Source organism: Haemaphysalis longicornis, unplaced genomic scaffold (genome assembly GCF_048455015.1).
Source record: "Haemaphysalis longicornis isolate Haplotype H1 unplaced genomic scaffold, Haemaphysalis longicornis Haplotype H1 scaffold_11, whole genome shotgun sequence".
Taxonomy (NCBI): domain Eukaryota; kingdom Metazoa; phylum Arthropoda; class Arachnida; order Ixodida; family Ixodidae; genus Haemaphysalis; species Haemaphysalis longicornis.
This window is the reverse complement of record NW_027526214.1, coordinates 91950497-92022585: the sequence shown is the minus strand read 5'-3', so window position 1 is coordinate 92022585 and position 72089 is coordinate 91950497.

Below are 72089 nucleotides of genomic sequence, written 5' to 3'. Positions count from 1 at the left end.
TTGTCTTCCATGTACTCGGCTGGAATGCGTCGGTAATATCATACCGCTTTTATGTAAGTGTTAACACGGTCGCGGTGTCGAGTTTTGGACTGGCCAAGGAGCAAATCTTCGCAACTTTTAAAGCTTCCAACATGAACAGTGTCACGTGTATTCGCCAGCACCGTAGAACCTTGGGTTACTTCGCACTGCCGAATGCTACCTACGAAATGTCTTCTTTACCGACAACCGTGCACTTCAGTGTCCTAGTTTCATCCTGGCGAATGAAGGTGCATTGGCTCCAATGTCTAACAGCCCTCAGACAACGAGGCATCGCCGTACACCTTCTACGAAGGCTCGGATAGTCTAGAGCAACACTCATATTGGTCTGCAGTATCCGGTAGAAGCCGTCTTTACTGCAGGGTGCTTTGTCCGGCTGGTACCTTGCATGTTGATCTGGGTGGGCTGCTGCCAGTCGAAATTAACAATTTGCACATACTGCAGCTACTGAAACCTGTATGGTTGCAGCTACTGCAAGACAGGTTATGGGAAGCTCTGCACGGACGAGCCACAAGATTGCGTAGGCCGCACCGAAAACAGTAACGAGCATTGCGCAAAGGCGTCCTCTTCTCGTTCGCCATTTCAAATAGGCTGTCCACCACCTTCTGACCACGGCTGTCACACAAGACACAGGGCGATATTATTGCATACTCGGAGTTTACGGTCAAGGCCTACGCTGAGGGAACGTGTGCCTCCGGTTGTCATGAATAGATCAAGTCGAAATTTTGTATGGATCGACGACCTGCATTCGACGTACGCTGTCCTTGTCGCACTGCCTCTATAACTTTGATTAAAAGTCCTAGTGCTTTCATCAGTTCTTTCACCTGGCCAGCTACTTGCTGCTGCATCGCGGATTCGTTCGTTCGCGCTTGGTTCGTCTCCTTAACCCTCTGCAGGTAGATTAAGTCAGGTTTAGGATTACGGTGTATTTCTCTCGCGGAACTCCCATGGCTTGCAGGGCGCTGACACGGAATTGTACCTTGTCGTACATTACGCTGAACCTCTCGGTATCTGTTGAGCTTCGTATCGGCTTCGATGTCATAAGATGGTCAAGTGCTCGTTGATAAGCAAATCTCGTATGCCCGATCGCTGAAATAAAGTCTTCACCGCGAGGACAGAAAGCCGGATTCTCTTAATGGCTCATTGGGCGTCGCCGATTAAGTACGTCAATAAGTACTCAAACTACTATATCTTTGGCAGCCCGGTATTTTTATTAATCTTCACGTTAAAATTGTCCCAAATCGCTTGGCAGTCGTGCAGATTTCTCCAGTACGCTTGGATCTCACGCGGGGAAAGAGTAACCGTCCGATGACGTGATACATGCGTGTGCCCGCCTGACGCACTCATGGGAGCAATGACTGCAGCAGCTGTCCCTCCGCTGGTGACAGAAACGGCTGCGCTGCGCCCTTGTTTGGCATTTCGTAGAAGGAAGCATGCTTGAGAGACGGCGTAAGATAGCTTGCGGGTATACTCTGCCTCTCCTTCGGGCTCCTGCTCCAGCGCGTCGTTATGCGTGTCATCGGCGATTGTTTGGTTTATGATGGTGAGCTCAGGCTCTCGCTGTCCAATGTAGTCGATGTGGGACCTCAGTGTTGTCGCCTCGGGAGAGTTCTGCTGCAGCACGTAATTCAGCTTGGTTAGAGCTCGCGTGACGCCACTCCTGACGATGCCACGAGTCTTTCGAAGGCGGTCGATCGACGATGATGATGATGGTGGTTAGAGTTTTTTGGCGCAAGGCCAGCTGGGGCAAAGAGCGCCAAACAAAAGTATCTAAAATGAAACAGTGGCTACTAAAGCCAAAACAACAATAAAATCAATAACGGCAATGGGGATGGCTGGTGTATAGGGCCAGATTTGGTTATGCGTGATAGGAAATGAGGTTTAAAAAATTCACATCTGACATGTACTCAAACACACGTTTAACGGAAAACATGGCATCGTCACCCAGAAACAGAGATGGATGTAGGGGAATAATATGTTGTCTGTAGGGTTCTTTGAAGTGTTCGTGTCGTGTTGTGTGAAGTGCCCTGCATGTGATTAGTATGTGCACTACGGATAGGGCCTCTCCGCACCTGCTGCACTGGGGTCTAGAAGATCCCGTCAGCCGATAAGAGTGCATCGCTAGGGTGTGCCCTATCCGCCGCCTACCCAAGGCGACTTCCGTGTGTCTGTTGTGTGAGTCAGCTGTGTACCGTCCCAAGTGTGGCTTTATTACATGTTGTTTATTGTCTGTCGGTTCGTCCCAATGTGTTTGCCATGTTCTGCGAAGGTGTTGTCTTATGTGTTGCTTGAGGTCTGTGTAGGGTAGCATTGTAATGTCTACAGTGTTCCTGAGTGCAGCAGCAGCAGCCCTCTCGTCTGCCAACTCGTTCCCAGCGATCCCAGCGTGTCCTGGGACCCAGCAGAGGAGCAGCTGATGCTTCTGTGCATACACAGACATGATAGTGTTAAATACAAGATTAACTATGTGGTTTTTGGGGGGTGTATGCGATGACAGTGCGCGAACAACACTCAAGAAATATGTGTAAATGATAGACTTCGGAATTTGATTTTCAAGTATGTGTCGTACAATCAGTAAAATTTCATATGATTCTGCTGAAAAAAACTGTTGTGTGGACGCTCATGGTACTCGCTGCACTGAAATTCGGACCATGAGCAGCGCAGGAGACCATAGTCGCCGTTTTAGACGCGTCACTGTAAAATTCTGCAAGTGGGTATTTAAGTTGCAGAGACAGAAAGTGCTGCAGTATTGCAGCTCGCGGTACCCGATTTTTGTCCAGTTTCATAAAAGAAAGGTCGGAGGACTCAGGACGGACTTTCCAAGGAGGTAAAATGTCTGAAAGGGATAATCTGTAAACATCTAAAAACGAAGCTCTAAGATCCGAGGCTCGCTCTCTCACTCTAAGTGAAAAGGGCAGAGGAACGGATGGGCAATTTACAAAAAGCACAGATGTGGATGTGTCGTTAAAGACAGGATTAAAACGATGGTTATTCAGCGATGAAATTTTAAAAGCATAAAGTAAGTCCATGTATGTCCATTGGTTCTCAAGGCTCCACTTATTACACTCGGCATACAGACTCTCGACAGGGCTAGTGCGAAGAGCACCCGACGCAAGCCGCAGCCCCAAGTGTAGCACTGGGTCAAGCATTCGCAACGCTGTTTTACTCGCTGACCCATATACCACACTGCCATAGTCTAAACGAGACCCAACCAAAGCAGTAAAGAGCCGTAGTAGGAGTTCTTTGTCGGAACCATACGATTGATGGGAGAGAACCTTAAGTATATTCATTGTTTTCAGACATTTATGTTTAAGTTTCTTGATGTGTGGAATGAATGTGAGTTTCTGGTAAACACAACACCTAAGAACTTATGCTCCTTGTTCACAGGAAGCGACACGCCAATCAGAGTAATGTCTGGGTCCGGATCGACCCCGCGCTTCCTTGAGAACACAACGCAGGAGCTTTTTGCAGGATTCAATTTAAACCCATTCCTGTCTGCCCACCCGGCAAGCGTCTTGACACCAAGCTGTACTTGACGTTCGCATATTGACATATTACATGATTTAAAAGATATTTGCACGTCGTCTACATACATAGAATAAGAGATTGTTGGTGGCAGTGCCTTTCCAAGAGAGTTCATCTTTACGATAAAGAGAGTGCAACTCAACACGCCACCTTGCGGCATGCCATTTTTTTGGACGTGAACCTTTGAAAGTGCGCAACCAACTCTTACTCTGAACGTTCTCTCCGACAAATAAATAACAAGGGTGTTCAACATATTACCCGAAACACCGAATGACCTGAGGTCACTAAGGATCCCATAACGCCAAGCCTTGTCGTAGGCCTTCTCGAGGTCGAAAAAGACAGTTAAGCAGTACTGCTAATGCACGAAGGCATCCTTGATGTATGAGTCAAGTGCAACCAGTTGATCGTTTGTCGATCGACCCACCCTAAAGCCTGCCTGGCAGTTCTCAAAAAGACCATTGTACTCGCGGAAGTACACGAGCCTTCGATTGATCATCTTCTCGAAGAGCTTGCACAGCAGCTCGTCAGGGCTATTGGACGGTAACTTGAGGGGGACGATGGGTCCTTTCCCTCCTTCAAGAAAGCCACTACAATGGCCTCCCTCCAAGAGTGTGGAATGTGCCCCGAAAGCCATATTTTATTATATAGATGTAGAAGTGCTTCAAGTGTGTCTGCGTGTAGGTGTTGCATCATTGTGTATGTAATGTTGTCAGGGCCTGGAGCTGAGGGTTTACACGTGCTCAGAGCAGCCCTCAGCTCATGTAGTGAAAACAGGGAGTTGTAAGAAGTCTGTCATTGGTTGCTGTCGTGTAGGGACTTCTTTTCACAAGACGCTTTATGTTTCAGGAAAGTGCTCGTGTAGTGTGCTGAACTAGACACGTGTTGGAAGTGTTGTGCGAGTGTGTCAGCCTGGTCTTCCAGATTGTCCCCTGTTGTACTGACCAGGGGCAGGCTGTGTCTCTGTTGTCCTTTGAGTTTGCGTATACGTGTCCATACTTTCCGTGTGTCTGTGTAGGAGTTTATTGATGTTATGAATGTACGCCAACTCTCTCGTTTTGCCTCACGGCGCACACGTTTTCCTAATGCCTTGGCCCATTTGAACAAGAGGAGGTTTCTCGACGTGGGGTATCGACGAAGGATACCCCACGCCTTGTTCTGGGCCGCAAGCGCCCGCCTACAGTCCTCATTCCACCACGGCCTCCGCTAGTTGGGCGGGGCACCAGAGGCGTCGGCAATGGACTTTTTGGTGGCGTCGAGGATGTGCGCCGTGAGGAGTTGGGTAGCTTCTTCAACGTGTAGGTGTCCTATGGATGTGTGGAGTAGTTTGGATGTCTTTGTAAATGTATTCCAGTTAGCTTGTGCTTCATTGAACCTATTATGGGAAGATGACCTGCTTGGGCCTTTATCTATATATGTAAGTGAGGTGGGGAAATGGTAACTGCCATATGGGTCAGTTCCCACACCCCACTCGAGAAGAGGAAAGAGAACTGTGGAGCCAATAGCCAAGTCAAGACATGACTATCAGTTGTGACCTATGTTATGGTATGTAGGCAGTTTATTGTTGAAAAGGCATGCTCCAGAGGATGTAAGAAACCTCTCTATCAGGCGACCCCGGGCATCCGTACGAGAAGAGCCCCAAAGAGTGTTGTTAGCATTAAGGACGTCTGTCAGGATGTATGGTTCGGGCAGCTGGTCAACCAGCGCCTTGAAGTCAGAGCTTAAAAATGAACATCAGGAGGAATGTATATGGAGCGTACCGTTATCAACCTATTAAATATTATTAAGCGTATTGCTACAGCCTCAAGGATAGTGTTCAAGGTTACAGGGTGGCATGCTAAGGATTTCCGGACGATTATGGCCACGCCGCCAGAAGAGTGTGTGCAGCCATCCCTGTCTTTCCTGTATACCAGGTAACTATTCAAGAAATTTGTGTGTTTAGAATTCAAATGTGTTTTCTGAACACACATTACACTTGGCTGATTGGTATGCAGAATCTCATACACGTCGTCAAGATTATTCAGAAGGCCTCTGCAGTTCAATTGAACAATATTTTCTCTTCCCATTATTTAGTGTGAGCTACTGGAGTGTGTATGTTTATGTGTCGTCTTTCGGGGTTGTGACTCTTGGATTTGGCTTTTTGGGCGGCCTTTCTGTAGGCTTGGACGTCGGAGGCCACTCCTTGCGCTGCGTTGCAGGCAAGGAGTGGCCTCCGTCCGATGTCCTGGGTGTACCCGTCGAACCGGGCCCCAGGACTTGGCCCCCCTTCGGGGGCCCTTCGTTTGACCCGCCACCGCCGGTGGTGTCGGAGGCCCCAGATGCGGCACGGCCGGTGCGGTGGCGGTGGGAGCCGGTGCGGGGCTCGTGGTGTCCATGGCACCCTCCAACGCACTGGACGATGGGGAGGCACGGACGGGAGCGGCACAGGTCCCGACGGAAGAGGTTGCCCCCACAACCGCTGCTGGATCAGCGAGCGGTGCGGAGGCGGGTTGGGCTGCCAGAGGCAACCCCAAGGGGGGGGGGGGGGTGGCGGCGGGACCAAGTCCGACTCGCGGTACTGGGTCCCCGCCGAAACCAGACGCCGCTACGCCTCCCGGCGAGCTGCGTCAGCGTACCTGCCCAGAGGAAAGGAGGCGAACCTCTTTCGCGCTTCGGGGAAGGTGATGTTGTCGTTTACTTTCAAGGCAATGATCTGTTTCTCGTGTTTGAACTTCTCACAACTTCTGGAATAAGCAGCGTGCGGTCGCTGGCAGTTCGGACATGTGAAGGGCTCAGATTCACAATTATCGGTTGGATTATCTTGTGCTGCACATTTGGCGCACGTCAGTTTCCCACGACAAGAGTTTTTGCCGTGGCCAATCCGCTGACACTTATAGCAGCGGCGTGGATTCGGCACGTAGGGTCGGACCAGACATCTAACGAAGCCTGCGTTGACCGACTCAGGAAGTGTTGAGCGGTCAAACGTCACGATGATGTGTTTGGTAGGTATGATTTGATAGTTTCGGCGTATGGTTAGTCGCCTCACTGCCGTCACGCCCTGATCATGGAGGCCATCGAGCAGATTGGCTTCAGTTTCATTTATAAGATCTGGATCAGAGATCACGCCTTGGCAGCTATTAAGGCTGCGATGAGGTGTGATCTTGATGTCAACATTGACCATGCGGGTTTGTGAAAGAAGGTTTGCGGACTGCTGTTTGTTGTCTACCTAAATCAAAAGTTCTCCCGTTTTCAGTTTCTTAGCCTTGTACGACTTTCAGACAAGGCTTTCAAGATACTTGGAGATTAGAAACACAGACTGGGAAGTGATTGGTTTTGTCTTGTCAAGAGACTCCATGATCAGAAAGCGCGAGAAATTATCGGGCTTTTGGAGCGAGATTGATTGAAACCGAGGAAAAGATGCTTCGGTGCGGCCCCTTTCCGGGGCCGATCACGTCTGGGGGGGGGGGGGGGTTTGGAAAATGCCATACGATACATTGGAAAGCAGGGAGACGGGGGTACTTTGTTCTTTGACCTTACCCTGGTAGTCAAAGAGGTCCTGGAGCTCCCTGCCTGGTAGACAGGCAGGGAGCCCATCGGCCGGAGCTTGACCAAGGCTCCGACGGCCACCGTTCACGTCTTTTAACCCTTCACCTTTCAACTTCTAGCCACGGTAGGTGACAGCTTAAGTAGGGGGGGCTCGTGGTACGCGGTGTCGCCACTCACCGTCACCAAGATTGCTCAAGGTGCCCCGTGCGGGGCGGTCGATCGACGAAGATACACGGGTGAAGCACCGACGGGCAATTTACGTGGTAGATCGGCACGAAAAAGTTGCGGAAGCTCCGGTGATTCAAGGACCCAGAGCCAGACAGAGCGACCAGTGCTTATTTATTCTAAGTGACCGAACCAACTACTGATGATGATCGTGGCGCGTGCTCACGCGCGCTTCATCGTCTTCCTCTTTTCTACGCCTTTCCGGTGTGCAACAGTTTTCAAGTGCCCAATAACAATTATATGATCAAACATTTCGGACTATGCTTACGCTGTCATGCACTCCTTTAAGGTGCCCAAAATATTTTGCATATTTTTCAACCCTTTTCTTTAAATTTATAACAATATTTTTAACTATTTGGCGCATTCGTTTTATTGCGTGTGTTAGACAGACAGCGCTAAAATTGCTCATGCCTACGTATACACCAAATTTGACGAAGTGTAATACATTTTTTGTGGCAGTGACTAATTGTTCGAGTTACTAAGCATTCGTTTTATTCCGTGTGTTAGACAGACAGCGCTAAAATTGCTCATGCCTACGTAAACGCCTAATTTGACGAAGTGTAATACATTTTTTGTGGCAGTCACTAATTGTTTGAGTTACTGAAGAATCTGCGGGAGCTAAATAGAATTTTTTTTAAAAACGGATGGAAGTAAAACCCAAGACACTGTACATTTCACCGCAATCTGTAGAGTGCGCTATGCGCCAGCTATGAAGGCCTCTCTCAGTTACTTTGGATGTAGCAAATGGTTTCCAGGGGGTTTTGAGTATATAAAAAACTACTTATTAACCATGTGCCATACACCTAATCGATTTGCGACTGCGGAAACAGAAGAAAAAACAATTGCCGAAAATTTGTAAAAGTACCCCCGATTTGTGAAAAGTGTCGCTTGCTTGTAGGATAATATTTGTATGTACTCGGCGAATTATAAATATTCTTTTTTTTTCAGTCTACAGAGGTAATTCGCCCCTAATTATGTTTATTTCTTGTTTTGTCTGTATAAAACATTTTGTAAGATAGGCGGGAATTTTAGGCGCCACAAGTTACTCATACTCTTTCCTAATTAGAAACATCAGTACCGCTTCTGCGGTGTGATGGAAATATGCGTGGTTTTATTGAGCAAAATCTAGTGGGTATGTAAGGATTTCTTACTAAACAATGTGTTTAAAATCACCGATAGTATAGGAATTACGGTTATTCGCCTTTGAATACGTAAGAAAACAATTTGCTTGCAGCAATATAAAATTGATCTATTCGCGACTGTACTCAATCGTCTCGAACGCTAGAGGGAGTTCAAAGGTGTAGAAGTAAGGCCACAGTAATTATCTTATATGGAAATATTTTTGGAAACAATGAGATATGGCAAAGTACGTTCGTACACATTATCCTCAGCTTTAATATACAAGATATATACGAGTTCTCGGTTTCCTTTTAAAGAAACTCAAGGCCTGAAAGGACAGTTGCCACCTTCATTACGAGGGAACATTTTGTCTCTTTATGGTACTGAAACAAATAAACTTAACCCAGCACTGACGGTTTTAGGCTGGAGTGTTTTACAAGCACCAGAACGCCTACACTAAGTTTTGTGCGTTGGAAGGAGGCGTAGAAATAACCGCTCACGTGGCAATCAAAACGTCCATATTCTCCTCGACATCTGGAGGCACTGAGAGAGTATCTCAACAGTAGATTTCAAGTTTCCTGCTCAAATCGAGGCAACGAAGATGGTAGTCTTTGTTACCTTTCCAAACGACTGCAAATAATTAAACTAGCAAATAAGAAAGCACAAACACAACAGCGGTATTTCAGCTCCCACAAATAAATTATTACAAATTTCCCTCTTCACGCCAATTTATGGAAAATAAAAGCGATAAGTCACCGTTTACAATACCGGTGGCAGAATGATGGAATGTGTGACTATTTTTTTCGACTGTGAGCAATACTTTTCTCATGTTAGCCCTACCCTGTTTCTAGTGTTTTTACCTAAATAAACTCCATATTTGTTCCTGTAGCCCTTTAAAGACAACGGCCTTTCTCGGAATAATAAAAATATAAACTTCTGCTGTTTCTGCATTTCTGTATGTGCCTCTGTTACACTTTATTTGGCATCTTGGCTAAAGGGTAAACTCACACTTCAAGAAGAGATGTAGACAAAACTTTTGCGATCCACTACATCTGGAAATACAAATGTTATTTTATAACACCGTTGGCATAAGAGTAAATAAATCATATTTAAGTAAGAACACTAAAGCATTCTGAGTATTTGTAGTAATTTTTAGTCACAAAATATTGACCTCTTAGTGTTCACGAAAACAAGATGCTTTGAACAAAATATTTTACCCAAAATAAACAAATTGCGACTGCGAGCCGCACATATCGAGGTAGCCCACCCAATACAACGTTGATACAATACAACGTTCCATTAAATGGCTAGGAGTGGAACATAGGGATGTTAAACAGACCTAAGAATACGCCCCTTATCGTAACAGTAGAACAGTGAGGCGAGGAGAAGAATACCTTTAGAGGTTGGTGGGAAGAAAAAGAGAGACGACTTTCAGCAGCTTAGTCAAGGACATATCCCCCCGGAAAACATTCTCAGCGAAGTTAGCAGATACGGGACCATGTTTATTTAGTATTGCGGTCTTGAATGCCAACTCACTACCTATTTGAAACGAAATTGGCCACGCAAGAAAAGTGAGTCCGTGCTTTCTAGCACGACTGTTTAATATAGAGAGCCTGTACAATTTTGAAGCGGGGAACGATTTGCTATTTTGAAGATGAAAAAACAACAATATATTTAAAATATATAAAGGTGTAGCGAGTAATTAAACGCTTTCCATTCTCAGTTTGAAAATTGAAAAAAAAGGTAATTTCGCAAATGTCAGTAGCATTATAAAAATTAATTCTTTGGAGTGCAATGAAATACTTCATTCCTTGTGCTCATATGAACACACCAACATATAAGCAGAGCTCCAAAAAATTCACCTGACTGTGGAACATCTTTGTGAATACAACCCCCATGTATGACTTTTGGACACCCATAATTCGTGTCGATTGATTCAGTCCAACACTCGGTACCCTGATAAGTAAGCCGCTAGTATAGTGGCTCATTGTGCAATTCTGCGAAAGCATAGTTTATTTGCGATAAAGTCTTCCTATAAAACTTGCCTTATTCTCTTGTTTGGTGGATATTTGTGCTAGCCGGCACGCGATCGGCTTCTGAAGTTGTAGTCAGCAAGGTTTTTATTCTGGTAAAGCATTCCAATTATTACAGGGTGCCACATGCTCTGCACAACTTTGCGCGGTGGTCAAATGCCGCTCTTCAAAACATCAGCCACCCAAAATACAGCTTGGTGTGGCCGTAACTTTAATATCTACCATGGCAGAGTATTGCCATACCACTATATGAGACACCTTGCTACAGAATTAAAGCTTGTGTCTTAAGAGGTGCTGAAACTTGCGTGTTGCGTCAATGCATGCTTGCAAAGCAAACGGCGAAGAGCCCGAAAAAAGAGAGAGAACAACACGCAGTTTTCTTGGTGAATGGTTCGAGGTTCGCGTAGCGAGGTGAACCGAGGGTGGCGGTGGAGGCTCTGATCAATCTAAGTTGGACTGTGAGGCCCAATTGGCCCAGAGCGCCCTCCCGTTGCTCCAGTGGTAAGGGTGAGGTCTCATGATGCAGTCGAGAATTTGGAGGTGACAAAGGAAGGAATTTATTCTGTCCTAGTAGGTAGCGGCTATAAGTTGTATGTACAAGTCACTTAAGGCCTTTCGTGGCCTTTGTGAGCCCTGGACTAGCACGGGGTATTCACCACAGTAGAGGCGGTAATGCTGGGGAACCTTGTTGAACGTAAGCCATGGGCCCTCAGTTAACTGGCATCTACGGCGAGAGGAGAGGGGGTGACTCCAGCACGGATCTTGAAACATCTTGCTACTCGGTGGCCTGCCCTATTAGCAAAAAGAGAAGAGCAGAACACAGATCATTGTCTGAGTACAAAGGTGAGTGGTTAATTGGGGCATCACAGTGGAAAGGTGCAACAGTAACAGCCAGCTATCGCAATTCAAAAGGCTTTTTTTATATAGATCATATATTCCGGCTGTATGACCGGGTCGACAGGGCGAGATTGACTGCCTTATGTTTGGGATTACAACGACAAGTGGTTTAGGGTGAGAGCATTTGTGGCAAGATATTTAACATACGAGATTACTACTTTAGCCAACTGCACCTTGTGCTGATATTGAAAAGCGTTTCTCTTTAAGGTATTACTGTGGTATAAACAACTTTTGGATTTAAATATTTCACGCTGCATGCATTGCATCGTGTGCACTCCACGCTGCAATTGTCAGCGGCTTCAACGGTATGTTGTGTAGGTTGTCGGATTCTATACAATACACACTAAATAACTTTTGAACCATGTACGGCACTGTTAGTATGTCGTAACAAACTAAGAATATGGTTATTCAAACAAGGACATATTTCCTCTTGAAACCTTCATAACAAACCTTCAGAGCAAGATAATCGTAAGTTTTCATCATTCTGCTCTGCCGTGTCCCATGTTTGCTCGCTGACTTCGCGTGTGCATGGTGCACTATCAGGCCAGTATATCCTGCAGGTGCTTGACTGGCAACTTAACTTCGTATGATGTGGATGCTAGGGTGTAAATGGTAAAGCTGCTGTGCGTGAGTGATTGTTATAAGACACAACTTTGCTCAAATCACGCAGCACGAACAAGACAGGAGTGGAAACGTGGCTTAGTAGCGAGGCCAGATAACGTTAAAAGCGCTTGGCCAATGTTAAGCACATGGCATCTGCTGCGAGAGAACAAAATTGTGTGGCCGCCGTGTTGCAAACTTTGCTGCGGAGTGCAGATAGCTGCCACGGTGGCAGCTATCAGTTGGTTTTTAAGGTGCCGCTACACTCTGCTTCGCGTCGTAGCTACATCGTCGCCTCTAAAAACTGGGGCTTTGAAGTCTTTTTTTCAATGTGAAGATATCTAGCCGCTCGCCCACGCTTTCCCTCTTTCTCATCTTATAAGTCATTGCCTGAACTGTTTGTTGCTCCCAAAAATGTGGGCTGCTGAAGCAGGCGAGAAAACAGACATGGAGCTGGTTGGCAGTTTCAAGACAAGACTGTTTATTTCCAAATGATGGGTACGCTGCGGGATTTTCCTCACGAGGGAAAGATGAGTAACCGCGGCGTCCTTCAAAAGAGAGAGGAAAAAGGCCCCCCAAGCGAGAAGACAGCAACGGTGCCAGGACATATTCCAGGACTCGGCGGGACAAGTTATGCCTCCCCAGACAGTGGAAGTTGACCAGAACGGGGAATGCCCCCAGTAGTAAGCCATCAGCGATGTCGCCAAGACGCGTGTTCCACAAAGGCGCACTGTCGTCAAGCCGGCGGCTCACCGGAGAGAATGCAAAAGCCCCGTCTCGCGGGAGCCGCTTGTGCTGGGGTGCCCAGAACCTTTTGCTACATCATCATCGCGCGTTGTCTGGCGGTGCACGCACTCGTATTTGATTGCAGCGACTAAGTTTCATTTCTTGCTATACCAAGCGCATTGACAGGGGTACAACCATACGACGTGCCTCACATCCCACGGTCTCAAGCACCAAACCACGTGGTTATATGGTAAGCAGTTGCTATTTTTGCCGAAGCAAAAAGGGCAGATTCGATCACTTTTGTCAGTTAGTCGCCTTGATTTTGTAATAACGCAATGTCTTCGAAGTTTGCGCAAGTAAAGTTTTTCTATGCCTCACCGCAGAGCACGCACGAGCACACACTGCAGTACGCGCACAGCTTAGAGCCAGCGTACCACCCGCCACCTAGACGTCAACTGCAGCATAAAAGCACTGCGCTATTTACAAGTGGGGTTTGAGGGGCTCCAGCACATTTCATTGTATTGACGCAACTCCAGCTCGTGTGACGTGGTTTACCAGCGGGGCTGAAGCACTGCGAAGCAGCCCTAGCGGCATTCAGCGGCGCCAACAGCGTGAATCATTGTTTTCAGTATAATTTAGCACAAACGTGGCTTTAAAATATGCTGACTTGTCCGATAGGACAACTTTTCTGAAGTCTCTTCAATTGAACACGAATACTAAGGAACCCACCAAAACAAAAAATGAGCACAACACAAGACGACATTGCAACAACACTGCTTATACGGGGGATACTAAAGAGGGGCTCAAAAGCCAAAACAACTTATTTTCATGGGGCCATAGCGGGAATAACTGCGGACGTGTTGTTCTGGGGTTTCTGGTATAAATATTACCACAACCAACACTCTACAGCTGCTTTGGAAACATCTCGGTGATTGAACTAACCCACTAAGAAACCTGGATGGAACAGTTGCAGGCAATTGGCTACAAAGCCCCGAACACATGGGGAAAACAAAGAGCGCCTCTAGAGCAAGCACGTTTATATCTTACGCGGTCCATGCACAGAGTAAAGAACGCGCCCTTCCACGATATATATGGCGACGAAGTCAGACGACGCGGCTGTCTTCAAAGAAAACAGAATTATTGGAGCGAACTTGTGCTACCCTATCAACTTAAAAAATACACTAGCAGTGAAGCAGCAGTCAGCAAAGTTATGTGTCCAGGCGAGCTTCGGCGAGTCGAATACCGCGGCGCCTGCTCTGCAGATTCATCTTTCAGCGCGGGTTGTTCTCGAAACGTCTATTTACATCCAGGGCATTGTGGATTGAGGTTGATTGTTCTAGGCTAGTGACGTTAGGCCAAAGCGGTATCCTTATCTGAAAGAGGTATCCCGCGCGGCACAAAAATAAAGAATGGAACACGCGTTTCGCTTGAGACCCAGGTACCAGAGCCAGGCGTGTCCGAGCTGTTGAAACAAACCATAAATAAACAAACGCATACATCGTTGCGGCAATATTAGTCGTATATTCCGGCGTCACCTGGCTAAGCATTAAGCTCTCCAACTCGGCTACTAAAATACCCCCGCACAAAAAAAAACCTGCACTGAACGTTACGACATTGCAACAATGCATCACAAAGGCAAGAAAAATTAACTGGGTCCAAAAAGCAACAAGACTTGCTCTCAGGCAGTCAGCTCGTGCACGATGGAAGACCGCGAACTTCTGTGCGTGAATAATTACCTCTGCCAACCATCTGCTTCTATGGTGAAATCAAGGTGTTTGTAATTGGCCAATGAAGGACTTGTGAACCCAACACGTCCACTCCACCCTACGACATGACAAACACGCAGGGGCAGCGCAGAAAAATAAAGAGGGTAAAAACATTTCTGAATAGCCCTCGCATGGGCACTGAGCATGACATTGAACGAGGAACGCTCCTTTCCGAGTTAAACTCTTTCCTTTACCATCCTCCGCCGCGTTCCTAAGCCTTAGCCGCTTCAGCGCGGTTACAGAGAAACCCACCACACAATACTAAAATACTGCACGCAACCACATAGCAAACATGCATTGCAAATGCCGGGAAATAAAGGAGGTCATAAAAACAGTCATAATTTACTCACACGCAGGGGGTCGAAGCGGAACCAGAACTTGACCGAAAACCGCAACTGAACTCAAATTTTTCCCGGAACAGAAACCGATCAGAACCGGCACTTTTTTCGCAATGTGGGAATTCGTCCCACGCGGTACCAAATCGAAGAAACCGTTCCTAACCGGTTCTGGGAATTCAGAACGGTAATTTATAGTTTTTGATTTCGGTGCGGTATTTTGTGTCTCAAGATAATTTTACCATTCACCAGACAGCACCCCCAAAGATAGTGTATGGTCTCTAATTCCACAACCCACCAGTTCCTCGTCTTATTGTTACCCTACGTTTCATGTAACCTTGTCCATATACTCTGTAAGTTTGCGTGAGATGCTCTCACGCCCCAATTTTCTTCCGCATTCAAAGGGACACTGTAGTTAATTCTAAAAATTGTGATATTACTAGCGCAAAGTGTAGTCCGGAGACCATAAGCCATGTTTCGACTACTGTGAGTGTGTTTACACGAGTTTATTTAGCAGAAAAATCATTTCGACAATGCTGTCCTCCTCTCTGCATCCTCGCCATTTTGTGCGGCGTTTTCGGGTATTGCCAGGAGGAAATGACTAAGCTTGACTGCGCTACTACACGGCTCGCCAGGTACGTTTTGTTTTCTGAAGAAGATGGTAGATTGGAGTGTATGGGGAAAGTGGCGCCGGAAATTTTATGTGCGGGAATGCGCACGAGGGTGGAGGCGTCCATGTAGGGGGCACCCACTGGGATTTTTTTTTTATTGCAAACAGTCATATCCAGAGCTTCAGCCCTCAAGGGTAGCCCTTCTGTGCAAAATAGAAACGAAAAACGCAAACAAAAACCACAAACCTAAAAACGCAAGGAAGATACATATATAAAACACATACAACGAAAAGACACAAACAACGCGGCATCAGAATGGGCTGGTGTGAGGGGGGCGACGACCAACGCTGTATTCACAAGCGGCCTAGGGTGAAGAACGGTCTGATTTCGTACCCCCACACTAGGCTTCCCAAAGCCAGAAAACGTGGATTTACTACGTAGAAAGCAGGAAAATCTAGAGCAAAGGCTAACAAAAAAATAAATTACAATACAAATAAAACATGCACACACTAAAGTATCATGACGTGAAATATGACTGAAGTGCTTAGTCACGAGAGCAGTACAGCATGGGTAGTGGAAGTAAATAACTAAAAAGGAATGAAGCCTTAATTCAATTAGTATAATGATGTTGAGTAGGTTGTTAAATCAATAAATACGTCGAAAACGACAAGTCATAAAAACGTGACCGCCGCATGGGTAATGACCCTTAAAATATAGACGGTGAAATAACGAATGTACAGCAATGCAAGGAAGAGTGAATTACAATCAGAGCGACATTCACGCTCCCAGTCACCTACCCATTCGCTCCATTCAATCGCACTGATTCTATTCATTACAAAGTCCTGCATACATGAAAGAAATAAAATAAACCATAAAAATGCCTATAGGGGCCTAGCCACAAAGTCTCCGCAAAAAAATGCGAGTGAATAATAAAAGAATGGTAATGAGTGATTGAATAGGAAAAGAGGCTAGTGTGGTGATACAATGAGGACTGCCCGGCCCCACTCTTAAGCGGTGAAAATTTTGCAAAAACGATTAAGGCAGATTAGGCTGCCTACCATGGTCTGGGCTGCTAGCCAGCCCAGATCCGCATCTTTCAAACCATTTTCATGGACAGCGCTCCTTGTGCCAGCACGCACGAATCCGCGAGCACCGAAAGTTAGCCCCGAGTCCTTGACGGGCTTGGGACCAAGCACCTGGGCTAATGAAGCGTACTTGGTTCTCTTTCCGGCATTCTCGCGCTCGTAGGGAACCGACGGTCACGTCCCAAGCTACCTACACATCCCTCGCGTGGATCCGATCCGACAGCTCGAGAACGGCGTCTGGCTGAAGCCTTACACCCTCCCGATCCATGATGAGGCGTTCACTGGTGACGTTCGCGCCGGGGTGACGCTTCCGAGCTTTTCAACCACTTGCGACTCAATGAAGATAAGTCGTGAGCAGCGTGGTGCACTCTTTCACATCCTACAAGAATGCAACCTACAAGTTGCACTCTTGTAGGATGTCGAAGGCCGTCTCCTTTTTGGTACCGCAGAGCCTAAAGAGGTGCGAGAGAGAATCCGATGCATGTCTGTTGGAGAACAAGTTGGGAACAAGTTGGGAGAGCATGTTGGGAACAAGTTGGTTGGTGCGAAGGCGACGAGACCTAATGAAATGCATGTCCCCGATGTACTGTGCATGGGGCCGTATTCACCTGTTCCCGACCCTGTCCCTCTCAAAGGAGAAGAGACTTGCGTTTTCGTACAGGCCCTTTCTAGACATCCAGTGCACCGGCCGTGGCTCGCGCAGTGCCATGTGGAGCTCGTGCGCATCCATGATTCCAAGAGGCACCCGAAGGCTTTCGATGAGAGGCATTGGGGTCTCGAGGATCGGACCGTCGAGGATAACATCCGCAATTGCTGAGCCAAGGCTCTGCAGCTTAGCAAATGCCTTGGGCTGGCATTCCGCTGCAACCCTTGATAGCTCTAGCAACCCCAAGCCGCCTTATCGACGTGGAAGGTGAACAATAATGACGGGGAAACTGCAGGAAATTCAGTGCTTTCTTTACAATCTGTCGAGTATCGCGGTGTATTTTTTGGCTACCGGCCTAACCGCAAGAGAAGCGGAGGCCGAATAAACCAATTAAAGTATCAACAATGTGCTGATACCATGAACCCTTTTAGTCGGTTTCAAATGGGCCTCAGTAATTAAATCCAATTGTTGCCGAATGAGATCTACTGAGACCCTTGGTTATTTGTTTACAAAGAAGTCTACGCCCAAGCACTTAATGGGTACATTCCGGGAAAGAGGAACCACTCCTTTATCACCGAGCCTAAGCTTCGGGATGTCGTAGTTGAACCAATTTGCCCTGCGGGAATCGTAGGTTTAACCAAAATGCATGGTTGGTTTTCTGTTTTAAAGCCAATCCAAGATTTTAAAACTTCTTTTTGGTGGTCCTCAGGTTCTCTTGAGGTTGCTCGAGAGTCGACCCCACAAGAAATATGTCATTGGCATAAGCTAGGGCCGCCACAGTCTTGCCTTGTATATGGTGGCCAAAGCATGTCCAGTTCAGGGTGTGCAGAAGAGGATCCAGACAGAGATTAAAAAAACAGAGGTAGGGGGTCACCCTGCTTAATCCCCCTCTGCACATAAACCCTACCACGTCGGAGCCACCACGATAAGAAACCGTGGTAGTCTAAATCGAGTACATGACTCGTACCGCTCAAACGTAGCAACATGCGCCCCGCCCTCCTCGAGATGTGAGGAGCGCATGGTGACTTACGGAGTCAAAGGGCGTTTTAAATTTAATGAAGCAGCAACAAACAGCGGTTGTACCCCTTAGCATCTCTCATCAGAACCTGCAGGAGAATTAGAATGGATGTGGCGGCCCTGTTTTGGGAAAATACACCCTGCAGCTCGTGGAAGGAGGAGTCATCCTGCAGCCGTCCCAGGAGTAACCGAGAATAAGTACGGATAAGGGGGGTGGATATTGTGAAAGGCCGGAGCTCGGACGCCGATGCTTCTTCGGCGGGTTTCGGAATAAAAACCATGCAGGAGCTCGTGTGGGAGGGAGGCTAATGAGTTCCAGTTGATAAACACTTGGAGAAATACGTCTGCCGCTATCTTCCATAGCTCCCGCACAGTGAGGCCATCAGGACCACGTGCGATGGTGTCTGTAGACACCGTAGAACCACCGCAACCTCCCCTCACAAAAGAGTGGAGTATCCTCTCTGAGGGAGCCCTCCCGCACACCCACACACTGCACCTTAGGGGCAGAGTTCGTCATGATGGGGTCGAACACCTCGTAGATTCCCTCCAAAGATATCGGCCGCAAACCACCGGACCCTGCCAAAAGTTCGTCCAGGAACATAATTGGCCCTATTGAATTCAGCCGCTGGTGCGCCTTGTACAGGCGGCGCTTGAATGAGCGGGACGACTACCCCGGGGCCCTTACCACGCGCTACGCGTCCTGCCTAGGCTTCCCAGGGTCCTTCAACATCACCCTAAAGTGCCAATATATCTGTTGCAGTTTCTGCATTTCAGCGGCACGGTTCCCAAATTTTATGCCAGGCTGGGAACATTCAACTTGTACTTATCCAGTGTGGCCTTGATACCAGGCACCTCGGGTACTGGGTTAAAGTGCGTTGTTTTCAAGGAGCTTTCTGCGGTAGGAGCGCCATCGGCGCGCGGCCAACAGACCCTACGTGCCTGAGAGCTCTCTAAAGAGCCAGTATCTGACTGGATCCGTTCAGCCTCCGCGGGCAGCACCCTCATGTACGTATCTGTCCTTCTCGTGGTGCCCTAAATCGAGGCATAGCTAGGAGCAGGGTAGAGATGCTCCAGAGCTGCATTCACGTTTTTGACGTTTCCTGGTACCTGCAGCTCTACACTGGCCAGGAGCAGCAACTGTTCATCTGTCCAACGTACATAAGCACTGGCCACATCAACCACCGGAAAGCGAATTCTTCAGCCTAACGCCGGCAGTGAAGGTAAGGTTGCCGCCAGAGCCGCCGAAAACTCACGCTTTAGTGGAAATCGGGCGGTCTGCGGCGCCGGCGATGTTTCCGTGTCAAATTCTCGCAGTGGTGACAGGGACCCCAGTTTAGCAGACTCCACACGGCACCACCAGCGCCAATGGGTTGTATCGCCCTTGCAGTCTTTGCAGCGACAACCCCAGGGAAAGGAATCTCGCGGCAAGTGTGATGATCCCGCCATCCGCAGGTGGTCCCAGAAGAGGTGAGCCTCCTCCGGACCTTTTTCTGCCGCAAGGGGGTCCTCGGGAGACGAGTAAGGCCCATCCCGCGCGGACTCCGGTGGGGCACTCACATCCCCCTTGTGCGGCGGCGATGGTCCCGGAACACCCTCCTCAACGTCCTCCACATCCTCGTCGGAGGAACTTAAAAGGCCCTGTGTCTGTGGGCACCGCCATCCTAAGCTTCTCCCAGAAGCGTTCGAAGACTCTTAGCCCCTGTTTTTTAGTCTAGAGCCCTCATTTGGCTCTGAAGCCCGAGGTGCCGCAGGTCGGGCCATCTCCGGGCAGGCTCCTAGGCGTGTCATGGCGGTGTCAACTGAACTGCTCGGGGAGGGTTGCCGCCCGCCCTGTCGAGGGAACGGGAGCGTTTGGTGAGGCGGGAAAAACGCCGCAAAATGGCTGGTGTTACCACATCATGCGCACGCTTGCCTGAAAAATTACCGGCCGCGGAGGACTTGTGCGAAGCGTCCCGAGCGACCCTACTCTGCACATTCTTCAGGACGTGGTGGTAGCTCACGCTACTCAGTGCGTGTTGAATGACCAGGACAGTTCGCGTGAAGATCTGAGACTGCAGGTCTTTTGCGGGCACCCGCAGACCTACCCCCAGACGAAAGCACGCCAGCTCCTATAGCTCAACCCCCTCGGAACCCGCAGCCAGAATACCAGTAGAGTGGTCTGGAGAGGCCTTGGCGACAACAGGAGGGTGCCGCTGCGACGCAAGGTTCTGAGCCCGAGAGTTCCCATCTCTAACTCTGGGTGTAGATGGACCATTGTAGGAGCACGCCTCCCCGTCTGCAGGATCGGGTTTCGCCGCTATCCTCGAACATCTTGTAAAGTGTGACGAAACAGAGCTTGTTGTACTGCATTAAACTTGTTCACAACTCGAACCACTCCAGAGCACTACCTTGTGATCCGTGTCCCTGTGATGGTTGGTCAGTGCCAGCTTTGACAACTCCCAACCACACTGGTAACATTTCTTTTCAAGAGGGTAGCGAACGATGATGGCTCTAGAGGCCGCCTCCGCACGACCACAAGGAGCTGACGACGATCTCCCCTGAATGGAAGCTTGGGGGTGGTCGGGCGGGGTCTGCCATCGGCTGTAATGGGACACCAGTGATCGGACCTTTTTATGCCTCATCCCACACTTAGTAAACCTCCAGCGTGCATCTAAAACGTGCGGGAAGCAATAGTGTTCGAGGAGAGCGTACCGCAACGAATAACAGAATTACACTGAATATACTGCAAATCCGAAGGGAGGTACTCCAGCAGGCACTCCCCCGTGGGCATGTCTACCCCGCCCTATTGATGCACACACAATCACAACAGAATACAACAATACAACCAACAACAACGCCGGCAACAAAAAAACCCGGTGGCAAAGTAGCGCTCCAGAAAGGCTCAGCAAATATTAAGCTAATTGCGTGTGGCACAGTTCGCTTACTGGCAGTTGATAAAACTTTTGTCGAACCGGTAGGGACCCCCGGAGCGGAACCACCCTTGCAAACGGGGAGAAAAAAAAACAAAGAAATCCCCTACCGGGATTCGAACTCCCTACCGCGCACACCTTGGCGGTGTAATGGTACAGGTTATCACCCATGGAGGGCAAGAGGAAGGCGTGCAGAATAAGGAAGGACGGGAACTGGCCTACTGAAAAGTGGCCTGCACCAATGGACCCTCACGAGACCCCTTAAGTTATATTCATAAAAAATGATGGAGTTGATGCCACTTCGCTGGCCTCGTCTGCGGCCGAGAGGGCACGCCGCCATGGCCGGTGAGCCCCGACGTCGTCCCCCCCTCTAGCTCCCCGGGGTCCGAGAACCAAGTGGGAGCGATGACGATGCCCACCAAACACACTACAAAGGCACCCGCAAGGCCTCGGCCGAGGCCAGCACCGAGGCTTGAAAACCCACAAAAAAAACACACCACCTTCCCATGGAGAACCCTGAGAGGATGCGAAGCATCATGGGGGTTCCGTGTGGTGCCATTGTGTTGCTGTTATGTTGAGTTATCTGGTGTTCAGTAGCGCCAGAGGGCGTTCCACCTCCGGGGTGACACCTGTGACAAAGGCACGCAGGTACTGTTGTGTTACGGTGATTAGGCGGTGGTTCTCGAGGCGCCGAAATTCGCTCATCATGTTCTGGTCGATGTTGTCGTCTCTGTGGTAAAATCGGTGGTCTCCGTCAGCGTTGGTGAGGTAAAGGTCGCTAAAGTTGGGGCACCGGCTGAGAGCAACGCAGATGGCCTCCTCATCGCAGCCTTGTCTTCTTCTCCTTCTTCTTCTTCAGCGGTTCTCCTACGGGAAGATGACCACGGTGGTTGAACGTGAAGCTATCTCGTGATGAATTCTTTGGTTGGTCTATCCCTCGGGGCATCCTGCCACAATCATCATCCGAGGCACTGCGGACGGGGTTCGGACGCGGGATATACCCCGGGCAAGAGATGCTTGGCATCGAAAAGTCAACGCCTGCGGCCCGGTACGCAGATTTTGGGTCAACGGCTCAGAGCCGGCCCAGAGTAAGTCGGCACAGCTTTTAGTCTGCGGCCGCCGATGGGTCGTAGCAATTTGTTGGCTCAGTAGTAACTAAGCCACAACACGTTTGTGAATGGAAGAATGCGACTTTCTTTAGTTTGGTTGTTTGTACAATGTATCAAGCTCTAACTCGAGGTCGCTCCACACAAGCGCTGCACAGGCTGGTAGGCTAATGCGCAAATTTATCGCCACTTGAAGGCAGAATAAGTTAGTGAAATCGATATAAGTTCTAAGGAAATAAAACCAACTGAAACGTTTACCGTGGCGTAAATCTAGAGAGCGGGAAGCTATTTTTTGCTCGGGGTGAGCAAACGCAGCGGTTATCAGCACGATTACGTATCTACGAATGCCTTTCCGTCCAAGAAATGCAATTGGTTGACGTGAGATAACGTGGAATTTTTGGGGTCACTTACTACACAAGCGCTAGGCAACCAATAGTCGAATGAGCTGCTTGAATTGCTAAAACTAAACAAAGTGTAAACTTGTTATACATTATGTACCGCATATTTCCAGAGCCCCAGTGCTCGCCCATGGCTGAGTGGTCTGGAGTACTTGGCGTGTGTTTTGCAAGTTGCAGGTTCGAATCCCCGAGGATACGTTTTCATTGTAAGTTGCTTGTTTTATTTTCGGCCGATGTTTTCTGTACTGATTTCACTATTTTTGGGTCGCAACATTCACTGCTCCACGAACGAGTTTGCAGAACGCGCAGAACGTGACACTGACGCCATAGCGAGTGCTTTTTGGCATGTTGTTGCCATAATCACCGACTGCTTGCGGGCAGGGTTCACCGGCCAGAATACGGATACTCTTGGTCCTGTGCGAACACGCTTTTTACGATACAGGGATGAGTGGACAAGCTCCAAATATGGGGAAATGGCGCATGACATTTCAGCTTCTGCGGTGACATTGAGGGCTTTCATCCGCAGCGTAGGTCTTGGCTAGTAAATGCTACGATTCCAAGGCGTCCTAGGCGGCTTATCGTAAGCATTTTACACACGAAAACAAGGCAGAAGCGTGATATGACGATTATTGAGATATTCAGAATGCCCACCCAACGGTAATATCGGATGTCAAGCATGTTGTTTTAGAGAACTGAAACCGAAACTTGTTTGAAGGCTAACCTTGGTCATCTTGCAATTGTGGTGCACCTCCTCCCGAAGTCGAAGCATTTTTTGGTGCGACCGCAGCAGACTGCGCATAGTAGTTTTTCTTTTTTCGGGCTTGATAAAATATTTACCAACTTATCTACCAAATAAACAATAAGTGTGTTATTTTAGCCAGTACATACAGTGGAAGCAAAAACGGGAAATTTACAAATACACTTTAGTGTGCGTTTAAAGAAGCCACCGAAGGTAGAGGCAACAGGAAAGCGGGGGATGAAAATATGGCTAAAGTGCGAGGGGGAGCGCCGTATCCCGAGGCCGCGAATACATGCTCCACGGCAGCGATGAGCGGCGAGATAACACCAGAATATGACGCCTGATTTCGTGAGTTGCTGAAGATGCGATCAGTTCCTGATTCCTGAGACGGAGAATTTTAGGGAGTATCGTAATTGTCTCTCCTAACTGCACGCTGTTAGGGGGAGCTTTGTCCGTCATTAGCACCAAAAAACCTCGAAGCCTTAACACAAAAGTGTGGTTATGGGGGCATTGGCAATCAAACCCGGGGCCTTTACGATGTGAAACTGGTACACTACACAATGGGCCACCCCAAAAGGCAGAGGTAGGCAGGGTGTGCACCTCCGGAGAACAATCGCAATTACAGCCAACTGGAAAGAAAAAAAAACACGTTCACGGTTGTCGTAATCGAATCTTGGTCCCTCGTGATTTCAAACCAGCGTCTATTCGATTAAGCTACTATCGTATTCCGGACGCACAGCATTTGCTTTGGTTCGTAGTGCGGGCAGTAGCTTTAGACTCGGCCGCGGCTTCTAGGGCGTGGTATCGCGTTCCACTCTGGGAGAGAAGTGAAAACCTCCTCAGAAACTATCCTAGCCTGCCAGTCATAGAGAACTCTCAGCGGCTAGTACGAGAATAAATGCGATGTACAGCAACCGGGTCTAAGACAAAGATAGAGGGGCCGCCAGCTGCAATCTGTGTAATTTTATGCTTCCTAAAGAAACGAACTCGGCGTATGCAACGGCAGGTGTATAAAGCGAGGGTGAAGTTAAATTGAATTTGGTTAATTTACTAAACTAAATTATAAAATCAAAGTGACCGCAGTAAAGGGTAACGCTATCACATTCACACACATAAGCAGCCCTAAGTTTTCCTGTGAATCTTTTATTTCGCTTCAGTTAATGTTGTAATCGCTGACCTCCCACGGAATACTTTTTGCAATGGATAGTACAGATAAAGGGGCTCTGAAACACTTCCGGTTGACGCTCTCACTATTTTCGTCGCGCCTGGAAGCTGTGCGACACTTTAGGTATCGCCAGAATGGAGTGGCACTGGGGGATTTGCTGGTCGCAGCCGATACGTGTTCCATTGATGCTTTTTTTGTGTCTTTCGTTTACCAGTTGAGTTGTTTCGGGTTGAAATTGGTCAGGTGGCAGTAGCAAAAAAGAAATACGAAAAACCAAAACTGCGCCGCGAGTAAAGGGTACGCCACCGCAGATAGGGTGTTAAAACAGTGACGCGGGCTTTCGCGTCTGCTCTAATGGTAGCAAAAAGACCATATGCTTACGCTAACACCTTACTATACCTTTAAATGTAATAGTATTTCTTGTGCTAGTAAAACGGTAAAATATTAGCTTAGCCGCAAGTAGTGCAAGGCTTCTGAACAACATGGGCAAACTGCGTGAATTTTAAGGTGGATATTGGATGCGTTCATTGCTGCAGCTGAAGAAATCCCCGCCAATAGACATTCCACTGCTGTACCGACGTACTTTCATCGGTCCGCGAACACCAAGAGCGGAAAAGATGGAGGAATCTTTTCATCATTTCCAAGTTATCTGATGGGCATACAGCAGATGTTTGGCTAAAGCGTTTTGCGACCCCTACTCCAAGTACTGGCTTGTTGGTTGACTAAGTTCTGAAAGCATTCTAAATAAAAAATATATTTTAAAAGTGTTGCACGGCCCTTTATTTAGCAGAATCAAAACATTTGCACAAATACACCTACATTATGAATTTGTTTTTCAACCCACGTGAGAGAGAAATGAAAACGCAGCATTAAAAATAACCTAACACATAAAGCACTCGTGGTTGTTTTCGGCGAAGGCAATAGTGCTCCGAAACCAGGCCCGGAACTGAACCAGAATGGCTTGAAACCGAACCCGAACCGAAACATAAAACTGCCGGCACGACATCCTGCTCACCGGCAACAGGCTAAAGAGTAATGGAGTGGTATGAAAGCAACGTGAACGGGATTTAGAACATTAAAACAAAACTTGTATGTTTTCAGAACATCTCGAACCTGCCCCCCAATAAATACCAATCTTCCAACAAAAGTGCTGTCTTAATAATTTTAGTTGCTCTAGGGTTCGAGGGTTCATTATGTCTCGACTGTTAGTAATTTGGAAATATACTTCGAGTCTCACATGTTTAGGAACAGTCAGTACGTGTACATGAGCTCGAATCTTCAAAAAATTACTGTTTCTTATTTTCAATGTGCTCTCTATGTCCGGTTCAGTCCATTATTTTCCGCAGGTGTGTCCATTTAAATATTTGGGAGTGCATATTACGAATGACTTGAAATGGCGTACATATGTCGAGAAAGTATGCTGTGCCTCTTACAGAAAACTGCGTTTCTTGCGTGCTGAATTACCGAATACTACGAAAGACGTCAAGCTGCTTGCATATAAACCATTTGTGCGCCCTGTTTTATAATATGCTTGTGCTGCCTGGAGACCCCACAGAAAGGATTTAATAGGTAAACAGGAACGAATTCCGAGACTTTCCGCACGATTTGTATGTTCGAAGTATAAGAGGACAGATTCAGTTACCGAGATGTTAAAACTAAGCGGTTTGGAATCTCCAGAAACCAGGCGACAAAAGCAGTGCTTAAAAGTATTCTTTCAGATAATGCAAGGTCAAATAAAAATAGATAGGAGAATTTACGTACACCCCCCGAATAAGCTCAGCAGCCGGATCAATCATGACGCGGCAGTTCGCCCCTTCGGTGCTCGCACGGACGTCTTTCGTAAATCTTTTTTTCCCGATGTCATAGAAGCATGGAACAAATTGCCGCGACATATTGTTGAAAGTTCTGACGTTAAGAAATTTGAATGTGCTCTTGATGTTTACTTCGCCAGCAATGAATATGCTATTGAGTTATTGTTCCAAGTTGCTGAAAGTATCAATGTCTGTATTTGCTTTTCATATCTTATGATTCCCTCTCTGTAATGACCCTCAAGTGAGGGTTGACAGTACAAATAAATAAATAAATAAATAAATAAATAAACAGATCGTGCAAGCTCTTGTTTACAGGCTACTATGATATGGTATTTGTTGCGTTTATCTTTGCGTGGGCTTTTGGCGCTACAAAGTAGACAGTTTTTTGAAACAGCTATAAATAGATGAATGGCAGCAAGATTTATGGCAATGTCAGTATTTTCTTATGGTTTCAGATGCCAAAATTCTTAGTTCTGTATACACAGAGTCTTTCTGAAATATGCTAGGACGAAAGCCTATTCTATTCCCTACATTTTTTAGCGGGGTATACCCCAACGCAATCGTTTTGTTTTGCGTAGGACAGAAACTATGTATAGGGAACGTATTCACGTTTTCTGTGTCCCGCATACCATGAATCCGTAACCAAAGTATGTTTTCGGATCCCGTTAACGAAGATCATGAAATGTCTATTTGAACTTTTCTATTACCTATTTGAATCTCACTTGCCACATTTATTTATTTATTTGTTTTTCTATTTATTTTTTAATTGTTTTTTTATTTCCATATTTATTTATTTATTTATTTATTTATTTATTTATTTATTTATTTATTTATTTATTTATTTATTTATTTATTTATTTATTTATTTATTTATTTGTTATTGTGTGTGTAATGGCAAAGAGGTTGGCCTCGGCGCTTCGAACTGCCGGGCATTGCCCTTCAAGCCTTCTATGCCTTCGCCAGGCCCTCAAAGGGACCTTGCCTATTCCCGTACACATATCAATATTATTATTCTAAATAAATCAGCTCGGGACGCGCCATTTTGTATTGTTACGAGGTAGAAGCACGAAAATACAGTGTATTCATTGATACTACAACGCTTAGCGATGCCAGCGAGAAAGTACAGGGACCGTCATCTTCTTCATCTTCGTCATCTTCGTAATCGTCATCTTCTAAAGTTCAGCCCAAAGGGCACATAGCCGTAGCTGCCCTCATCGTCTTCTTCCAACTGTTCCGTGACACAACACCCCCCCCCCCCCCCCCGCGCCGGTGGGAAGATGCCGCCACGGCGTCTGGGGAGATAACGTTTAGGTGTTGGGGTGGTAAGGCTTGAGCCGCGCCACGTAAACAAGGTCCGTGTGAGGCTGGGCAGATGAAGATGTGAACGGCGTGATTTCGTACCTTACGTCGTTACGCGGCGCAACACGAGATAAGGGCCGGTGCAAGGAGAAAGTAGTTTGGTCGAAAGTCCTACATGACGCTGGGGTGACCACAGTTGCACCAATGAACCTGGATAGAACTCGACATCGACGTGGTGGCGATCATATAGGGACTTCTGGAATGCTTGTGACGAAGTGAGGCGTGTGCGAGCGATCTGACGAGCGAGATCAGGCTGTGCGATGGCGTCGCTCACGTACTGACTAGGAGTTGAGGCAGGGGAGACAAAGGTATCCAAGGGTAAAGCGGGTTACCTGCCTAAGAGCAAGTAGAAAGGTGTGTAACCAGCTGTTTCATCGCGGGAGGAATCGTAGGCGAAGGTTAAAAATGGCAAGGCGGCATCCAAATCCCGGTGTTCGGAGGAAACGTACATAGAAAGCCTGTTGAGCACCGTGCGGTTTAGTCGCTCCGTGAGGCCGTTCGTTTGAGGGTGGTAAGCGGTATTCAATTTATGCTTAGTAGAACAGGAATGAGGAATGTCGGCAATGACTTTAGAGAGGAAATTGCGGCCCCGATCGGTCGAGAGCTGTCGAGGTGCTCCATGATGCTGGATGACGTCGTAAAGAAAGAAGTCAGCGACGTCAGTTGCGCAGCTAGTGGGTAGGGCCCGTGTTATGGCGTAGCGTGTTGCATAATCTGTTACAACGCAAACCACTTGTTGCCCGAAGTGGATGCAGGAAAAGGCCCCAGGAGGTCGAGACCGACGCGGGCGAAGGTTTCGTGAGGGATAGGAAGGGGTGAAGGAGTCAAGCAGGCAATTTTCATGGAACCTTTCGCCGTTGGCACTGGTCACAAGCTTGAACACAGTTCTTCACCGAACGGTACAAGCCAGGCCAAAAGAAACAGCGGCGTGCGCGAGCGTATGTACGCGTATCGCCAAGGTGACCAGAAAGTGGATGTTCATGAAGTTGTTCAAGGATGGTGGAGCGCACGTGAGGGGGTATGACAGGCAACCGTTCTAGGCCATCGTTTTGAAAGTTCTGATGGTATAAGGCGCCATCCTGCACTACGTAATTCCGGGAGGTTCAATCAGGGCAGTTTGTACCGAGGCGATCGATTATTGATCGGAGGAAGGGGTCCCGGTATTGTTCCACTCCGATTTGTAGCAGTTCGGAGATGGAAAAAATACAGGCCTCTGTGTCATTCCAGGCTACGTCTTGAGGATCCACGGGGTAACGCGATAAACAGTCGGCATCACGGTGCAACCGTCCCGATTTGTACACAACTGAAAACGAGTATTCTTGCAAATGCAAAGCCCAGCTGTCAAGGTGGACCGTAGGATCTTTTAGTGATTGCAGCCAACAAAGGGCGTGGTGATCCGTTACCACAGAAAACGGGCGGCCAAAGAAATATGGGCGGAACTTCGCCACTGCCCAAGCGAGAGCGAGACACGCATTCGGTTATGGAATAGTTGCGCTCGGTGACCGAAAGAAGGCGGCTAACGTACGCGGTCACGCGGACTTCGCCAGACGTGTGCTGCACTAAGACCGCTTCTATGCCGTGACTACTGGCGTTAGTGCGTAGTGCGGTTGGAGCAGAAATGTCTAGCAAAGTGGGCTAGAATAGGAGTGGTAGTAAGCCTATCAATAAGCGTGGAAAAGGCTTCAGCTTGTGCAGCTTCCTAGGTGAATGGAACGTCTTTCTTGAGGAGGTCGGTTAAAGGCCTGGCAATATGGGCGAAATTTTGTATGAAGCGGCGGAAAGAGGAGCATAGCCCAAGAAAGCTTCTGACGTCTTTTGCGGTGTGCGGTTGGGGAAGTGTTTGACTGCATGTATTTTGGCTGGTTTGCCAGCCAAAATACATGCAAATGGCAAAAATGGCAAACCTGTATACGCAATGCTTATGACCGCAATGGTACCGGAATCTTGAAAGAACGCGAACATCATCCTAATCTCTAAGAAAGGCGACATGAAGGACTTGAAAAATTATAGGCCGATCAGCTTCCGGTCAGTCACTACAAGGTATTTACAAAGGTAATCGCTAACCGAATCTCTGCAACATTAGATTTCAGTCAACCTAAAGAACAAGCAGAGTTCCGTAAAGGGTATTCAACAATGGACCATATTCACACGATCAATCAGGTGATAGAAAAGAGTGCTGAGTATACCGAACCCCTATATATAACCTTCATAGATTATGAGAAAGCATTTGACTCGGTCGAAACCCTAGCAGTCATTCAGGCATTACGGAACCAGGGGGTAGATGAGCATTATGTAAGAATACTAGAGGATATCTACAATGGGTCTACAGCCACCATCATCCTCCATATGGACAGCAGTAAAATACCTATAAGTAAGGGTGTCAGACAAGGGGACACAATCTCTCCAATGTTATTCACAGCATGCTTACAAGAAGTATTTAGAACGTTGGATTGGAAACAGGTGGGAGTAAGGGTTAATGGAGAAAACCTCAGTAACCTCAGATTTGCTGATGACGTTGCCTTGCTATGTAACTCGGGGGACGAATTGGAAAACATGCTTTCCGCACTGGGTGAACAGAGTAGAACCGTGGGCTTGAAAATTAATATGCAGAAAACTAAAGTAATGATCAGTAACCTCGGGATAGCACAGCAGTTTGCGATAGGTGGCGAGGCAGTGGAAGTGTAAGCGAATATACCTTCTTAGGCCAAGTTGTGACCCCAGATTCCAACCACGAGGCAGAGATAATTAGAAGGATCAGAATGGGGTGGGGTGCATATGGCAGACATTCTCAGATAATGAATAGCAGCCTACCATTGTCGCTGAAGAAGAAAGTGTATTACAGCTGCATCTTACCGGTACTCACCTACGGGGCAGAAACTTGGAGGCTCACTAATAGGGTTCAACTTAAATTGAGAATGACTCAGCGGGCAATGGAGCGGAAAATGATAGGTGCAACATTAAGGGACAAGAAGAGAGCGGAGTGGGTCAGGGAGCAAACTGGTGTTAAAGACATATTAGTAGAAATTAGGAAGAAGAAATGAACGTGGGCAGGGCATGTAATGCGAAGGCAAGATTACCGCTGGTCATTAAGGGTAACAGAGTGGATCCCTAGAGAAGGCAAGCGTTGCAGGGGGCGGCAGAAAGTTAGATGGGCAGATGAGATCAAGAAGTTTGCGGGGATAAATTGGTCACAGTTAGCACAGGACCGAGATAATTGGAGAATAATGGGAGAGGCCTTTGCCCTGCAGTGGGCGTAGATAGGCTGGTGATGGTGATGATGATGATGATGATTTTGGCTGGATCGCGCTGCACGCCGAGGCCATCCACGTCGTGACCAAGAATTTGAAGTGTACTTTGGGCGAATCGACATTTGGATGAATTCAATTGAACACCTGCGTGACGGAAAACAGACAGGACCCTGGATAAACGTTCTAAATGCGTTTCAAAGGTCAGAGAGAAATTGATGACGTCATCGAGGTAGCACAAGCAGGTGGTTCATTTAAGGCCGTGAAGGAGAGCGTCCATCATTCTTTCGCACGTGGCAGGCGCGTTACATAGGCGGAAAGACATTACCATAAATTGGTAGAGACCATCCGGTGTAATAAAGGCGGTTTTTTATCGGTCCATTTCATCCACGGCGATTTGGCAATAACCGGAACGTAGGCCGATGGAAGAAAAATAGTTTGCTCCGTGGAGGCAATAAAGGGCGTCGTCAATTAGAGGAAGAATGTACACGTCCTTTTTTGTTATGTGGTTCAGGTGACGGTAATCGACGCTAAAACGCCACGTGTTGTCGTTTTTTTAACCAGTACTACCGGTGACGCCCGAGGGCTGCAAGAGATGATATCCTTAGCGAGCATTTTGTCGACTTCGTCTGTATAATTCCACGTACAGTGGCGGATACGCGGTATGGCCGGCGGTGGATCGGGCGGGCGTCACCCGTGTGAATACGGTGCTTGACGACACTTCTCTGGCCGAAAGGGCGAATGCCAAAGTCAAAAATGGCGCTTTAAGAGAGCAGGAGGTGATAAAGGGCTGCAGTATTCTCGTGCGACAGATCGGGTGCCATCATTGTTTTGAATGCATTTTTAGGTGAAGGGGAGGTGCAGGAACCGGCAGCGGAAGCGGGCGAGGCAGAAGGTAGGGTCAAGAGGTCGCCCTGGCCAAATGGGTAAGCCATCGCGATGGTCATGTCACCAGGAATAATTTGCGGACAAGCGCCAAAATTGAGCAAAGGTAGAGTAGTGTGGTTGGTGCAAAAACGCCCCATGGTTTGCGGAAGGGCCACGTCTCAGCTGAGTAGAGCGTCAGTTTGTGGGGCAAGGAAGTAGTCCCCGTCGGGAGGAGGAGGCGATGTAGAAAGCAGGACATAAGTAGCAGCGCTTGGGGTGAGACGGATGAACTCTGTCGAATGTAAGAAACATTGCACTTCCCCGGGCACAGTTTTGGGGGAAGGTAGATCAAAGCTGATGGCGCCTTCCGAACAGTCGATAAGCGCAGAATGTTCAGAAAGAAAATCAAGGCCAAGATCGAGGTCATGAGCGCAGTGGGGCAAAACAGTAAACAAAGTGGGGACTGGGTGATCGGTGATGGTGACGCGGGCTGTACGCATACCGACAACAATAGGGGAAGTTCCATCAGCAAAATGAAGAACACGGGAAGGGGCAGGAGGGAACATTTTCTTGAGTCGGCTGGAAAGGTTTGCACTTATCACAGATATGTTCGCGCCCGAGTCAATCAGCGCCTGGATAGGAAGTCCATCAACAAGGACATCAAGAAGCTTGCAAGGTGTAGGTAAAGCGGGCAGAGGAATTTCGGTCGGGGTCGTCGGTGCACCATCACCACTTAGAGCTGCACGATCTAGTTTTCCGGGAAGAGGCGGCCGGGGCGGGACGGCTACGTCGGACGGCGAGCTTCGGGGGACAGGTACTGGCTTTGAGGACGCGGGGATGAACGGCTAAGTATGGTGAACGAAGCAGGCGCGTCGGCACTGTTGGTATCACGATCGTGTGAAAATCGTCGGGAACATTCTCAGGTCGTCGGGAAGTGTAGTACAAAGTACGGACAGCGTCGTAAGGGCGATTGCAGCAGTAACGGGAGACGTGTCCGATACGATGGCAACAAAAGCAAATCGGACGGTCGTCAGGGGTCCGTCAGGCAGCCGGATTGCGGAAACGATGAGGCGTGGTATGATATATGGGTGCGGGGCTTTGCACAACCGGGTCGACGTCCTGATGATTCATGGCGCAAACCGGGCGAAGGCCAAGTTGTAAAGTTCTTGGCGAACGACAGCTTGGACAACAAAAATGAATGGCCTGTCATCGCTTGGTGTTGTGAGCTTGGATGGCGACATGGCCTCAATTTCTCGACGAATTATTCTGGTGAGCGTTACAGGGGGGGGGGGGGGGCTGGTGGGGTTATGTCGCGTGGGAGAAGCAGCACATCGTCGCAGAATGAAGTAGCGGCCGTATTCAGAAGCCGGACGAAGTTTATGGCATTACAGCGGCTTTTGGGTTGCTCCAAGCGTCGGCACTCTGCAATGATGTTATCGACGTTTAAGCTGTTCTTGAAAAATAGTAAATTGAAAGCGTCGTCCGCGATGCCTTTTAAGATGTACCCAACCTTTTCTTCCTCAGGCATTGCCCGGGCAATCTTGACACACAGAGCAAGTACGTCGTGAATATATGCAGTGTACGATTCGGTTGAACTCTGGACATGAGACGCGAGGTCGTTCTTGGCGGCAAGCTTATGTTGAGGAGGGTATCCAAACGCTGCCCGTAGCTTCTCCTTGAAGACGTCCCAGCTGGTCAATGTCTCTTCGTAGTTGGCGTACCATGTCAGTGCTGTGCCTTTCAGGCAACAAGCAGCATTGGCAAACATTACTGTGGAATCCTACCTGTTAAGTCGGCTGACCACTAGAACATACGGATCCACTGAGCGTCGACTCCATCGTTGCCGGTAAACATTCCAGGTTCTCGAGGGTGAGACACGATGATGGGGGGAATGGCAGCGCCTGAAGGAGGGTCGGTGCTGTTAGGCATCCTGGATGGCGGAATTTGACGACCGCTGCGGAGTTCCGTGGTAAATGGGAAAAGCCCGCAACCTCCGCCAAGATGTTACGAGGCAGAAACACGCAAATACAGTGTATTGATTGAAATTACAATGCTTAGCAATGCCAGCTAGAAAGTACAGAGACCGGTCGCTGAAAGCCCTTCGTCCTCTTCTAAAGTTCAGCCCAAACGGCACATAGCCGTAGCTGCCCTCATCGTCTTCTTCCAGCTGTTCTGTGACAATAATAAATATTATTCCTCTTATTGCTCTGCTGCGGTGCAAAGCTAAAATATCCCTAATTTGAGTAGAAATAAAACTACTAAAACAACAATCATGCACTGCAGACGACATTGATATAGGTTATGCAAATGCAGGATACAAAGGAACAGAAAACCAAGCATAATACACTCCGTGCAGTCAGCGTTCGATCTAGCGAGGAAACCCCGACCCAGGGGATACATCCTTCACAATACCCTCCCGCATTTCTTAGCTCCAGGTGGTTGAACTCGGCTACTGACAAACCCGTGAACGCCACAACTGGGATCTGCACGCGACGACATTGCAACCTAATCTGGGAATGGCCGAAAAAACAAGATGGCACCAAAAGAGTACAACATGCTCTAAAGTAGTAAGCGCGGGAATGCGCGAGGAACGGGCCCTTAAGACTAAATATTATTTGTAAAATTACTCCGCTGGTTTGCTAAGGTAGGGGTATTTGAACTAGCCTACTCAGAAGCCCGGGTTCAACAAAAGACTACACGCGACAACATAGCAACCAGCAGTGCAAACACTGGAAAATAATGAAGAGGGCCCCAGAAGTAAAGACAGCATACTAGCAGGAAGTCAGCGTGGGAATGAGTGAGGAATACTCCATTTTGCATGATAAATTATCCTTAGAAAATCTCTACCGCATTCTTGAGCTCTGTTCTTTTGAACTTAGCTACTCAGAAACCCTCCTACACAATCATCGTACACGGCACGCGACCACAATGCAACCCGGCGTCTAGACTGCCAGAAATTAAAAAGGGGCCACAAAAGAATACATAAAATTATCTCAAGCACTCAGCCTGAGACGGAGCGAAGAACACGCCCTGCTCACGTAAATATTATTGCTCCCATATTGTGTGGTATCGAAATCTTTAGGTGCTAGAAGTGGGCCACTCCGAAATACGTAAAGAGAACAATGGTGAACTGCCCGCACATGTATTTAAACCAAGCAGCACGAATGCACGAATATAAAGAGTGTCTTTCAAGGAAGCATAACCTACTCTCAGGCATTCAGAGTAAACACGTGGGAATAACGCGCATTTGCTGGTTCAATATTTTTCAGTACACTACTCCGCCACATTCCTAAGCTGAAGGCGCCTTAACCCTGTTTCTGAGAAATCTCCGAACACATAAATCATTCAGTGCATGCGGTGGCATAGCCAGGAAGCGGCGCAAACACAAGAAAATAGAAAACAGGGCCATACTTGAAATGACTTACTTGAAATTATGACATACTTGAAATTATACGGGAATGAATTCTTCTGGGTTCATAATTATCCCGGAAAATCCTCCGCTGCTTTGGTAAGCTAGAATATCTGGAACTATGGATCTGACAAATACGTGAGCACAAGAATCATACACTGCAGACACCGCAATCAAGCACCGAAAATGCGAAAAACCAGAGGGACTCAAAATGAAGCATTACACACTCCGGGAAGTCACCGCAGGAATGACGGACGAACGCACACTTTCGGGGTAGATATTATCCCTCACAATACTGCACCGCTCTCCTAAGGTCTAGGCGGTTGAAGACGTCTACTGGAAACCCTCGAAATAACAATTGTATACTGAAGGCGAAGATATTGTAACCAATGTTCGGAAATTCCAAGAAATAAAGACGGCTCCCCCAAAATTTCTAACACACTGCGAGGCTGTCTTCGTGCAAACAGGCGACGAAAGCCCCGTTCAGGCTTAATTATTATTCTTCTCAATAGCCGGCTTAGACCTAGCACTTGAGCCCGCCCACTGAGAAACCCACCATTACAAAAATCATTCACAGCAATCGACAACATTCAAACGAAGAGGGTGAATGAAGCAAATTAAAGAGAACCCCAAAGCAAGGACGTTGTACGCTCAGACATCAATCGTGAAAGTGAGTGAGGAACTCGCCTGTTCGTAATAAAGATTATCCCACAGAATAATCAGCCCATTTAGTAAGGACAAGCCTGCGCAGCAGGCGAAGGAAAGAAAACAAGCAGTGCTAATTCCGTGCAGTGAGCACGCGAACAAGCAAGGAACGCGCCTTTTCGGGTTAAAGTGTATTGCTCACAATTTTCCACCGCTTTTCCAAGGTCTGTGTGCTTGACCTCGGCGCTGTGCTAACCGCACACAACATATTCAAACGCTTCACGCGAATACACTGCAACCACGCAGAAATCGCGGTAAATAAAGAAGATGTCTCCGATTACTCCGCTGCTTTAGCGAATACTCCGCTGCTAAGCTTTAGGGACTTGAATTCGGCTACTGAAAAAACTCGCAAACAAAACAATCGTACACTGCTTTTGTCGACATTATAAACAATCGTCGCATAGGCGGGAGGTCCTAAAGCATGTACACATCGAAGGGAGGGCCTTAAAAGCATGCACACAATATCGGATAGCCAGCGTGGGATCGAGTGAGCAACCCTTGTTTCCGGCATAACATCATTCCTCACAATACTCCGCTATTTATTCTGCTTCATGCTTTGAAATATGCTCCTTGGAATCATGCGAACTCAATGATCATACACAGCGTGCAAGGGCATTGTAACCTAGCTTAGCAAACGCGAGCAAAAACAGGAAGCCAAAGCAAGCACAACTCACTCTCATGCAGTTATGCTCGAGGAATGAACCATTCCTAAAAATATTATCTTGCGCGAAAATTCGCTGGTTTACTATGTTTTAATCGCCTAAACTCAGTTACTCACCACTAAATATTCTCAGGCTTTGAGCACTGGAATGTGAGAGAAACGTGCACTTCCGGGTTTTAATCACCCCTCACAAAACATGGCTGCGTTGCTAAGCTCGAGGGACTCTAACTGGGCTACGAAAAATACCCGTTAATATAACTATTGTGCAATAAATATCCTTCGACATATTAACGAAGCATCGCAAATGCGGGGAAATAAACAGGGCACTAAAACAAGCATAAAAAAACCAGCAGTCAGTCCACGAATGCGGGCTGAATGTACCTTTAAGGGAAATACATTTCTTCACAACACTGCGCCAACTTTCTAAGCTTTTCTCTTTGCAACTCGGAAACTGAAGATTTCGCGAAAACAACTATCATACGCTGCCCGTAAACACAATTGAAGCACGGAGAGCTATCACAGAAAAATATTGAGGGCCTTAATAACTAGCGCAAAAAACTCTCTGCCAGGTTGCGCCGGAATCAGCGTGGAACGCCCCCTTCTTTGAAATATTATCCCTCACAATACTGTGCCCGGTTGTAAGGTATGAAGGCTTGAACTGCAATATAAAAAAACGAAAACAAAAAAATCACAAACTGCGTGTAACAAAATTGCATCGAAGCATTGAATTAGTGAAATGAAAAAAGGCCCGCTTGACTGTAGATCACCTCAGTCCAGCAAAGCCAATCTCCTTGTTCAGATGATTTATAGAGCTTTACCCACCGTTTAAAGAACCTCCAAACACCAAAATGAACAGTGTGTGCGTGTACTGAGGTTGCAATAGTGGCCAAGCCTAGAGTTCTTGCGCTCCCTGACATTTCTTGAGCGTATAAGGTTATATAGTTTTCCTTCCTGCGCAAACAGAAATTACATGACTGTTTGGCTGAACGCAACAATATTGTAAATGTCTTGTGCCTTTCAAAAAATACTGCGGATGCCTTTTCGTCCGTGTCCAATATATATTGTTTCGCATTTTTGGACATTTGTAATAAATGCGGCAGTAATGATTAACCTATTGGTTTCAGTTACTTTAGAATATTCTCTATACGTGATGTATTCAGACGAAAATGTAAATGCTTGCAGTGTAAATGCGTTTTCTATAGATACATATTATGTTCGAAATGCTGTGATAACTTCCGCGTCACGTCATCTAAAAGTTAGATGCTGTTCCCCCATAGCCCGTCAAAAAGCCATTGTTACAATTATGAATATTGTCTCCAACACGATGCTTCACTGATTACCTGGCAGATCTTTTTTTCGCGGATTCTTGTCAGCTCGCAGACTGGCGTGGTCTGTGCGGAACGTTTCACGTGGTTGATGCCCAAAATGACTCAATTGTGGCCCCAACATCCTTGGATGGTTCTTCCCAGAACATATTGAGAACGGATACATTGAAGATGTCAATCTGTTTTTGAGACAATTATTCTCTCAGTCACCTTAGAGAGATGACTGCGAGAATCTGCCGCTCACCTATTATAAGTGGTATGATGACCATTGTTTCCAAATAACGCAGAGCAGATGTTGCTTCTAGTGAAGACCTGAAGCTCTGCCTTTCGGTCTTCTTAAATAGATCTGTGAACGTCTTCTAAAATAGATCGATGAATAAATAGAACGTTGCACTACCGGTTTGTATAACGTTAGCACTTATTAGAAGTAATACCCAACGGTTTCTATACATGGTGCATCTATACACTTGCTGTGGTGCAAACTTGCTACCAATTCCAGACTTCAAAGAGACCGTCGCTGATGATGTGAATGGGTGATCTCTTTAGTCCCCTGCTTGTAAATTCGTCAACCAGTTTAGAACCCTACTCAAAAAGTTACCCCATGTAATGTCCCGTAAAACAAGGAACCTGCACTCAAATTTGGTTGAGATTGGCCGTCCAACTTTTCATTTTTGGGACGGGGAGTCGGAATACAAATTTGCCAGTAAGTTGAAATCGATGTATATTATAGGCTTGTATAGGCTTATATAGGCTTTCCTCCCTCAGTAGTTACCCGTCACCTCCTTTTATTTCAACCATTGTTTAAGAGAAACAATGTCCTATTTGTTTTTGGCAATTTGAATAACACACTTCACACAATACGTGAAAGAAGTAATTGCAAAGCTTCTGTAATAATGTATTCATAAACAGCAATCGGCGGCTACAGAAAGGTTGTAAATTTTTTCTAAGGGCTTTTGGATGTGTTTTGAAAGTCACCGTTTCTTCCAAATGCTGGTCGCTGTGTGGAAAAATTCCGTCCTAGTTTTTCGTTTGTAACATTGCCTTATTTAGTTTAAAATTACAACAAATAATATTTTGGGTACTTTTATAAGTCATTTCTTCCAGCTCGGGTGCATGACGGATAGTGCATTGGAGGCATTTTTGTGCGAATGGTTTCATTGTTTTATTAGAGCATGTGACAGACGGAAAAAAATAAAAAAAGCATATGGTGCAGCTTGCAATAAGGTTAAAAGGCTGAAGAAAAATCGAGCTTCTGGCCCCCCACTCTTTGTCACAAACCCCAAAATTACACTTAGAATTTTTTCAGAACTTAACTGAATGTTCCCACTACTGGCACACCGGGATTATTTTGTCCAGCGACTTTCAACCCTCTTCTAAAATGCACCTTCTTAGCAGGCGCTGTATCTTGCGGCGAAGTCCCTAGCCACAACTAACCGCTAGGAGAGGCTGTGGCCCCAAAACGCGAAGATAGCTGAGACGCATAGAGGCCAGTTTTATGCTCGACGAACACAGGCGGTATTCCGACCACAGGAGCGTTTTTTTCCCCAATTGGCTTTACATGATATTGTTCCTTGGCGCTCCGAAAATCTCATCGCTCGGGCATTGGGAATGGCCCAGTGGACAGGTTTTCAGTTTCACATCGTACAGGTTGTCCCAATTTGAATGCCTGGTACCTCACTCACCACATTGCTAACCGCCGTCTAGAGACCCTTCTTTGGGCTCCTGGCATCCTCACCACACTTCGAATGTTTTTGGTGTGACGGAATGTTGTTGCGCGCATAAACATCAACGCTGTTCAAATCAATGGTTCAAAAATCTTGAGCGCTAACCAAGAGTAAAACATCACCACCGTAGTGCGCTTCTTAGGAGAGGAACGGAATGCGCGCTAGTCAAGTTAAGCAGCTGCTGTGGAAGAGGGTTCTAAAATACGACAATTGGACGTAGAGCGTTCGAAATACGACGTGTAAACGTCGCCGCTGGAGAAAAGAGGAGTCGTCTCTGGAGAAACACACCAATGCACATGACATCACTAGGGGTAGAGGTGCGGCGAAAGGTAGTCGGAAACAAAACATTAGGAGAGAGTGAACCGACCGACGAAGCAAGAGACACCTCGAATGCGCGCTCCTATTGCACTGATTTTGCAAAAATATGCAATGGAAATACACGAAATATAAAAACACTTGCAGCATTCCAAAAAGAGAAAATTTAAAGTTTTGTGAAGGCAGTTAAAGGAAAAAACCAGCGTTCTCATCTAAGCATGTTACGCAAAAATATCCCGAAAATTCAAGACGTCTTGTCGGAGCTAGGATTGTCGCGTTTATTCCAAAGGTTAGAGATGAATTACCTGTCGCGTAGAAAGTAGGGGACACACCTTCATGCACGGAATCCTGAGTGAGTCATGTTTTAAGAAAAGAATGCGGCCTCAAATCGTTGAAATGGTTATGTGTACTGGAGCCTTCAGAAGTTAGACCCAGAGTTTGAGGACGCCTCAGCTATGTGTACTCGCATGCAAGTTTAGTCCAGTGACATGTAGAAGTACTCTTGTACTTATGTACATGTACTCGGATCAGTTACAAAAATATGTTTTATATTTTTATTACGTATACCACTTCCTGTACTTCTCATTTCCACGGCACTTCAAGAAAATATTGCTATCACATGTCTGATCCCGACGTCATACGTTACGGAAAAAAGGGAAATAATTCGTTCGTTGTGTTTTTGCCCCCGGAGCGGTAATCATCGAGTTTAATTATGTAAACTTAGGTGATGCCTGAAGAATTACAAAAAAGATGAAGCAATCACAAATAGTTTGGAAAAAAGTGCGTGGCTTGTATTCGCCGGTGAAAGGTACGCGCATCGTAAGCCAAATTGTTTTATAAAATAAAAAATAAACAAATTAGTTGCTCTAATCAGTAGGGATTTAGTCTCCACTTACTGAAAACCGAATGACACTCCCCTAAACCACAAGAAAATATTTCTTGTGGCGTAGGTGTGTCAAGAGTGTCCATCATATTGCCAGGAAGAACATCGGCGAAGAAAGTTTTTTTTTGGCATATACACTTGTGTTTTTTCCCAATAAAATTGCCCACTTTATATTTTGCTGAAATAGGAATTGTACAAAATTGAGGTTATTCCTCGAATGATTGAAATTGTTCATATATGAATAATATTAACGCACAGTAAAATAGTACAGAAATTTCCTTGTCCGGATTGCTTGAAATATCTCCAGCCATAAACAGTTTTCCTTTCAATAAGGCATCGAAGACATGCTCTCCTGGTAGAGTTTTAGAATAGCCTAGTGGTACTTTACTAACGCAACTGGCCGCCTTAGAAACATGCAATGGTTGCCCAAAAACCTGTGAGAGCTTTAACGAATTTCGACATGGGCATTTCTTATTTGATATCTTCTGAATCTTTCTTTACTGCGGCATGGTGAAGATCCGCATTATAAGTATTGCTTATCCCTTCTGAAGATATTTATACAATGGCACTTACTCTAGGAGGAAATACTTGTGTACATTTGTCCGCTGATACCATTCAAAAAAGATAGCTCCTTCGAAACATAACGAGCGAATCAAAACAACACGATAATGATCCAGTAAAACAAGATTTGTGCATGTGCATGCACTAAGGTAATAATATCAGAGCACGCTTGAGTCAGCAGCACAAGAAAGAAGACATGGACAAAAGGATTCAGTGAGATGGGCGGTTTCTTAAAATAGTGATTGCACCCCAAACGTTAGGCCATTGGCATTGTACCAACCGGCTTGGGGGTTGGTATGAGCCAAACTTGTAACAGAGCAAAACTTGTAACATTCGCTGCTCTCCAGCTTCATGGAAATAATTGCCTGATATTTTCGGCTATCTCTGTGACGACGGAGAGCCCGTGGTAATATTAATTTTTGGAATGGCTCTTTGCAAAATCAAGTAAATTCTAGCACTCGCTGAAGCTCCAGCGGAATCGTGCTCTACTTTTGATAGTAATGAACCACTCAGAATTACACATAATGGTTATGAATTCTTAATACATTACTGAGTTCTACGACGCATCTACACAGCATGCACACTTTACACAACCTCTCAAACAAACCTTGACCAAATATTTCGCTCTGGGTCAACTCTACGAGCGTTATTTTACCCTGAAAAAACTGATACCAGCTTGTAAATCCCTCTCGTAGTAAGCAAAAAAGTGAAAGTCTCAATGTTACAATCGTGCAAAAAACTAAACTTTCCTGCATTAACACAATCTTTCTTAAAATTGGTTGATCTCACTCAATGTAAATCGGTTGTGTACAATGTAAATCTACGATAATATTGGAAACGTGAAGAAAACAACATGTTGATGGAATAAAGCAATATTTGTTTAAAATTGCATGCTCTGTTTGACAATGTTATTTTTACACGAGGGGGTCTGTACTGCATGGAATGATGGAAGCATTTTGGTGCAGCCTGTAAAAATTATTTCATTGATGAGCAATAAACAAACTTAGATAAATTCTAACTCTGAGTTGTAATAATTAACGGGGTGTTCGGCTAAAACATAATGTTTTGTTCTTTTCGCTACAACTCCAGAACATACACCCCAGTCGCGTTTCTGTACTCCTGATTCGACAGGCCTCTTCAGTAAATGTAAACTGGCTGTCTTCTATGCCAAAACTTTGTCTTCGCATATTAACTGCGCAGTGCTATCACAAGAGTTGTCGAGCCGCAAATCATATGCCAAAGGGAACAGCGAGATTTCAAAAGCAGCAATCTTTCCTGCGTTAAGTAGTAGACATGTTTGTGCAGCCAAGGATATCAAAAACAGATCCCAGGCGTGGATGTTTGAACCAAAAAGAAATATGATTAAGATTTAGATATTCATTAGCTTGCGTTGACAGGTCAAGGTTCACAAAAGTGAGGCTGATCACATCATCAGCTATTGTTACTACAGTATGGGGAAGAGTGCGTCGTTCTCCATAAGCCCTCTGCAGATCGCCGAAAGGACGTAGTGACCATTCTGTACGGGTGGCGCTGCTGACTAGGGCCCTAGTGTACGGTCGTTGCCGAATGACTTAGGTGTCGCAATAAAAGCGTGGCCCTGGATTTTCACCTGTTGAACAGTGGAGACCTAAACTGCGGACACAAGAGGGGGAGTGTATGAAAGCAGCTTGTTTTCATAAGAAGTCAAGCCCGAGCACAACGTCATGGGGACACTTTTTAAGGAGAGTAACCAGGACGGGAATTTGCTGGCCGTAACGTTTTACATGAGCAGTGGGTAGCCTGGCGACGGCAGGTCGGACACGTACGCATGCAACAAGTACAACACTATGTGAGGCAGATGTGAGGACGTGCCGCAGAGAGCGGGGGTTATTAGTGTTGATTACAAAAATGTGGGCTGCATTGTCAATAAGGGCACGTACTGGGACAATGTCTATGTAAACGTCCGGTAAATAATTGCGAACAGATAACTTCTTCGGAGGAATTGGACCAGGTGGCTCCAGCACGAGCACGAGGTGCGAGCAGCATTCGAGGACGGGGCTACCCGAATCAGCTTGATGCAAAGCAATCGCTAGCCTATCGTACCTCGGCGTCTGTGCCGCGTCGAGTCGAATCTGCTAGTCCCTCAATCTTCCGGGTTTGCCGACACCACAATGTCGCGGAATGCGACGGAGAAAGGAGACACACACACACAGTCGCGCGATTCCAGAGGCGGCACACGAGCCACTGCCACGGCCGCGAGGAGCGACCTATGCCCGTGCGCCGTGATCGCCGTGATTAAGAACATTTCCGCAGTCGCGAATTAATCCCCGAGGATTTAATCCTGCACCGAATTGGTGCGTGTTGTAGTGCTCTCGGAAAAACTGCTAAATATAAAAAGTATTGCTCCCGTGTCAAAGCACAAATTGGTATAGAGCCGATGCATTTTATATGCAGAGCATTTCAGTAACTCACGATGTCACCCGCGTTGATATCCGTAGTCCGCACCGTCGTTGTCCCTACTATATAAAAAAAATACTATCCGGCGCCCGGTTTCGATCCCTCGACCCTGCGGGCGGAACGCAATGTACATGGTGCTCTACCCACTGCGCCACAAATCCGACACAGAATGGGACGCTACGAACGCGCCTTATATCGTTTACTCATTCAAATTACTGCTGACGAGCGCTCTCTCGTCAGCAGTTGCCACAAGTGCAACAACATTAACGTAACGCAAACTACTTAACGTCGTGCGCCCCCGGAAATGCTCTACATTTGATCGTGCCCCTCGCGAGGGGGATGTTTCACTGCGTCTTCTCTCGGTCGCGGGACCCGTGGTGCCATCTGGCGGATGCGCGGCACAACTCGTAGCACTTTGAAAAGATGCGGTGCCAGCCAGCTGTGTGTGTGCGTGCCGCACTTGTACAAATGGCGAGTGCATTGGCTGTCCACAGAGCAAAGCATTCGTGCAAGTAAGCCAATGCAGTCAGTCAGTCAGTCAGTCAGTCAGTCAGTCAGTCAGTCAGGCCGTTATTTAGTTAGTTAGTTAGTTAACAACTCCGCAAGCATTTGCGTTTCTTGCTTTGTAAACAAAGCGAAACACGCAAGAATGACGAAATTTTCTTGACTCATTAAAACTACGTCGAGAAGCTGCTGATACATTTAAGCAGAGCCTTTCTTTGCGCAAAAGGCGAACAGTGTCGATTATCTAATTGCTACCGCATACCTACTGCAGACGATAATGCTCAAGCTAGGAGTTCGCTGGTGCAATTTTTGTTAGGATAATTGTGTTGTGAGGCAAAAAGACGTGAAACAGAACAGCTTTGGTTTTAAGTAGCGTGTTTTTAGATTAGGTTGCTGGGACATACAGGGGGCGATGGCTGGGAGGTGTGGGAGGAAATTTTCTTTCCTCCATGGCTCAGAGTTTCTCAGGTAATATTAAGAGACGATGGAAAGCGTGACCGGTTTTTGCTGCTCATTACAAAGCAATGAAGAGATAGCACCCGAATAGTCAACAGTAACGAAACGTAACTTTTAATAGGTAGGTAGGTAGGTAGGAATAACTTTATTGATGCCGGCAACCGACGGTTTAACTCGTCGTGACGTTGGCCAAGCGTCGACCCGGGGTTATGCCCTACTCTGCAATACCCCAGTTCGGCCCGTTTGCGGCGGGTCGTGAGGCTTGTGCTTTTCGAGCGCACCCCGGGCCTGCTGGACGGCCCATAGTTGAGTGTCCTTGTCTGTAGACTGCACTGCACTTTGAAGTTCGGGTGGGTATGTCCTGGAGGTAGCTTCAGTCGGGAACCTGGCGCAGTCCCACATGATGTGCCATTGATCCGCCAAACCCACTGCACAAACACTGCACATACCACTCGGATAGAGTTCTGGGTGAAGCACGTGTAGCACTGCCGGGGCGGGGAGTGACCCGGTCTGTATCTGCCTTAAGATAACGGCCTCCTCCCGACTGAGTGCCGGGTGGAGAGGCGGCATTGTCCGTCGAGCTAGGCGATAACACTTGGTAACTTCGCTATAACTGGTCATTCGGTCCTTGGTTTCAAACCACCACACGGAACGGTCACTCTCGGGGGAGCGGAGGGTAAGCGCTCGCGCCGCCGAATGGGCCGTCTCGTTGTGGTTCGGTGAGGATGTACACTCGCCCGCGTGAGCCGGGAACCACTTGATACGGATGGTGCTGCCGCGGTCTTGGAGCTTGAGCTTGCCGATGATGGCGGCCGCCGGCGCGCACACTCGCCCCTTGGCAAAGTTGCGCACGGCGTTCCTCGAGTCGCTGAGCACGGTGCGACACTCGGCCTCGGAGATCGCCAGAGCGATGGCAACCTCCTCGGCGTCTGTGGCGTCTGTGCACCGCACGCTCGCTGCCGTTGTCTTGGTCCCGGTAGCCGCCGCAACGACCACTGCCGCAAAGCCTTCTCGTTCGTATTCCGAAGCGTCTACGTACCGGGCGTGCGGGTCTTGGGCGTGTTGCTTGGTGAGGGCCTTGTCCCGCGCCTGCCGTCGTTCTTGGTTGTACTCGGGGTGCACGTTCTTCGGGATGGGGTCCACGTGGATGTGGGCCCGCGCCTCCTCGCTGATCTCGCACGGTTGCCGGCTGGGAGCTCGCGGGTTGTAACCTAGGGACGCCAGGATACTGCGGCCCGTCTTGGTGGCAGAGAGGCGCTCCATTTGCGCGGTGAGCTGCGCCTCGGCTATTTCCTCTAGGGTGTTATGGACGCCGAGCTGCAGGAGCCGAGCCGTACTCGTGGTCTCCGTTAAGCCCAGAGCCGTCTTGTAAGCCCGTCGGATCAGCGTGTTGATCTTGGTCCTGTCGGTGACGTGCCAGTTGAGGTAGGCCGCAACGTATGCGATGTGGCTGATTACAAAGGACTGGACGAGGCGCACGAGGCTGTCTTCACGCATGCCAGCCCGTCGCGTCGAGACTCGGTGTATGAGCCAGATGGCTTCCATTACCTTGGTGGTAAGCTTGTTGATGGTCTCGTCGTTGCGGCCGCTCTTGTTTAACAGCAGACCCAGGACCCCGATTTTGGAAACTTCGGGAATGCGCTGCCCCGATGCAGTCACAATCTTGATGTGATCGCACTCTCGAGGCGGAGCGCGTTTCCGTCCCGCTCGTAGAGGTGTGAAGACGAACAGCTCGGATTTGGCGGGCGAGCACACTAGGCCGGTGCCTTCAAGGTGCTGCTCGATGGTGGTAACCGCCGCTTGCAGCTGTTGCTCGATGCTGGCGTCGGTGCCGCCGGCCACCCACAGGGTAATGTCGTCGGCGTAGATCGTGTGCCGGACGCCGGTCGCCGCCACTGCCCTCGCTACCCCGATCATGACGAGGTTGAACAGCAACGGCGAGATGACTGAACCCTGCGGTGTACCCATGCTGCCGAGCTTGCGTTCAGGTAGCTTGAGGTCTCCGGCGTGCAGTTCCACCGTACGGTTGGTCAAGAAGTCTTCGATGTAATTGTAGCTCGTTACCCCCATGTTGAGTCTTGATACTTCGGCTAATATGGCTGAGTGTTTGATTTTGTCGAATGCGCTTTGTAAATCGAGCCCCAGAATTACTTTGGTGTCTTGTGTCTTGTTGTCGATGATTTCTTGTTTTAGTTGCAACATGGCGTCTTGTGTGCTGAGTCTGTGCCTGAAGCCGATCATCGTGTCTGGATAGAGGCCTTCCTTCTCCAAGTATTCTTGCCATCGGGTAGCTAACACGTGCTCCAGCACCTTGCCCACGCAGGACGTGAGCGAGATGGGACGCAGGTTGCTAATGTCCGGTGGTTTGCCCGGTTTCGGGATCAGGATTGTTCTTGCCGTTTTCCACTGTCTAGGGAGTTTGCCCGACCGCCAGCATTCGTTAAAGTAACGGGTTAGGGCGTCGATCGATGCATCATCGAGGTTGCGCAGCATCTTGTTGGTAACGAGGTCAGGGCCGGCTGCCGAGCGGGTATTGAGCTCGTGCAGCGCTACCCGTACCTCTGACATGGTAATATCTCGGTCGAGCCACGTGTTGGGCCGCCCACTGTACGGCGGGTGGGTTTCCGTCGGCGTGTCCGGCAGATACTTGGTTTCTAGGATCTTCATAACAGCGTCTTTTCCTTGATGTTGTGTGGCGGTGTGCATGAGGCGGGCCAGACGGTCGCGCTGGTGTGACTTGGTCTTGGTTTCATCTAGAAGGTGCCGAATTAGATTCCAGGTGCATCCGCGGTGTATTTGCCCATCAGCTCGGCTGCAGATTTCGTTCCACTGCTGACGGCACAGGACCTTGCAGTGGTGTTCAATGGCCCTGTTTAAGTCGGCCACCTTCTTTCTCAATTTGCGGTTCAGCCGTTGCCGCTTCCAACGCGCCTGTATCGAACGTTTGGCCTCGATAAGATGGGCCAGGCGGCTGTCCATGGTAACGACGTCCTCGTCCGTTTCGATGGTCTTGGTGGCCGACTGCACTGCATCGCGGAGCTCTGCCGTCCAGGTTTCTATGTCTGTGATGCCTTGTGCTGTCGTGGGACGTCCCTTACGGAAACTGTCCCAGTCCGTCCACTTGTGTGCAATGGTGTGGCCCCGGAATAGGCTGGGTAACGTAATTTCGAGGATGTAGTGATCGCTTCCCAGGTCGACGCCGGTGTTGTGCCATGTTGCTTTGCCCGTGTGGTCGTTCTTGATAAATGTAAGGTCTGGTGTGGTGTCTCGTGCTACGGAGTTTCCTATGCGGGTGGGATGAGCGGGGTCCGTTATCAAGGCACAGTTGTGGTCCAGGGCATCCTGTAACAGGTCCCGTCCCTTGGCCGTGTCCTTTATGTAACCCCACGCTCGATGGGCGGCGTTGAAGTCCCCTCCGATCAGCAAAGTGTTGTCTTTGGCCTGGGTGCTGGCTTTGTGTAGTAGGGTCTTGAATTTCTGTGTGTGGTGCTTGGGGTTACTGTAGATGTTGGCGATGAACAGGCTGCGTTTCCGTTGTTTGCTTGGAAGGATTTCGGTGAAGGTGTACTCCACCCTGCTGCGGCCGTGTTTGAGTTGGTGCTCGATGAACGTGATTCCTTTGCGGATGAACGTGCAGACGCCTCGTCCCTCCGCCGGGCTAACGTGAGCGCGATACCCAGGGAGGGTGGGGGTCGCCGTCGCCGTTTCTTGCAGCAGGATGATGTCGGGTTTCTTGCTTACTGTTGCGATGTGTTGTTGCAGCACTGCTCTCTTGTTGTTGTAACTGTGGCAGTTCCACTGCCAGACCGTAAGGCCCGGCAGCGATCCTATTCTGGCTTGGGGCTGGGACATGATTGTAGCGGAGTTGGGGCTTGCGTCTGTTCTTGGAGGTATGGGTGGTTGCCGAATTGCGCCGCAAAGATGGGGCTGCAGACTATGGGCTTGAGAGTCTGTTCAATGAAGCCGAACTGCTCTTGTATGTTGCGGAAGGACGTGGTGATCAACTCCTCCAGTCGCGCCAATCGTTGGTCGGTGACGGCAGCCGTGCTGGCGTACGTGTTACCGATCGCTTCAATTTTTGCTTCGAGCTTAGTTTCCAATTCGGTCAGTTCTGTGTGGTTTTGTGATGACGTGCGTGCTCGTTTCTTGGGAGTTGGATCAGTGGTCTTCTCTTCCTGGGGCGCGTCTTGGGCTGTGTCCATTGATTGTGTGCCTTGGTCTGATGGCGTGCAGGTGCTCTGCTCGTTGGTAACGGCGGGTGTAGGTGTCTCGTTAGACTGTCGTGGGGCAGTGATTGGCTGGGCTTGTTGGGCTTGGAGTTCTTTCTTGACCTCGGCTAGCTCTTGGGCAAGCCGACGCGTGGTTTTTACCAGCGTTGCGTTGGTCGCGCGGAGTTGTTCAAGTTCCTTGTAGTAGGGGCTGGTAGTCCACGCCTGCCAGCTGCTCGGAGTGCTTCGGCTAGTAGTGGCGCTGTTCGAACTAACGCTGCTACTTTTAACTTTGCCCCTTGCTGCGTCCGCCCAGCTGACTCTGTCAGATGAGTCACGGCCGCGGGATGCGCTGCGCGATGCACTACGGGAAGCGTGGCGTGACGCATGGCGCGATGCGCTGCGTGACGCGCGGCGTGATCCGCTACGGGAAGCACTGCGCGAGCGGGAACGTCCAAGGCGTGGAAACGAGCTTGATTCGAGTGCTTGTTTTTGCCGTTCTTCGGCGTTACGGCGTTCCCATCGCCTTCGCCGCACGACGTATGGAACCTTGTATTTGGCTCTGCAGAAGCGATCCCCGGTGGGGTGTTCTCCGCCGCAGAGCTTGCATTTGGGGACACACTTGTGGCCCTCTTTTGGATTACAAACGCCACATGTAAGGCAAACACGTACGCTTGGTGTGGGGCACACGTCGCGCCTGTGACCGACCTTGCCGCATACTTTGCAAACTTCTATTTGCTTCCTGTAAAGACTGCACGGGTAGAGCGTGGATCCATAACGCACATACCTGGGAACCTTGGTACCGTTGAACACAACGATTACTGTCGTCGTGTTCCCGATACGCTTCGCCCCTGCGGCAAGGGGGTTGTACTTAGTAACGATCTGCTGCATTATTTCGGCTTCGCTGTCCTCAAGCCCTATGCCCCTAATCACGCCCTTGACTGTGTCGTGGGCGGTCGTTCCGTAAGCGCTCACTTCGTATATTTTGCCTTGGACGTTGATAGCTTGAATTCGAGCATACTTCTCCGCTCGCTCGACGCTCGGAGTGCTGAGCACCATAATGTTCTGCTGGGTATTGGGACACGCCATATCCTCAGCGCGATCTGCCTTCTCAATTCCTGCTGCGGCCATGATGGCGGTTGCCACGCATGCAGCTCCTGCCTTGAAAATATCGAGTCCTCCGCGGGGCCGCACGACGATCTTAATTTCGTCTGCAGGCATGGCTGGCATGCGAGCTGCCCGAATCACTGCGGTCCGGAAGTTTTTGTTGAACTTCGGCTTCTGCTGAGAGCTCGGAGTATCGGTACGAGAAGTCGACTCACCCTGCGTTGCTTGCCGGCGTGGTCGGCTCTTGTGCCCGCCGATGTGCAGCCATCCGGGCGAGCGCTGAAATTCCTCGGGTGTAATTTCTTCTCCGTCTACTTGCACGCACATTTGGGAAACCTGGGAACCGTGCGTCGAAGCGGCGGCGGAGCCCTCCATGTTGTCGTGGCAGAAGAACGGCTGGCTAGGCCTAGCGAGCCCTGGGTTCGCTTAGGCTTAGCGGTTCCTCGTGGCGATGAACCAGGAAAAGTCCGATAAATCGATGAAAAACGCACCTTCGATGGAACGTCGGGTATCGGGTGATAGCGGATGCCTTCACGAACACATTGGTAATGAAATCTTCGGGATCCAAACTAATTAGCACTGCGAAAGCGGGCATTAAGAACGGAGCCGATATGAACACGTCTGTTCACCACGGCGACCGCAGCGCCACCCCCTAACTTTTAATAAATAACATGGAGCAACGATAAAGGGATTAACACTCAGAGACAGGACGCAATCGGGTGGATCAAAGAAAAAGCTTAGTAGGCCCTGTCATCGTCAGGATATGTTCTCTCCTTGCAGGGCAAAGATATTTGCAAATAATCTTCAATTATCAGGTTTTTGTGCTAATTGCCACCAATTTACCCCGTCAAACGTTATAATCTCATCTGCCCGCCTTACGTTCTTCCACCCCTACCGCACGTGCCTTCTCTGGGTATTCATTCTGTTATCCTTAAGGACCAACATTCCGCTTGCTTTCGCCTTACATTCCCTACCTACAACCATTTTTTTTTCTTCTAAATTTGTACCACTATGTCCTTCCCGCACGTTGGTTCTTGATGGTAAACTTATCATCTTCCGTTCCATTGCTGGCTGAATCTGCCTCAATTTAGGTTGAATTCTTTTAGTGAGACTGCAAGTTTTACGCTCGTACAACAGTACCGGTAAGATGCAGATGTCATAAACTTTCTTCTTCAGGGACAGTGGTAGTCTGCTATTCATTATCTGAGAATGTCTGCCGAATGCACTCTACCCCATTCTTAGCCTTCTAATTATATCCGCCTCATTGTTGGGATCCGGGGTCACAACTTGGCCTGTGTAGATGTATTCGCTTGCCACTTCCACTGTGTCGCCCCCATCCCAAACTGCTGTGCTTTACCGAGGTTATTGAGGATTACTAAGGTTTTATGCACATTAATTTTGAAATGAAGGGTTGTGCTCTGCGTTTTCAGTGCGATAATCGTGCTTTCAATTCGTCCCCGGAATTACTTAGTGAGGCAGCGTCATCAGAAAATGTGAGGTTACTGAGGTATTCTACATTACCCCTTACGCCCATTTGTTCCCAATCCAATGTTCTGAATACCGGTTCTTGATCGTTCGTTTTGAGTACGCAATGTTGTCAGACGAAACAAAAATACGGTAATAGAGTGGCCACCGCGAGATAGTTGCGGAAGGGTAAAGCCATTACCTCGGAGCAGATACGGAATAAAAAAAAATAGAATAATACTATTAGACTCGGCGACAGAAAGATGCGATTGGTTAGGGGGTTATAGAGAGATTTCCATTCAGCACTGGACCTAAGTGGCTAGATTATTTATTTGCCTTTTCCGCAACAATTAGTATTATAGAAAAAATACCAATAGGCTTTGGTTTTAAATTGGTGTTAAAATGTGCAATATTATGATGACATTTTTTGTTAAATTTCTGAAATTCTGGTTTGTTTGTAGTGCGAAAAAACGTTTTTTGTAGTTTAACTTTACTTTTTCTTTCCAGGTCATATACTGTGTAAGTGTTCCTCCTGCGGATTCCAGTTGAAGCTCAAATATGGCCAGTCTGTGTTAGTAATATTCAGTTCATCAATGTATTTTAAATTTGTGCTGCAACTGTGGTGACTGTATCAAAGTAAATCTAAGGAAAGAGATTTTTTAAGTGTATAGTTCTGGCGGTAGAGAACAAAATTATACGCATCCCAATTATGGCCGTAACGGAACTAAACATGCTTCCATTGAGAAAAGAATGTAATCATGGTGTCCGGGCAAGTTATCGTTAAGACGATATAAAAGGGATCGAAAGAAAGACTTTATATCGTCTTTCTTAACCAGGAATTTATGTAGAAGAGTCCCGAATGGCCGGAGCGACCTCTATATCACGGGAGGTGGTTAGAAGCTGGCCTGACTCCACAAGCTCGACCAACATAAACACCCAGACGAAGGGGTAGAGGATAGAGAGTACTCGTGTACGATGCATTCGCAGAGGGAATCGTAGTGAGTGTATAGTGCCCCTTAGGCTGGACATGTTTGGGCAGCAAATGGGTGTCGTTTAGTGTGCAGAAACTGTGTTCTGTATAGCAAATTGTTTTTGGTAGGTTGCTGTGTTATTGAATCAAAATTGCTGTGTTATTGATACTGGGTCATTATGTACAATGCGTTGGTTGGAAGGGTATGCACAAGCTGGTGGCTAGCAGCCGTAAGGGTGAGGAACCCCAATATTCGTTGAGAGCACTGGAGGGCGAAAGGTTAGTTCTGGTGTGTTGGAGGTGTGGAGGGGGGTATGTTTACTTCGGTGTGTTGGGAAGGTTTAAATGCCGTGTTGGAATGTTGTTTCAACGTGTTGGTCGGAGCAAAAGTGGAACCACTTGACAATATAATACGTATAAAGTCTGCTCCGTACCGTGGGAATTGTAAGAAGAGTGAGGGGAAAGTAATATTAGCATGACGCTAAACAGCATAGCCTGAACACCACCACTTGTGCGTTCCGTGTTCTTATACGTGGAAAAGGTCAGACTATACATCGGCCAAACGGATGGTAGCAGTACTTTGTGTGGAAAAGTAACACAAGGTTAAACTATGCGTGAAAAAATAAGGCGAACCAGAAGAGGAGGTACTCCAGACGATGCACTGCTACCAAATGACTTTTTAGAAAGAAATACAAAAATTAAAGTGCGACTTACTGCGATGTGCACAATGTATTTTCATCAACAAAATCATCGATAATAGCGAAGAGACTTTTATATACGAACGATCAGTTGCACAGTTTCGGGTCCAAGCACGAGTAAGCCAAGAAGTGTTGTTTGAAAATTTACTATCCCACTTCAAAACCTCTGGGCTAAGTTTTATTTTTAATTCTTCCACAATGCCCCTTTTGCGGCCTGCGCTTTTGCCTAAGCACCATACTTTCTTTTTAAAGAGTTTACACCATTGCATTGTACAATCACACAAACGTGGTTTCAGTATGTATATTGCCACAAACCTTTTATTGGATTTGTTTATGTTTTTCTCTTTTACCACATGACTGCGCCGAGCTGTGTTCCCAAGTAAAGTCCATTTCGTTTTTTTTTGTTTCTTAAGCAGCACGGATTATCTCGTTTTATAAGAGCAATATTTCTCCCTAAGGCCACTAACTTAAAAATATCTTCAGTAATCTGGAGTTTTCTCGATGTAATATAAAGGTTCGAGAAACACCAATGCAGAAAGATAAATGTCCGCTGAGGAGACGTCGCGCGATTCTATTTTCCGTCACATTTTGTTCACGGCTCCTTAGCCGACTGTGTATTTTTTGAAGTTTTTAGGGAAGCACAGGTTTGGTCCAATAAACATTTTTTTAATTCAAGCCAACTGCGCAATCTTTGGCTTCGGGACATCCGGTAGAGGTGCTGGGTACACAGACCCTTAACAAAATGCAAGTCACCAAGCGAGCCCAAACGTACCAGCTGCTGACCGCCATGCCTCCCACTCCAGCGCGGTCTACAAGTAGAGAAAGTGAAGCAGGAAGACGTCACGACGAACACCATGTTCAACCAATCCAATCACCCGTCCTTCTACAGCAACTTCGGGAACCGCCATCATTCCGATGATTCCGTGGTGCAGACCCGGAAGAGTGGCTGGAGACGCTGGAGCGCATCCGGCTCTCACATAAATGGAGTGATGAAGAAACTTTGAGCCAAATGTTTTTCTAACTCGAAGATTTGGCTCGAGTATGGTTTTAATGTCACCGAACGGCGTACACCATGAGGTATCTTTCAAACAAAATTCATGAAAACATTCACAATTCTGGTCCGTGAAGAAAGAGCTCAGTTATTGTTACAGCTGTAAATCTAACAACCCAACGGAGGTGTGATAGTGTTCGTTGAGGAGATGAAGATTTGTTCCGACGAGTTGACCCGAAAATTGCAGAAGAGAAAAAGCGGCGCTTTTTATGTGGGTCGTTATACCAGAGCTCTTCTCCGGACTCATTCGCAACCCTCCTCAAACCGTCGCTGAGTTCGTGACCGAGGCTTCCATGACGGAGGCTTCCGTGCCTTCGAGGCAACACTATCAACCACTCTATGCACTGTTGGTGAACCCGGTCAATGCCTCTGGATTCGCGGCGGAAGACTTGCGGGAAGCCTATGCGCCGTCGTATGCCAACAAATGAGGTAACATTTACCAACAACCCGCAACCTCAAGTCGCCTACCTCGTGCACGTTATCCCACAACTACAACACGCACTTTGAACTACACCGTCGGAAGCTCTCCGTGAGCCACAAGCTACGTCCCACGTTGAAGCTGTTCATCATCCCCGCCCTGCTCCAACGCGTCGTCGAAAGGTCCCGCCGTACCATCTCCTCCTGTCGCCTTCCCGACCCCGTAGTCCAATTCCGGACTACGAGGAAGACAGCGAACTTCCGATAATTGCCCTCTTTTACCCCACCACAGAGAGGCAGACCGCATCTATCGTCACTTCCCATACAAGTACATCGGAATTTGTGGTTTTGTCTGTTGACGCACCTAGCCCTCTACCCGGCCAATGACCACGTGTGATCGACGAGTATCTATGTCAAACCAGTCGGGGCCAAGCCCGTTTCAACCGTTCGCCGGCGCCCTATGCATCGGCGCCCTACCCTGTCGCCTAACCGTCGTAGCAATGCTGACTTCCCACGCGGAACCCCCAGCTTGTGTGCATGAATATAAAAGCAGCAAGTTCTGAAATGAATCTGCAAAAGGCGGAGAAACTCTTCAACTACGCAAGGACGCACCGAACACCGCGATTCACGACATGCCCTTGGACAGAAGACCAGATCCATCCCTGAATTGACTCCCGTACACAATGACAGCCACAGAGTGCGACGCGTACCCGACATGACCGATCCTGCTCGTGATAAGACGGCGACAACGACGAGAACGCATAGAAACTGAACGTCAACACGAACAAGCCGAGAAACGACGCCTGGTGCTCCCGGAACTCGCGAAACGGGGCGCCCGACGTCGTCTTGTACATCGATGGCTTTGATGTAGTCGTTCTTATAAACACGGGAACCGAATACTCAGTTCAAAATGGTTCATTCGCGTCTAAGCTGAAGGAAGTTACCACCAAATGGGTGGTTCATACAACGCAAAGCAGGTGGCCGTCTTTTTACGCCAACTGGAACGTGCACCACATTTCGCGTCACCACAGACGGCGTGACATGGCCTGCTCAGTTCGTTATTTTCCCTAACTGTTATCGTGACTAAATTCTTGAAACGAACTTTTTTGCGAAGAACACTGCAATAATTGATCTACAAACCAAGTCGATAACTGTTTCCTCCGATCACTGCAAGACGCCGGGAAGAACCCCGAAAACCATGCTGCTGTAAGGATCTCCAATGATCATGTCACACTGCCTACCAGCGCAACCTTCATGCTGACCGTCTAATGTAAAGATGCCATTGAGGACGTCGATGCCTTCTTTGAGAGTGGCCCAAAGTTGCTTCTCGACTGCGGTGTCTCTGTCTGCAGCGACATTGCGTGCTTTGTGCAACGCCAATCCCATGGTTTGTTCACTAATTTCATGGAGGAGCACCAGCATATAAACAAGAGAGGCTGCAATTGCGTTCTGAAAAAGAAACGCAAGAAGGAAATGACGGGTCATGTTGGCCGACTTTAAATGGGCAGCCGGAGGTATCTTGAAGCTTTATCACCCCTTGGACGTGAATCCAGCGCTACAGCGAGATTAATGAAAAAAAAGTATTAGGCTAGATGCAACGCTCCAGCAAGTGTTTTTCGTCCTACTAAAATTACGTAATACACCTCTAGTGCAGCACCGACTACTATCCGCATTTGTAACGCTACCTACTCGACGGTCGCAAAACCCTGGGTCTTCACACAATAATAATAATCAATCGATAAATCAATCATTTATTTAACGTGCCCAGGAACAACCGAGAGGTCTTAATGCTGGCGCACAAAAAAGAAACAAAAAAATAAGAATAACACACTAGAACAAGATGACTGTTCTGAACAAAACAATCAGAGACACAATGCGCACAGTAATATTAGGACGCCAGGACAAAGGTAGATTAGCCCAGTATGAGAAATAGCAAATGATAATGAAGAAAAGTCAGATAATATACATACATACATACATACATACAACAATGCGCCAGATAAACTAAAAGATAAGGATAGAACAAATTGCACGTGTGATGTTATCTTATAACGGTAGAGACCTTGGAGGAAAACGATAACTGTTACCCATCAAAAACATCGAGGTCAAAAAAATAAACATTTTAAAGACTTTGTATCCTGTTGAGGGTTGAGTGCTGAGAGAGGCAGGTAAACACAAGAAACGGCCTGCTCTCTCCTGTTTGCTTCCGCGGAATCCGAAAATTTATACTATTGAGCAGTATATGTCAGGAGATAGTACCATGAACGAGCTTGAAAAGAAAGAAGAGATCGGCGCGATTTCGCCGGCAGCGAAGTGAAGGCAGTGACAATAGTTCAACGGTGTTAGAACACGAGCCAGAGTCATTTTTTGCGAAGCGATGGTTGTAAACGCTCAGAAATTTTTTCTGGACACGCTCAACCACGTTACTTAGATAATTAGAGATGCCATTCCAAATCACAGATGCATACTGAAGTTGAGGAAGACATACTGCGGTGTACAATTTGCGGAGTGGCATAGGAGAACTGAATTCTCTCGATATTCTACAAGCACAGCCGAGAGAACGAAGACCCCGCATAGCAACACGCCTAGTATGAGCTGAAAAATGCAAGGTGCTATCAAAAAGAACACCGAGATCATTGATCTCACAAACCCTACATAAAGACCCAGAATTGACAGAGTATAAAAAAGATACGCTAGATGATTTCCGAGGGAAACTCATGACTTTTGTCTTTCAAATATTGAGAGAAATGTTATTGTTTTTACACCATTCTGAAAAAGAACACAAATCAGACTGACAAGTGACATTCGTTAAATGAATGAATTTCTCTAAATATCTTTATATCATCTGCATTCAAAAGGAAAGAAGTGCGAATGGCAGATGAAACGTTGTTAACATGCATTAAAAAGAGGAGTGGGCCTAATACCGAACCCTGAGGTACACCACTGGTCACTTTGTAAAAGGAGGACGTTTGGAGAGTGACGGCAACATAACATGATCTGTTACGAAGGTAGCTATGCAATAGATTCACAACAGCGGTGTCAACCTCAAAATGAGCAAGTTTAACCGTAAGCATAGAGTGACTGACTACATCGAACGCCTTGCTGAGGTCACAGTAAATGGTGTCGACCTGTCCTCTCTTCAATACAGGTGTAGATATTTGCGTCATGAAACCGGCAAGATTAGTGACGGTTGAGCGGCCAGGGAAAAATCCATGTTGATTATTATTCAATGAGTTTTTCACATTAAAAGACAGTATGTGGTAAAGGGCCAGCTCAAAAATCTTTGACATGACACAGAGAAGAGAAATCGGTCGATAATTCGAGACATCAGTTTTAGAGCCAGACTTAAATACTGGAAACACACGAGCAACACACGAGTAATCAGACAGTTAATAAATATGCTAGTCAGTACTGGGACCAATATACTGCTATAAGCTTTTAGTATGGCTGAGGGGATACCATCTGGACCACGTGATAAGGATGGTTTCAAGCGCTCAATGCATTCGCTGATCTAGCGACAGATAAGCGAATCATCTAGCGACAGAGCATTGGGTGTGTTGATTTCCAAATGTTGTCCGATAGCAGTGCTAGAGTCAGAGGCTTTATAAACGGAAGATAACTGCGTGGCAAAACAGTCAGCAACGGCTTGTAGTTCTGTTCCGTTGGAGTCCAGTAGTATTAAAGGCTCTTCAACTTTGTTAGACCTTTTGCGTACATACTTCCAGAACTCAGCCGGCCTGTCAGAGGCGCTTTTTTCTAAGTGTGCAATATGTGAACTGTGATCCCGTTTATATAGGCGTTTACAGAGAGTTCGAAAGCATCGGAAATCTTCCTTGCGCTCGAGAGATGGAGTGCTTTTAAGCTTTCTGTGTGCGCGATCTTTATGCTTTAGAGCACTTATAAGTTCAGACGAGAACCAGGGGGATATTTATGGAGTTTAGGAGTATATTATGGAATGTATTTGCGCATACTGCTTAATTAAGATAAGTTCCGTAAGCTGATCTACTTGGTCATCAACATTGGTTTTTTTTCAGTTGCCATAGACCAGTCAATGGAGGATAAGTCATGGTGTAAGCCAACGTAGTCACGTTTTTTGAAAGCAAATCTGGGCGATTTGTAATGTTATTTTGAAACCTCTGTTTTTCCCCTGACAGAGAGAGTGTTAGTTTAAGTGGTGGGTGAAATTTATCGTGACGAACAAAAAAAACGTCAGAGAGTGACAGTTCAATAGCCTGATTACTCGAAATACAGATCTAATATGTTACCCCAAGGATTGGCAATAGAATTATGTTATTCAAGGGAATTAAAAGCAAGAATATCTAATAGCAGGCCGCACTTATTTTCTATGTATTGAGGGTAATGAGAAAATTTAAGTGTTCTCCAGTCGATACCAGGGGTATTAAAATCACCAATAACAACAATCCTGTGCTTCCTTTGTGAAGCTATGACATTTTCAATGGAAGAGTTGATATGACTAAAAGAGATTGGAGAATGCTAGGCGGCACATAGAAGGACCCAATCAGCAATTTTTCGCAGCGATCAAGGCTAATTTCGACCCATATTGATTCAGGAACAGTTTAAATGTCACTTCGACGAACAGATCTCAAAAAATTATCTACAGCCATAAGTACGCCACCACCTTTTTGTTTGCTTGAACTGAAGTCACCATCACTGCGGAAGGTGTTGTAACTTGATGGAAAATAGTCTGATGAGGAAATCTCATTGCACCGCCAAGTTTCGGTAATCACAATGACAGGAGACGAAGACGAAATAACATTAGCTAAGAATTAAGCTGGCTTAGTTCACAGACCACGAGCGTTTTGGTAAAAGATGTCCAAATTACACACCTCCACTGTCAATTACAGACTCTGAAAGATGGAGCATATCATCATGTAGACTCCCAAGGAAAGGCTTGAAAATGCAGCCACGCGGCCACATTGAGGGGTCGTTCAGACGTTTCATGTTTTCTAAGCCAACCGTGACGTAGAATGAGGAGTGCGACAAATATTTTATTTTCAGCCGCCGGCAGGAAAGAGGACAAATATTTTGAGATTCGATGTGCTTCTTGAGGTCAGCAGTGGCAGTGTAAGGGCTCAACTTTGAAACAAAAAGTGCCCTTTGACGCTGCGGCAGCTCAACCACCGACAGTGCACACGACTCCATGGCTCCAAGGAATGCAGGCCTGTTTCCGTTCTTTGTATTCTTTTCACCCTTTGTGGCAATTGTTCTCAAAGGGGGTCGGGCAGGATCGTCAACGCGTTGCTCCGAAGGGGATTGACGAGCTGGCGGTGTAGGGCAAACAGGACTGGTCTCGGTGTCTCGAGGCGTGTCAGAGGGCGAGGGGTTGTCGGAGGTTGAGGGGATCACGGAAGCTTCAAACGGAACAACCGTCGGGTACTTCGCAGGCGATAATAATCAATCAATCAATCAATCAATCAATCATGTATATTTATTGTGCCCAGGAACAGCCGTGAGGCCTTGGTGCTGGTACACATAATCAATCAATCAATCAATCAATCAATGTTTATTATAGTGCCCAGGAACAGCGCAGGCCTTCGTGCTGGAGCACTCGGAGGGGAAAATTTAGCACTGTAGTGCATCAACAATTTGCTAATAAACATTCAGTGAGCAAAAACAAAGAGAGAAAGAAATACCTACAAAAAACGGCAAAGAAGAATAGAAATAAAATAGTGCAATCCAACCGACTTTACACAATCAAGTCGTGCTGGCGCACAGAAAAGGTATAAGACAGCAATGAAATGCATCAACAGCTGGCAAAAGAACAGTGAGTAAGCAAAAAATAAGAAGAAACTACAACTTCAAAGAAGAATAAAAATACCATAGTGAAATTTTAGGCAACATTACACAATCAATAGAAACTGTAATGTCTGGTCAGTTGCAAGAAGACATCTTACAATAAGCGTAACTATACGGAAGGGTGGGTGAAAAGAAGAAAGTTTTTACATGATTCGGGAAGCGTGCATTTTCAGTTTCAAATGGACGCATGAAGTGACTATGGCAACTTTTAATGATAAAAACGGCAGAAAAAGAAAAATACTACGATAATAAAGTCGCAGTATCAGCAAAATACACGACTAACCAGGAACAAGAACAAGCTCGGTGAAGTCAATGCACACGTAAGGACGATAAGTGAAGAAAAAGAGAACTGCCAAGATGAACCTAGTGTGTCAGAGCTGACAACCACGCCAAAAACTCCCGAAGAGGACGCTGAAAGATATCGAGCTGCTCGGAGTGAACATTATGGAGTGAACAAAGGGGGTCAGGCAGCTCGGGAGGCGAGGGACCGGCCCGCAGTAACCGCTGGAGCCGCTCCCCTCGAAGGCTGCGAACCTCCGCCCGCAGAGAAGCAATTATACCTGACTGCTGGGCGAAAGCACGCGCGTTCGCCCTGCTCAGGCGATCGTTGGCCTCTCGTAGCTTTGCCACCTCGTCCGTCAGGAATGAAAGGCCCTCGAGAGCGTGGCGCAGCATTTCGCGGATGTCGGTCGCGTCCCCTCCAAGGTCGCCTGGTCGAGGAGCGCTGTTCTCAGGATCGGGTGGCTGCGTGGCCGGCAGGCTCTCCTGTATGAAATCGTACTAGGCCTACTCACCACCCCCGACGCCGAACACAGGCGCAGATTACACTGGAAGGGCCTCTCACCAGTCTTCACAGCTTGCAGCTCCATGTCGGGCAGCTGAATACATTTGTAGTGCGCACGTTTTTTGCACGATGTGCATCGAAAATACTCCTGCCTGCCGTAAAAAACAGCGGAGCACAGCACGCAGACATCTGTGCTAGGCGCCATCTTGGCACAAATAATATTAATAATAATAATAATAATAATAACAATAATAATCAATCAACCTTTATTTTCGGTGCCTGGTACACCATATACAAAACATACATAAAAACAAACTAAAGTCAAGACAACACAACACACAAAACCGTATGCGTGGAAGAAACGATAAAGTAAAGATAGTTACAGTACTCTTAGAAAGCGAAACAGCAAAAAAAAGTAAGAAAGCAAAAGAAACAGGAGACCTAGCGTTGCAAGCAATGACACTCGGACAGCGAAATGTTCAAGGCACGTGAAAAACAGGAAATACTCACTGAACATGACAGAGATAAGTTATAAGCATAACACGAAGGTTTTATAACAAAATGTTCGGAAGTTTCAACTTTGAAAGAAGCTCAGCATTACAAGCACTGGCACTCAAACCTACAAAAATTCATGCAACGCAAAACCAGGAAATGTGAAAAACAAACAAACAAGAACATGATTTGCCTAAAATAAATACGGCACATAAATTTGCAATGACATAAAGGCACTTAAGCTACAGCAGTTTTCAAGTCGTTTGAGAACAAAGAAAAAGAGCTCTGGAATATATCAAGACGATCAGAATATTCATTATATGCACATTGTATTCTGCAGATGGACGAGCGTCTTCTACTAAAGCATCTGTTCTAAAAATTCGAAATGTTCGGAAAAGTTTGTTCGGCAAGTTGACATTGATAAGTGTAACCAAGTCGTCACACAAAATATCCCCATGAAGAAGTTTATAAAGAAAGATAATATCAGCTCGCATTCGTCGACACTGAAGGGAAGGAAGACTTTTCAGAAAAGGCACACTGCCGTTAGCGTCTTCTTGCACATGACGGAAGCGGTGCCTAAAGATAAAGAGGAACTTATTTTGAACTCTTTCGATACGGTCACTATTGGACGTGCAAGTTCCATTCCAAACAGAGCCGTATTCGAGAAGAGGTAAGCAGAGAGCCAAATACAACTTGAAGAAAGGAAGAGGACCTTTAAACTGTCTAGAATACCTGCAAACAGCACCCAGACATCGAAGAGAGCGACGGGTAATTTGTGTAACGTGGGAAGAGAAAGTCGGAGAAGAATCAAATAGTACTCCCAAGTCTCGAATTTCAGTCACACTCGGCAATGCAGTGCTTGCAATTTTATAAGAGTATTGCAGCTGTTGAGTTTTTCTACTATAGGAGACAACTTTCGTTTTTGAGGGGTTCAAAATTAAGCCATTTTGGTGCACCAACGATGGAATGGCGCAATACCAGCCTGAAGATAATTACAGTCATGAATATTACGCACTTCTCTAAAGATTTTCATATCATCACCATTCAACAAAAAAGAAGAATTTTGAATTACAGAAGCAACATCGTTAATGAAAATGGAAAAAAGAAGGGGACCCTGAACAGAGCCCTGGGGTACACCACTGGTTGCTTTGTACCTGAATGCAGTTTGACCGTAAACACTTACATAGCAATATCGCTGCTAGAGATAGCAACGTATAAGACCCACCAAAGAAGTGTGGACATCTAACAGAATGAGCTTGGCAAGCAATAACTAGCGGTTGACTACATCAAAGGCCTTGCTCATGTCACAGTAGACCACATCAAGCTGGCTTCTACCAACGATTGCTGGGACGGCCTGCTCCATGAAGCACGCGAGGTTTGTGGAAGTTGAACGACCACGCATGAAGCCATGTTTATTAGGAATGAGGACGTGTTTAATTGAGAAAGAGAAGACCATATGAAGGGATAACTGGAATATTTTAGAGGCAGAACAAAGGAGCGAGACTGGCCTACAGTTTATGGGGTCAGTTTTTGGGCCTGACTTGAATACAGGGAATACGCGAGAGATTTTCCATGAGCGAGGGAACGTGCCAGACCGGAGACCGTTATTAAACATTGAAGTGAACACAGGAACGAATATGTATGCATACGTTTTTAGAATGGCGGCAGGAATACCATCTGGTCCACAAGAAAGCGAGGGCTTTAGCCGCTTGATACTGGTCCGCACGATCTTCTCATCCTGTTGGAAACAAACAGAGTTACCGCCCGGGTGACAAGGGGCGCTACTGTTATCACTGCCACCGCTAATTCCAAAAAAAGAAGAAAACTGACGAGCAAAGCAGTCGGCCACCTCCGCAACCTCATTGCCGTTGCAGTCTAGTAAACGAATAGATTCTTTAGTTTTACTAGATCTTGAATGAATGTACTTCCAGAAGGCTCCCGGTTGAAGGGTTGCTTTAGCTTCTACTGACGCCAGGTACGAAGCATGATCACGCTTGTGCAATATTTTGCATAAGGCACGTAGGCGCCGAAACTCCTGAGCGAACTGGTTCACACCAGAGGGCTTCATCTTTCCGTGCGCACGTTCTTTGAGTTTAAGGGCATCCCGCAATTCAGAAGAAAACCAGTGTGGGAATTTGAACTTCTTTGGTAAATATTGCGGGATGTATTTCTTCATACCCAAAAGTACAGTCTCAGTAAAACGGTCAACTTGTTCATTGACATCAGTTTCGTCAATGACTGTCGACCAAGGGGCAGCAGAAAAGTAATCGTACAGCCTAACGTAATCTCCCCGGGCGAAAGCGTAGCGAGGTTGCGTGTTGCAGGAACTTACGGAATGGTGGAGCATTGTGGGAAGGGAACAGGAAATAGAAAGAGGAGGATGAAATCTGTCAGGTCTAACTAAAGGACAAGCAGAGTGTGACACCCTAATATCATCAAAATTCGAAAAACACAGGTTCAAAATGTTTCCACTGCAGTTTTCTATGTGATTATGCTGTGCCATGGAAGTGAAAGACGAAAAATCTAGTAATCTATTACCCTTCTGTTCAATGTGGTGGTTATGGTTGGAACAGGATAGATGGCTCCACTGAATACCAGGAGCGTTAAAGTCTCCAAGAAGGAGGACCTTGCGGTTGCAATGAGTAATAAGCTCCTGTTCAATGGAGGAGACTAACTGATTGAATGCGTCAGGAGCTACATCAGGGGGAAGGTAAAAAACCCCAACAAGAAGTTTCTCAGTTTTATAGATAAGAATTTCAACCCATACAGACTCATCTGCATTCTGAATATCACTACAAAGCACACTCGGGAGAGATTTGTCGACGGAAAGAAGGACCCCACCCCCTTTTTGTTTGCTTCCCGTCAAGGCACGATCACTACGATATACATGGTAATTTTGAGGGAAATAATCACTAGACAGGATATCAGGGCACAACCAAGTTGCAGAGATAGCTATTAATGGAAAACAAGAAGCGAGAACATTACCAAAGAAGTCAGTTGCCTTGGTACGAAGACCGCGCACATTCTGATAAAACACATCCAAAGTACTAATCATCATTGCTTTTCTTATGGGATGCGCTCAGAGCTGTGAAGCATGCCTTCGCGAAACATGCCTCGAAACTCCTTAAAGAGGCAGTCTTTCGGCCAAACAGCAGGGTCATTCAAGTGCTCGAAACACTCTTCACTGACGGATATATAAAAGGATGCGTACGTGTCAAACTTAGCCTTCAGTCGTCAGCAGCTCAAGGACGAGACACCTAAGGTTGATAGATGGGCATTAAGGCTAGCAGAGGTGGTGGATGGGGAAAGCTTTGAGACGAACATAGCTTTGGGGCGCTTCGGCTGCGGAACGACGACGAGTCCACATGTGTCCGATGCACCTACACATGCCCGGCTTCGGTGCTTCTTCTCATAGTAGGAAGGTTGCGGTCAAGCACTGACACAGATTGCACCGGGAAAGTGGGGACGGAGTGGGAGGGAGTGTCGGAAAAGCCGAAGACACCGACTGCAGCGGAGCCGACGTAGCCGACGGCGACACTTCTTTGTAGACAACTTGCGTGAAAGAAGGCTTTTCCGAGCTGCGACGTACTTCATCCTGCAAGGCAGGGGGGGTGACGAAGCAATTCGGCACGCAAGGAGCACACCTCCGCACGCAGGGAACTAACCACCCTCGCATAATGGGCGCGGTCTCCCTCCCTTTCTTGACGGAGACGGTCGAAAGAGTGCGCGTTTTCCCGGCGCATGAGGTCGTTGTCCTCCCGTAGCCGGGCCACTTGGTCGCTGAGGAAGGAGATTCCGTCCAGCGCGTCGATGGGGAGTGCGCGAAGACCGGCAGCTTCGGCGTCAAGGTCAACCGGCTGGGACGGCGGAGTCGGGGCCTTCTCGACGACGAGCGGCGAGTCTCGTCGAAGGAAGCAGGGGGAAGGAGCCCCGCTTGCGGACGTGCCGAAGTCGTCGCCGGCTCCGCTAGGCCTAGCCGCCGCCTCAGCCGTTTCATAGATGTTGCACTTGAACGGCCGAGCGCCAGAACTCAGGAGTTGAAGCTCAGCGTCCGGCAACACAACACACTTCGCGTGCACGCGTTTTTTACAGGAAAGGCAGCGGAAAAACGTTTGTTTACCATAAAAAACACAAGAGCATAGAATAACGCAATCCTTGCTGGGCGCGATCTTGCCGCAAGATCAATCAATCAATCAATCAATCATGTATATTTATTGTGCCCAGGAACAGCCGTGAGGCCTTGGTGCTGGTACACCGATGGATACAGGTAAAAAAAAGGAAAACAAAAATTAAAAGGAAAGAACACTTGACAGCGTATAAAATAAAAGAGTAGAAAAAAATAACTTTTAGAATGTATATTACAAAGTATAGCGTACAAATCACTACAAAACGTAGATAGCCTACACACTACATGCAATGAACACAAACAAAACTGACAGGATACAACAGAATTGGTAATTACATCGTACCGATGAAACAGAACACCTGCACACTACAGATACTCGTGTAACCTTATAACAGCAATCCATAAAATGGAAAACAACAAAAGAGTCATATAAACAGCATACACTCTATACAGTAAGACAAGCAGGTAAAAAGAAGTTACTATAACTAGAACAAGATCCATTCAGTATGACTGAGCAAAGAAATATTCCATATAGTTCCATGTAAGAGAATAAGAGGGAGCATATTAGCGAATGAGAATTGTGGAAGTGTCTGAACTGAACTGATTGAGGGAGCTGTTAAACATATCTACGTCTGCAGAGTAGAAGTTACACGTGCTCTGCAGCCTGAATAGCGGGCAATGACGGTTACAGGAGCTGAGAGTACGAAAAGGATGACATTTTCTTGTGGTTTTAATAGGCACTCTTAGCTGGAGCTCCGAAACCAGTTGCGCACTGCTAATGTGTTCATGTATGAGCTTAAAAAGAAATAAGATGTCAGCTGTATCGCGCCTTGCCTGTAGCTCAGGCAGCACTTGCAAGTACCGTGGTCCAGAGTCAAGATGGTGATACTCGTGAGGGAAGCGATGTCTAAGTATGGACAGCAGCTTATTTTGCACTTTATCAATGGCCCTGCTGTTAGATTTGCATGTACCATTCCAGACAACCGAGGCATACTCCAGCACGGAACGACAGACAGCGGAGTACAGTTTCAGGAAGGACTTTGCACTACGCAATTCTTTAGACATCCGGCAGATGCCCAAGCGGCGGAGAGCTCGCTGTTTGATGAATCGAACGTGGGGTGTAAAAGTCAGCTGGTTATCGAAGAGCACGCCAATATCAGTTGTCGTCGAGATTCGAGGCAAAGTAACATTGTGAACTGAGTAGTGGGAAAGAGGCAGTCTGTTTTACGCGTGTATGACAACACTTTGGTTTTCGCGGCGTTCACTATCAGTTCGTTCTCTTTACACCAGAGTGTAAATGCATCCACGTCTCTTTGCTAATGCCCGCAGTCGCTAAGAGACGAAACTTCCCTAAAAATCTTGATGTCATCAGCATAAAGTAAAAAAGAAGGATGCTTTATAGCAGCTGAAACATCATTGACAAATAAAGAAAACAAAAGAGGGCCTAGAACAGACCCCTGTGGCACACCTCTTGAAACGCAGTAACGATAGGATTGCTGGAAGTTAACATTTACGTAGCAGGTCCGCCCACGCAAGTAACTAATTAGGAGGTCAAGAATCGAATTATCTATGTTCAGGAGTGACAGTTTAGAAATTAACAATGGGTGACTGACCACATCAAAAGCCTTGCTCAGGTCAAAGTACACAGTATCAAGCTGTCTCCTATGATGAACCGCTTCGGACGCTCGCTGCATGAAAGAAACGAGGTTAGTGGTCGTGGAACGTCAGGACATAAACCCGTGCTGTTCGGAAATTAGTATGCCCTTAACACTGGACTTTAAAACATCGTGCAACACTGTCTCAAAAAGCTTAGACGCCGCACAGAGTAGCAAAATAGGCCGATAGTTTCTGGCACTATTTTTAGCACCAGTTTTGAAGACAGGGACCAAGCGTGCTAACTTCCAGGCTGCTGGAAAAGTAGCAGATTGAATTGAATTATTAAATATAGCGGTTAGTATGGGAATTAGAAGCTCCCCATAGGTTTTTAATATTGCGGGAGGAATGCCGTCAGGGCCACAGGAAAATGACGGTTTGAGGCGCTTCAGGGCTTTCCGAACGTCGCCCTCACTTATTCTGGGAACGCAGAAATTAGACTACGCAGAGGAAGAGTTGGACAAAATGTTAACTTCACCCTTTGGAAATACTGAGCTGAAATGATCCGCAAAGGCATTAGCGAGGTCTCCAATGGGGTTTCCATTGTCGTCTAGAACGTTAACGATTTCGGCAACCTTGCCAGCAGATCGAGAGCGAACATACTGCCAGAAACTTTTCTGGTCGCGTGTAGCGCTGATTTCTACATTGGCTATGTAGTCTGACCGGTCGCGATCATACAGCTCTTTACACAGGGCTCTGAAATACTTAAACTCTTTTTTCCAAGCTTCGGATTGTAGCCCGCGAATTTTCTTGTGAGCACGGGCTTTACATTTTAAAGCCTTTCGCAGTTCCGCAGAAAACCACTTCGGAAATTTAGATTTCTTTCGTGACGTTCTTGGTATAAACATTTGCATTCCTTGCTGAATATTTGTAGAAAGTTTCTCGACTTGGTCATCAACAGAGGGAAGTTTGACGAGGCGAGACCAGTCAGTGTTACATAAGTCGTTATAAAAAGCAACGTAATCTCCACCAGCATAATTGTACGTCGGATGTGCAGAATGGCCGGAGCATCTCGATTGCCCCGACACATACGGCAGTGAGATATGAAGGACAGGATGAAATTTGTCGGGACGGACCAGCAAGGTATCCGACAGAGAAATGGTAAGGTCCGCCTGGTTGGAAAAGCAAAGGCCTAAAACATTACCACAAATGTTTCACACGTATTACTTTGTTCCAGACCAGTGAAAGAAATAAAGTCTAACAGACAGTAGCCCTTCTGGGAAATGTAATGATAATCGTGTCTGACAGTGCGATCATCCCAGTCTACACCGGGAACGTTGAAATCCCCGCATATAAGAAATTTAGTGTCCGGGTAGGCATTAACAACATCCTCTATTGATGTGACACAGCGCTGAAATTCGGCGTAGTTTATGGATGGAGGTATATAGAACGTGGAAATAAGGATACTTTTTTTTCTACCGCCGAGAACCTCCACCCACACTGATTCTGCAGCAGTTTCGAGGTCTGACCGGCGACGGCAGTTCAACGACTTGTCCACCGCAATGAGCACTCCACCACCACAATTTTTAGAAGTGGGGCCAGTACGGTCACTTCGGAAAACAACATAATTATCGGTAAAATAATCGCTAGACGGAATTTCGGAGGATAGCCAAGTTTAGGTAAGGACGATTACATTATGTAGGACGAAGCTATAGAGAAAAAGAACTCAGCAGATTTGGTCCGCAAACCACGGACATTTTGGTAACAAACACTGATCATGCGGGCGAGGAAAGTTCAGACAGGTGCAGCATGGACTCACGTAGTAAGCCCCGGAAGGGCTTAAAAAGGCACTCATTTGGCCACACAGCTGGATCCTGCAGTAATTCATAGCACACGTTGCTTACGGCAACATAGAAGGAGGCATAGGTATTGTACTTAGTTCTTATCCGCTTGCAAGCAAGAGGAGCAGCATCTCTGGCAGTCAGGTACGAGCACAGCTGGGCTTCCGTTGTTTCGGGTGAAAGTTTCGTGACAAACAGAGCCTTCGGCAGCCGCCGCCGCTGTACCACCGTGAGCTCAGATGAGTCCGAGGTTCCGAAGGATGCGGGTTGACGAGCCTTGCCGTTGACATCACCAATGCTGGCGTGGCGCACGGTGGATCCTCCTCCTCCAGCTGACGGCTGCGATGCGAAACACGCATCGGCACCAGTGACGACAGCATTCGGGCTGGAGCCGGTCGACGCAAGCTGCCGTTGCACACGCTGCTGTCCGTGTTCAGCCACCGGCTGGTGACGGTGGACAACGTTTTTAGGCGCACCACCAACAGCAACAGCAGGAGCGGCTGCGACGGCAGCGGCGAACGACGCTGTCACGGGGACTACAGGTGGCCCACACCCAGCCATACCCGACGCCGCGGTTGACAACATCACGCCAGGAGAAGAGGGGGCCTTGGGGGAGGCCGGCAGGGAAACCGGTTGCCGCGCGGCGAGCTCTTCTCTGATAGTGCGTACTTCTTGCCGAAGGGAAACGACGATGGCAGTGTGGTGGGCCCACTCCCGCTCAATCTCCCGACGAAGGCTGTCAAAACCCTGCATATTCTCCTGGCGCAGCTGATCATTGTCGTCACGCAGTCGGGCCGTTTGGTCACTCAAAAAAGAAATGCCCTCCAATGCTTCCGTGAGGAGCGCACGGAGGACAGCAGCTTCAGCCCCAACGCCAACCGGTTGGGACGGCGAAGCAGGGGCCTCTTCGGCCGGCGACCTCCGTCGGAGGGAAGAGGGGGAAGATGGCCTGGTAACAGATAGGCCGGTGTCGTCGCTCGCCAGTGAAGCTCTGCTGCTAGGCCTAGCCGCCGCCTCGGCCGTCTCACACAGATTGCACTTGAACGGCCGGGCACCGGACTTCAGAAGTTACAGCTCCGCGTCCGGCCAAGCAACACACTTCGCGTGCACACGTTTTTTACAGGCGGCACACCGGAAAATCTTTTGCTTGCCGAAGAAAGCCTGGGAGCACAAAATACAGAAATCCGCACTAGGCGCCATATAATAATAAGATAATAATAATAATATTAATAATAATAATAATAATATAATAATAATCAATCAATCAATCAATCAACCTTTATTTTTGGTGCCCAGGAACAACCCTAGGGTCATGGTACTGGTACACCATATACAAATCGTACATAAAAACAAACTAAAATCAAGACAACACAACACACAAAACCGTATGCATGAAAGAAACAATAAAGTAAAGATAGTTACAGTAATCTCAGAAAGCAAAACAGCAAAAAAAAATAAGAAAAGAAAAGAAACAGGAGACCTAGCGTTGCAAGCCATGACACTCGGACAGCGAAATGTTCAAGGCACGTGAAAAACAGGAAATACTTACTGAACATGACAGAGATAAGTTATAAGCATAACACGAAGGTTTTATAACAAAATGTTCGGAAGTTTCAACTTTGAAAGAAGTTCAGCATTACAAGCACTGGCCCTCGAACCTACAGAAATTCAAAATAATAATCAATCAATCTATCAATCAATCAATCAACCTTTATTTTCGGTGCCCAGGAACAACCCTAAGGACTTGGTGCTGGCACACCATTACAACACATTATTAAAATAGACGTAAGACAGCATGGCACAACACACAAAATCACCCATATGACAGAAAAAAAAACAGCGTTGCAAGCTATGGCACTCGGCCAGCGAAACTTTCAAGGCACTTGAAAAAAAGGAAATATACAACAAAATACACAGTGCACATGATGGAGACAGAGTGTACATATAAAACGAGAGTTTTGATTTTTGAAAAGTCACACTGCAACAAAATATTACCCTAAAACGAGCGATGCCTTTGCGGTGTCCCATCTTGTCGAGACACACAGCGAACTGAGCAACGAGTTTGACAGAACAATAGCGAAAAAAACAATGGCATTAGTATAGACATAAAGATCAGACCAACAAATCGCAGAGATAATAAAAATGATGAATGAAACAACCAATTAATTGTTTATTAGTGTGCCAAGGAACGATGTGCTGGTGCGGAAAGAAAGAAAAGTGCATATCTCAGAAAAATATAGAAAATAGCATTGTATAGTCTGAACGAGAATGAAACACTTTGAGATACACACACGCCGACACACGCACATGACCCGGGCACATATGCAAACAAGGCATTGCGATCACTGCATAGCAATAAGACACTGCTGACTGCTATGGAGACTACAAGTGTAATACAACAAGGCATGATTAAAACTCTGTACACTGAAACATGTAAACCGGAAAAAGATATTAGCTAAAGATCACGCCACAATGAAGGCATAAAACTTAGATACACAAGGGAATATCGAAAAAATTAGCATACACACATAGTTGACGCACCCCGGCAGCATAAAGTGTGTGAATGGACGTTACATACTAGGGCAAGCAAACTACTCCTGGTTTGTCAAGCGACGCAGTTTCTTACAAAAAGCTGGAAAGGGACAATAGAATACGTCCAAACTTTCTGCCTGCATATTGTATAGGTGCTGAATGCGTCCCACGGGACTCTCGACGCGGGCAGAGACATGAAACGGTCTAGGTGCCCTGGTGCTGCTTGTCGGGGTTCTCAAATTTATGGCACCCAGCAACTCTGTACAAT